The sequence below is a fragment of the Falco peregrinus genome, chromosome 2, assembly GCF_023634155.1.
Source record: "Falco peregrinus isolate bFalPer1 chromosome 2, bFalPer1.pri, whole genome shotgun sequence".
Taxonomy (NCBI): domain Eukaryota; kingdom Metazoa; phylum Chordata; class Aves; order Falconiformes; family Falconidae; genus Falco; species Falco peregrinus.
The window spans coordinates 41,135,458-41,205,239 of record NC_073722.1 but is presented as its reverse complement, the minus strand read 5'-3'; the positions used below and the strand labels follow the sequence as shown (position 1 = coordinate 41,205,239).

The 69,782-nt window shown below is 50.8% G+C and overlaps 2 protein-coding genes across 8 annotated transcripts; one reads left to right on the top strand and one right to left on the bottom strand.

Moving 5' to 3' along the window:
- Nucleotides 1–13,822: 13,822 nt before the first annotated feature.
- RNF24 (ring finger protein 24) lies at nt 13,823–47,365 on the top strand. Of its 6 annotated transcripts, none has more exons than XM_055795329.1 (7): nt 13,823–13,877; nt 23,337–23,418; nt 33,826–33,975; nt 40,478–40,520; nt 41,530–41,571; nt 44,540–44,619; nt 45,625–47,365. In XM_055795329.1, exons 3-7 carry the CDS (start codon nt 33,833–33,835, stop codon nt 45,761–45,763), a joined length of 447 nt encoding a protein of 148 aa, XP_055651304.1. In that variant the 5' UTR covers nt 13,823–13,877; nt 23,337–23,418; nt 33,826–33,832; the 3' UTR covers nt 45,764–47,365. The 6 variants fall into 6 exon arrangements, with proteins under 6 accessions (XP_055651304.1, XP_055651300.1, XP_055651299.1 ...); XM_055795324.1 differs by lacking the exon at nt 13,823–13,877 and adding an exon at nt 19,250–19,470; XM_055795323.1 differs by lacking the exon at nt 13,823–13,877 and adding an exon at nt 20,716–20,945.
- A 3,645-nt stretch (nt 47,366–51,010) lies between these two features.
- Nucleotides 51,011–69,233, bottom strand: PANK2 (pantothenate kinase 2). 2 transcript variants are annotated; one of them, XM_055795321.1, is made up of 7 exons: nt 68,955–69,233; nt 58,213–58,565; nt 56,899–57,152; nt 55,513–55,689; nt 55,161–55,284; nt 52,659–52,784; nt 51,011–52,201 (listed from the first exon to the last, which is right to left on the bottom strand). In XM_055795321.1, exons 1-7 carry the CDS (start codon nt 69,145–69,147, stop codon nt 52,151–52,153), a joined length of 1,278 nt encoding a protein of 425 aa, XP_055651296.1. In that variant the 5' UTR covers nt 69,148–69,233; the 3' UTR covers nt 51,011–52,150. The 2 variants fall into 2 exon arrangements, with proteins under 2 accessions (XP_055651296.1, XP_027632987.1); XM_027777186.2 differs by lacking the exon at nt 68,955–69,233 and having other exon boundaries at nt 58,356–58,496.
- Nucleotides 69,234–69,782: the final 549 nt, after the last annotated feature.

The window sequence follows — 69,782 nt, the reverse complement described above, 5'->3', positions numbered from 1 at the left end:
GTGGGTTTGAGCAAAGCAACAAGGATAGCCCTCCTAAGACATGGGGGAGAATTAATTAGCTCAATATGCAAATAGATCTCAGTATGCAAGTAGGTAGAATTTGCTCATGCCTGCCTTAGAGTGAATATCGGTAGTGATGACGACCTCTTCACCAGCTGAGGGCAGCTGTGGATTTCCTCTTCTCTCCCATACAGAAGACAGACCCAGCTACTCTGAGCACAGTCCAGCCAGCGTGGTGGATCTGCTGTCCTGGCCCTAGTACACCAAGGTCTCTCTTGGACTGGGGAGCTCAGAATAGGACATGGTCTCCAAATGTGGTCTTGCGGTGGTCCCAGGTCCTGCTGTGCAGGTGTCCAGCCTGTCCTGAGGTATGACATTTGCCTCTGCTGAACTTAAGGAGGTTCTATTGACCTCATTCTCTGTCCTGATGAATAGCATCCCTTCTCCCTGGTTTGGTGTTGCCCAAAAAATGCAAAGACCCACCGTTGGCTCTGGGAATCCTCGCAACCAACCTCAGGATGCTGGGGAAAAAAAAAAAAAAAAAGAATAAAGCTCCTCAAGTGCCCCAGGGCACCCCACATATGTTGGGGATACTTTGCTTTGGCCATCTGCACTAGCCATTGGGTGCTTTCAGGGGCCGGAGGGACATGGTGATACCTTGCCCTTCCCAGGCCATATCCCAGCCCTGGGGAGGGGGACCCGGTGGCACAGCATCCACCGCAGTATCCCTGAAACACTTCCCTGCTGCCAAGTAAAGGCTCTGACATCAGTGTTTTGATGCCAAGCAGTTGCATAACACCTGGGGGTGTCCAGGGCTCTACGCTGTGTCAAGGGCAGGGACAGAAATAGATCCCCAAATTCCAGCTCCCTGCTTTCTGTCTCCCTCCTCAGGTCCATGCTGGTGGCCTCCAGCCTGGCACAGGCATGGGAGGGACAGAGGGAGCTGCTGGCCCCGGGGAAGAGGTTGTCCCCCTCCATAACAAGGTGGTAGCAGAAGCAGTACAGATCAGCACTGCTGGTGGCACACCCTGTGGTGCCTTCAGAGGGGGACCCCAGCTCAGTGACCCCTGCCACCCTCATGTGGACTGTCTAACTGAGCATCGGGAGCCCTTTCCTCTCTGGTGGGGATTTTCACACAGTGGCTCAGCTTTCTCCACCCAGAGTTATAAAAAGATACAGTGAGACCTAAGGTTCATCCAGCAAATTCCTTCCAGCGAGAAGAGTAGGTTTTCACAAGGGACCGGGTTGATGTTTCAAAGCCAGAGCCAAGTCCAGCTGAGTCAAAGCTCCCTACCAGCTTGCCAGCTGGATGTGATGCACCCCAGTTTTACGGGAAAGGCATCCAGCCAAGAGGTGTATGAAGCATTGCCCAGGTCATGTGGTCCTTACCTGCACACAAAACAGGGCATCAGCTACGTGAATGGAGACAGGTGCCTCCTCCGTGGGACCAGCCTCCATAGATCATAAATCATCCCAAAGATGCTCAGCTTGAAAATTCCTGATACTGCGCAGGAAAGTCCTTGGTTGGAAGGGCACTCGCACTCTAAGCTCTCCCAGCTCTCCCCGGGGCTGGTGGGACAGGGGGTGAAAAGCACCTTCTGCCCCCTCCCCCCCCCCCCACAAGGAGAGTGGCTCTGCTGCAGCACCCAGGTTCAGGATGGACTTTGGCCAGCTGCTGAGCAAGGTTACCCAACGCAACTGCCCAATGCCATCCTCAAAATGCTGAGGACACAGCCCAAGTTTTCTGGGTCAAGCCAGCGAGACTGGCCTCTCCCAAGGCCTTGGGACAACTTTGCATTGAGCTGCAGGTCTCCCAGCCTTGCTCTGCAGAGGTAATAATCCTCTTCAGTTCAAACCAAAGCTCTGACCTGGAGTTCTCAAATTTTGAGGGAGCTGCAATATGTTTTCCAGGGCCTCCTGCTCTCTCCTTTCCTTGTGACAGTGTCCCACACCATGGTGTCCCATTTCCCATGGGAGCTGCTGATCTTTCCCCCTCTATTTCCAGCAGCAATGTGAAAGACCATCACTTGGTGCCCTGAGAAGAACATTACAAAGCCGGATGTCTCTGGGGAGAACAGGTCACCCCAATGGGCCGTGCCTCAGTTTCCCCAGCTATCAAAAGAGGATTAGTTCATTTCCAGGATGTCGTGAGGAACAGAAATAAACAACACTGGGGCAGGACCAAGCATCATGCAGGCAACAGCTTATCTGGGCTGCTCCCAGCACTGCCCAGGAAGAGAAGATCTGATGAAGCCTTGCATCCCCAATTAGCCCAGTAACAGGCAGGGACATCATGGGGGCAGACACGTGGCGTGCTGTGTTTCCTTATGCTCAGAAATTACTCCAGTTGCTGAGCCCCAGTTCTTCCAGTCTCCCCATTTATCCACAGTATAAATGCAGAAAGGGTTTGCGGGGAGAATCCCGGTGCCACACCTGCACTTCAGGACTGGCCACCCACATGTCAGGGTGGGAGGAGAGGTGAAGCCCTTACAGGCATGGCTTCCATTTAGCGAAGGTGCTGCTGGGCTGGGATTTCTCCTACTGGAGAGGTGTTTGCAGGAGGATTTCACCGCAGAGAGGAGAAAAACACCTTCAGCATCACCCCCATCACCCTATCGATGAAGCCCCAAGCCCACCCAAGAGGAAGGAAAACCCCTGTGAGGGTTTTCACCTACATTTTACACCTGGGGAAACTGAGGCACGGGGCGCACCTTGGCCAGAGGGTTCCCAGCTGCTGTTTCTCTGCAAGCATGGGAGGATTTAAGGGTGCAGCCAGCATCATGCATCTTCTCTCACTTTCTTGGCCCAGCTCATGCAGAGTAAGGGATGCCCACCTCCCCATCTACCCCCTCCTTGTGCAATCACCTTAATTATGGCTTCAGCGGAGGATCCCACCTCTCCCTCCTCATTCACTGCCGTTTCTACCTGGGTGATTGCACACTGATTTTCTGCCTCACGAGCAGCTTTAATCCCCCCATGAGAAGCTAACCTTCTCCCGTTACAGGGCCAGGATGGCGCGGGGGAGATCACTTGGGATCATTTCTCACAATGTGTGTAACAAGAGGTCTGGGTTTCTCTCCCTGGGCTCACATTGCAAACTCAGCTCTGTTGCTTCCCACCAGCTTAATCATGAAAATTTCTGAATTCCTGTGTGACATCAACGCCAACCTCCTGAAAAGCCAACCACTCCCCTCCATGGCTGGCCAGGGCCAGGGAAGCTTTGCAGAAGCATCATAGCTTCTGTCCGCAGGTGGAATGGGAAGTCCCTTCTCACCCTGCTTTAGTATAAGGGCTGATGACCGTGCTGGGAGCTGCAGACTCCCATTGGGGTGTAAAGTCAGGGGGTGACCATCTCATCATGCTGCTGCCAGGGTAGCATCATGTTTGCAGGGTGCTTTGGTGTCCAGGTCCAGCAAGAGAAAAACAGGTTAGAAATGACTGTGGGCAGGATGTGCTGACCCAGCGAGTCCTTGGCTCTCTCCTTCCATGCTGTGTAGGGGAGCAGCCAGAGCTGGAAGATGCTCGGGGCAGGGACTGAATCTTCCTATAAACAGAGGCAAAATTTCCCGTAACCACAAGGCAAACAGCTCTGAGAAAGGCCAAGACCCACAACCCCCAAAAAAACACTTCAGAGGAGCGAGTGCTGGAGGAAGGATTAGAGGAGAGCCTTTTTGGGTGGCCCCTGCTGATGATGCATTCAGCATTTCCTTCTCCTCGCTCTCCCGACCGGGCTCAGCCGGCTCCACGGGAAACTCTGTGTTTACTGGCGAGCGATGCTATCAGGATCCACAGCTCTGCCCATACTTGCAGGAGGTAAATCTGCATTTGGTACGAAGGGTGGGGACTTTCCTCGCTCCCGACTTTAAGGCAACTTCAGAGGAGCAGTGCCTGCCTCCCGCCAACACACAAGAGCAGGCGCCTGATGGCCACTTCACCAGATTTTTTCAGACATGGAAGAGGCAAATTAATTGGCCCCTCCAGCCTGGCCCCAGTGGTAGCCATGAGAACAAGGCTGGAGATGTCATTTCTTGCAGCAGCTCCAGGGGATTTATTTTCCTCTCTATATATTTATTTGTTTGTTTGTTTGTTTATTTATTTATTTATTTAAGGATAGAAATTATTGGATCTGCAGAGTCATTTGCTACCTAAAGCTCGCTCCACGAAGGATCCACTCTTCACATGAGGCAGGAGGCTCACCAACAGTATGCTGGGTCCCAAATTCAGTGTCCTCAGCTCCAAAAGCATTACGCAATCAGAAGAGCTCTGGTCATCCCATCTGCTGGATGTTGCAGTGGTGGCCCTCCAACACTCAGAGACCCTTGATGTCCATTGCATGAGGTCTTCTCTGATTCCTCCCACATGCTGCTGCCCCTTGAACATGGCAACATCCCCATATCCTATGGACCTGGCATGGGATAGGAGAAATCTCATACCCCTGCCCACCTGCATCCTGACTTATTTGTGATGCCATAAGCCAGGTAGCACCCCACCACCTCCACGCACAAATGCATCTCCTCTGACTTTCACCTGCTGGGAAATTGTCCCCCATGTGAAAGTGGTCCCCGGCTTTACCCAGGAACCCCGTCTCTCTGCAAGGTCTTTCCCAGCCTAATTTTGAATCAAACCTAGCCGATCAAGTGTGGCATCACCAAACTGAGGCATCACCGCGAGGATCTGAGGAAAGGACTCTATTTAATGAAGATTCTCTGGGCTCTCAGCTCCCCTCCTCATGCTTTGATTGCAAGATCTCTATTTCAACAACAACAACATAAAATCCAAAAAGCAAATTGCCCTCAAAACCCCTGGGGCAGTGACGAATTTTGGCCCAACACTCCACCTTATGGCTAAATCAATGTGTTAGAGGGAAGTGGCTGCTCCTGGTAAGGTGGGAATCGCCTTCCATTTCCAACACAGCTGCTTGGAGGGGTGTAAAATCCCTGAAACTGCCAAGTCTCAGAGGGATGCTGGTGAGACAAAGCAGACGGCAGATCACAGGAACTGCAGACTCCAGCTCTTGCATAGTCTCATGACCAAGCGTACCCCAAAACTGTGCCTGGAATGGATCCCACCTGCAAACCCCAAACACTCCTGGACAGGATGCACTACAGCAAAAACCCGACTGAAGGCCTGGCAGAGCTTTTGGGGTGAGACTGTGTGTGTGTACGTGTGTGTATGTGTATGTGTGTGTGCGTGTGTGTGACCATCTGAGTCTGCGGAGGGCAGCTTGGACCCTTTCCTAGTTTGGAGCATTCCTGTCTCTTTATGGCTGATGTTCTCCAGATGTTTTGTATTGCAGTCTCATGTGGAAACCCACTGGCCCCGGGGCTGAATCCTGCTCAGCCCTCCACGTTACACCAGGCAGAGAGGAGGAACATAGCTGTACGGACACCTTTTATTATATTTATCACATATTTAAAGCAACCCTGGAGCTGAACCACGGCTGTGCAAAAGTGCCTACCCCAGCATTCACTCTTACCTTTGAACTCTTTTTTCCCAAGGAGACACTGCATGCGTGATCACCCCGTCTCCACAAGTCCATCAAGTACAGTTAAACAGAAAGATACGGATACAACCTCTGGCTCAGGAAGTCCCAAAGCAGCAAATTGCCGGAAACTGAGAGAATATAATGTGGAAAGCATTACCCTGGCTTGGCCCTTGCCTTGCATTCCTCCCGAGCAGCTCCCCTCGGTCCCGGCCAGCTGATGGATACTAGCAGAGATGGACCGTGGCTTTGAGCCAGGAAGAGCTCTCGTCTCACCTTGCATGCGTGTTCCTTGCCCCTATTGTCCAGTTTCGGTGGATTTTGTTGAATGAGTGGAAGCTGCAACCAAGGATGCAGCTGGTTTCACTCCCTGCCTGCGTATTCTGTGGGTGGGATGATGTACTTGGGGCACACTTAAGGGTAAGGGGGAATTTGGATCCCCTCCTTCAGTTCTCAGCTCTGGTTTGGTTCCTGTAGGCAATGAATGTGGCACTTCTCAGCTTGGTCCCTGTTGGTAAATGCCCCATCCCCAACAGGGACATGGTGGGTCCCCAGCCACAGGACAAGGCCATGGTGGCCCTGGCAGCATCATTGCAGCAAGGCATCACATTTTCTGTGCATTAGTCACCATGAGGCCTATGTACACACTGTCTCGGCAAACCGGTTTGACCTCCTTTTAAGGAACTTTCTCATTTACTATTTATAGATTTTTTTTCTCTTTCCAAAAACATCCCTCCTTTGTCCTTCTCCCTCTTCATCCCTCCATGGTCCATACACCACTGAGGTTGAGGAGCAGTCCTGCCCTCTCCCGTCTACAAATCTGCCCATTACTGGGGCTGCATACCCCGCCCTAAGCCTACTTCTCCATTTGCCACCCATCCTCTGCTCTTCCCTGCCTGTCCATCCTTGTACCAGTGACAGATCCTGCACAGGACAAGGGAACTCAGGCTAAACAAGGGTCTTTTTCTGTGAGCAGGAGGCTACAGGCAGAGCCCTGTAGCGCTAATGGGGTGAGGAAAGTTCTGGCTGCCTAATGGGAATTCCTGATCTCTTCCTTGCATCTCAGGAAACTGCCTGCATCCACCAGCAAATGCTCCCTGTTCCAGAAGAAGGCACTTGAAAAGTTTTCCTGACCTCAGTGGTAGGAAAACAGCCATGGCAATCAGCTTTCCATTGTGATGGCACTGATAGCAGCTCCAGGCTGTGCCGGACACCCCAAACTGCCAGAGGCTGGACACTCCTGGAAGGATTAGTCCCTGCCTGTAGCTCTGAGCACTACAGCCATGCTTTCCCCAGCTAAAGCTTTCAGCATTGCCCAGCAATGTCCAGGTTGTTCATTTTTCCTTGGCATGTTTTTGGTACAGTCTGGAGCACAGCATGAAGATGAGGATGAACCTGTGTGGATGCAGGCTGTGCTGTGCCACCTCCAAGCACCTAAAAACGGGCCCCAACTCCATTTACTTCCCAGCATGGGTGCAAGCAGTGATTACCCAGATTCCCCTTTCCTATTTGGACTGGCAGGATCCTGTGTTGCAGCTGAGCCCCACAGTGCATCAACGGAGAGGAAGAGCCATGGGGTTTGAGTTGCCACCCAGGAGCAACACCTGCTCTGCTCATTAAGCTGGACGTGATGCTCACAGCGAGATCACCCTGGGTGGGTGCAAGGACCGCAGAGGTGGGTCACGAGGAGGTGGGTCACCCTTGGGCAAGCCCTGCAAAAGCAGCATTGTTCCTTGACTCATAAAGCCATTCATGAGTCAAAGCTCCCGGGTAATCGTGCCCTGTTACAAGGAAGAGGAATAGTCTGCCCTGCTCCACCCCACTCCACATCAGTCTGGCAAGGGGCAAAATCAAAATCCTGCTGACGCCGTGAAAGGGGCGGAGAAGAGGTCTGAGAAAGCAATCCTACACCCCAAGTGGAGCAATGCCTGTGCTACCAGCTGAACAACGCTGTGGCAGCAGGGATGGAGTGAGGAGGTTCCCTTCATCCCATTTCAGAGGCAGAGGTATGGGATGGGCACGTTCTGCATGAGTCTGACATTCACCAAGTGTCCTTTGCTGGCCATGCTCCCTCCTGGATCAGTGAGCAAGGCCACAACATAGACCTCAAGTGAAAGGGGGGAGAAAAGGAAGCAAGGTATGGGGACATCAAGCAGTCATGGTGGATGAAGAAGGAATAGAAGGGGCAGAGCGAGGGGGATTATTTCCAGTGAAGGAGCTGGAGGAGGATGCACAGGCTTCTGGAGGTGTCCTGGACCTGACAGCAATATACCATGGTGTCCTGGTTTTGGCTGGGATGAAGTTAATTTTCTTCCCAGTAGCTGGTACAGCGCTGTGTTTTGGGTTTAGCAGAAGAACAATGTTGATGACACGCTGATGTTTCAGTGGTTGCAAAGTCATGCTTACCCTAAGCCAAGGCCTTTTCAGTTCGCCGTGCTCTGCCAGCGAGGGGCTGCACAAGGAGCCAGGACACTGACCCGAACTAGCCAAAGGGCTATTCCATACCATAGAACGTCATGCCCAGGATATGAACTGCGGGGAGCTGGCTGGGAGGGGCCGATCGCTGCTGGGGGACTGGCTGGGCACCGGCCAGCGGGTGGTGGGTGATTGTATTGTGCATCACTTGTCCTCTTTGGGTTTTATCCCTCTCTCTGTTTTCTCCCTTTTCATTACAATATTATTATTAGTAGTATTATAATTATATTTTACTTCAATTATTAAATTGTTCTTACCTCAACCCACAGGTTTTACCTTTTTTCTGACTCCCCTCCCCATCCCATGGAGAGTGGGGTGGAGTAAGCGAGCGGCTGCGTCGGGCTTAGCTGCCAGTTGGGGTTAAACCATGGCACATGGGGCCTGGGGCCAGAGGAGGGGACACTCTGCAGGAGCCCAACGCTTCCTCTGCCCCCCAGGTCTCCCATCAACACCACTTGCATGATAGGCTTGGCCAGACTGCTCAGGCTGAAGGTCCCTTTGACCAGCAGAATCAAGATATAAGAATAGATGGTCCAGGTAGGCTGGTTTTATGTCCTCTCTACAGCTGACATGCTGAGATGGCCAAAGCCTATTGCTGCTGGCAGAGTTGAGCTCACACCACAGCTTCTGCCACTGACAGATGGGCTGAGGGATGAGATTTCGGCAGATTAGACCTCACCCAGTAACACGGTCAGGCAAACCCTGAGGGAAGCAACCAGAGGGTCAGTGATGAGAAGGGAAGGTCAAACAGGAGTTCTCCTGTGTGACCCACTAACACCTTCTGCCTCATTTCATTGAGGCCGCAGCTGAGGATAAACCCTTTAGCCCTGTGAAATCCCTGCTGAGGCCAGGAAGGGCTCCGGGGGGCCACGTGTCACCAGGCAGTGACAGCACTACGGATCTACACCTCCCACCACCTCCTCCATGCTGGAAGTCAGAGGGTGTCTCCCCCCACAGCCACCTCATTAGTTTTTATCCAAATAGGGAAAATTACACTCAAGCCCTGCTGAGGCTGGTGTTCACCTCCTTGCCAGACAAATTTTAGGTTTTCTGCTCAAATGAGGGCCCTTGGGCAGTGACAAGTCCTGGGTCCATCAGGCCCACAGAGTAGATTACTGCTTTTGTTGGGCTACATGAGCGGAGGTAGGTCTAACTTGCCCCGGGGAACCCAAAACTCTGCCAGCTCTGCTCTCTCCGCAAGCAAGACTGAAATGCCACCCAAAAAGAGCTTGTCTCTGTCCCACAGGCAAGTTGTGATCCACCCAAGGCAACCTCAGAAGAGGAGATCCTGGCAGGCTGCAGGAGGTGGTGAGTCAGGGCTGCTGCAAGCACTCCAGCCTCCACTCACTTCACAGGGACATGCAGGTCCCATCCCTGGGCTTGTCACCCCCTTTGTCCTGCGATGACAACAGATCTGCCATAGCATTTGTGGCCCAGCACCACCTGAGCTCAGGACTGTGCTAGGAGGAGAGCTTTGCAGCTGGCTTGGTTCATGTGTTGTGAGAAGAGTCTCCTAAAGATGAGCTGCTCCACAACAAGTCCTCAACCCCCTCTGCTTCCTCCCCAAAATCAGAATAAAGACTTCAGGGTGTCTCTAGAGACTGGATCAGTGCAGAGGAGTGTCATGTGCATCATAAGAGGAGGAGGAGGTCCCTGGCCCCAGAGAAGGCAGCCTCTGCTCCATCTGCTCTACGCACTTTGCCAGCGGGGGCTGTGCTTGTGCAGCGCAGCCGCAGCTTTGCAGTGGGATGGAAGGAGGCGGTGGAGGTCCATCAGCCGGCCTGCGAGCCTTCCTATAACTAAGGGCGGGTGATTGTCACAAAGCAAAAACGTCCCGGAGAGGAATGAGAGGCGAAAGGAGACATATTCCACCTTCCCCACAAGACAGACCCACCCTTCCTTATCATGTCATCTCTCTGCAGGAAGGTCCAGGCATGCTCGACCTCAAATGCCTTCGCTCATCGGGTAGGAAAAAATGGATCTTCTCATACATGAAGTGGGTGTTATTAGCAGGAGCACACGGAGCAGGGAGAAAGTGACCAGCATGGTTTCCTCCGCAGTCAGGGTGGTGAATCAGAGCTCAGGGACATGTCCCCACTCCCCGAGATGAGCCAGTTTCAGGTGCCTCTGTCCTGCAAGCCTCACACCACCAGCCCACAGACAAGACACTGCTCATCTGATCCTTCCCCTTCCACCAAGGGGACTTTCCTGGCCACATCCCCATGGAGACAGCAGTGCTTCCCAAAGGGGACACTGAGGCAGGGAGGACAGTGCATCACAGGGAGCTGTTTGCTGTAGTGGCAGCAAAGTCTGGGTGCGGGGCAGTATCTGGAAGCCCAGTGCCAGCACTGGGAATCCCCACAGCCACCCCGCACCACGGTCCAGGGGCAGAAGGTCCCTGCCTGTGGGGCTGGTTTGTGCATTTTTTTCTCTCTTCCAGGGAATTTCTCCCTCTGGTGAAATGTCACAGCCTGGTTTCCACCTGCACCCCAGACTCCTTCATGCCTGTGTCATCACCTCCTTGGGGTGGATGTCATCTAGTCTCCTCCCAGGTCTCAGCAGCTCAGGAATGCTAGAGGAGGAGGTGGCATTTAAGAAGCCATGCACTGAGCATGCTAGTCCTCAGCTCCCTCTGGGTCCTGACAGTCAGACTAAGCTGGAGTCCTACTCTCCCACATGCAGACTCCCACCAGTGCAGCCCCGTCCCTCAGAAATCAACCCTCACAGACTTCCCAGAGGAGCAGCCTGCAGGGACACCCTGCCCTGTGCATCCTCAGACTGTGGTGACAGCAAGCAAGGCCGTGCCGCAGGACTGGTCCTGATCCATGGAAAGCCCATGCTCATGTGCCATCTGGCTGGCAGCATGCTCTTCCCAAACCCCGCCGGTACTTGGGCTGGGCTGGTTTTCCCCCTCCCACCCTTCGCACAAAGCCCGGCGAGGTGCTGGAGCCAGCACACATCCCCACAGCTCTGCGCGGATTCTACCAACCAGTTCAAGAATAACAATTTATTAATAAGGGCCAGACTCTCTTCCTTTAATATGGATAACAGAGGAAGCAGTGTGAGCAGATGCGGAGCATCGCTTGCCTTTGTGTATTATCACAGCCTGCTGTGATGAGCGCATTGAGAGCAGCCCCACGAAGGACCTGGGGGTGCTGGTGGATGAGAAGCTGGGCGTGACCCGGCACTGTGCGCTCGCAGCCCAGAGAGCCACCCGTGCCCTGGGCTGCATCCCCTGCAGCGTGGCCGGCCGGGCGAGGGAGGGGGCTCTGCCCCTCTGCCCCGCTCTGGTGAGACCCCCCTGCAGCGCTGCCTCCAGCTCGGGGGCATGAGGGACATGGACCTGCTGGAGTGGCTCCAGAGGAGGCCACAAAGATGGTCAGAGGCTGGAGCAGCTCTGCTGTGGGGACAGACTGAGAGAGTTGGGGTGGTTCAGCCTGGAGAAGGCTCCAGGGAGACATTAGAGCAGCCCTCCAGTGCCTAAAGGAGCCTCCAAGGAAGATGGGAAAGGACTCTTTATGAGGGAGTCTAGTGATAGGATGAGGGATAACACTTTTTAAACTGAAAGAGGGTAGATTTACATTAGATCTTAGGAAAAAATTCTCTACTGTGAGGGTGGCAAGGCACCGGCACAGGCTGCCCAGAGCAGCCGTGGATGCCCCATCCCTGGCAGTATTCAAGGCCAGGCTGGACAGGGCTTGGAGCGACCTGGTCTGGTGGAAGGTGTCCCTGCCCATGGCAGAGAGGTGGAACTAGGTGGTCTTTACAGTCCCTTCCAACCCAAACCGTTCTACGATTCTATATGTGCAGAGGACAAAGACTGCGTTTGGGGCCAGCAGCATTCCCCTCCACCAGCTGCAGCTCCAGGCTTCACCCAGGGGTGATGACGGCTGGCCAGCGTGGGAGGAATGGCAGAACCTGATCTCCAAGTGCATTTGCTTCCCAAATTCATCGTTAGCTGCTGGCAGTAGGTCCTCACAGAGCCTTGGCTCTGCAGTCTCTTCGTCGACACCAGGGCTCCCAGCTAAAGAGAGCTCGAGCATGTTTAGGCAAAACCCTCCCATGCAAAGTGGGGATTCCCACAGCAGGAATGAGGCTTCACTCAGTGAAAACATCCAGCAAACTGGCTCCCTGTCTCATCGCTCAGGCATCCTGAGGTCAAGGCCAGCGTCGTCTTCAAAGATGCTGCGAGTTCTCCCATGACACCACATTAGGGCATCCTGCGCTCACGCTGCTGCCTTCCTCTGCTGGCGGGGTAGAGCAGGTCGCAGCTGGGATTAGTTCATGCTCTCAAGAGCGCCCGAGGACCTTCACGTCACAGACCTCTGCAGAGCCTGGAGAGAGGCGAGGCAGGAAAGCAGTGCTGGTCCCCGCTGCTGGAGGAGTTTCCCACCATCGCCGGCAAAGGCCATTTGATTTCACTGGGATGTGGCTACTGCCACAGCACAGCCCGGTGTGTGGGGCCAAGGGATGGAAACAGACAGATGAACTGTATTCACGGGTTTCTCATTACAGACTCACAGCTAATTACAGCCCTACCTTCTCTCCTTGGCTTGCCCACCATTGGATCTGGCCTTGCCAGGCTTCGCACGCCCAGCTGGGAACGGAGGAAGATAAGACTTTCCTTGGCACATTAATAGCATCCTCCAGATGAGCTCGGGCGCCTCAAACCTTGAGAGGAGCTCTGATAAGGTTGAGATGAGTCACTGATGTGCCCGAGATCCTGCGCTCAGTAAATCACTGCAGCTGATGACGCGCACGCCGCTATCACGCCAGTTGTCACCCGGTTCCGGCTGCAGCAGGGTGCGGAGCCCCCGCTGCGTAGGTGCCCGCTGGCCTCTCCTGCTGCCCACCCAGTTTGTCTTCAGAGGGTGGGAAGAGAAAACCTGTTGTCCTCAGGACAACAGGAGCTCGTTCCGGTGAGGTGACACTGGCTAGCTGACATCCTGGCACTGGGGGGTGGTGTCACTTCTCTCACAAATGACGTCATGTCCCTGGGGATGGGGTCAGGGATGGGTCCTTCTCCCTCTGCACAGCCGGCTGCTGGCAGAGGTGACCGGAGCAGGACAGTGCCTGCCTGCACACCCACCTCAGTGTCACCTCCTGTTCCCTCTTGACCCCACTGCCACCCTGGACAGGGTCACCCCCCCTCCATATCATCTGTCTTGTCACCACCATCACCCCATCCCCGCTGTCACGCCCTGTCTCTATTTTCACCCACTGCTACCCCCATCCCTGTCCCCACAACCCATGTCTCCAATGTCACCTCCTGTCCCCACAGCCCTTGCTCCCATGGTCACCTCATGTGTCCCCACTACCACACCCCCTGTCCCCAGTGTCACCTCCGATCCCCACACCATCTCCCTGTCCCCACAGTCACCTCATGTCCCCACAGCCTCTGTCTCCAATGTCACCTCCTGTCCCCACACCATCTCCCTGTCCCCACAGTCACCTCATGTCCCCACAGCCTCTGCCTCCAATGTCACCTCCTGTCCCCACACCATCTCCCTGTCCCCACAGTCACCTCAGGTCCACACTGCCTCTGTCCCCACAGCCACATCCTGTCCCCAGAGCCCCTCTCCCCTCACCACTGCCTGGTCCAATGTCACCCCCTGTCCCCTCACACCATCTCCTCAGCCCCCGTGCCCCAGCCCCTCTCCCCTCACGGCCCCCAGTGCCACCCCTCCTCCCCTCACCCCCTCGGCACCGCCCCACCCGCCACCCCCTCCCACCCTGATGTGACGTCACCCCGTCGCTCCGCCCCCGGGCGCGGCGCCGCGCAGGCGCAATGCGGGCAGCGAAGCGACCAGGCGGTGCCCGGCACCGGGCGGGGGCGGGGCGGGGCGGGGCCTCCTCCATCCGGGTCCCTCCCCGCCGCCGGGCAGTGCGGCCGGCGCGAGCCTCGGCGGGACAGCGGCGGGTGAGTGCGGGGCGGCCTGCGGGGCGGTGGGGGCCCCCTGGGGCGCCGGAGGACCGGGCACCCCCTTCCTGTGCACCGCTCTGTGGGGCAGGGCACGGCTCCCCCCATCCGCCGTGGGGCACGGCCCCTTCCCTGTGCGTTGCTCTGTGGGGCAGGGCCCCCCTGTAGGGCAGGGCCCTCTCCTTCTGCACCGCTCTGTGAGGCAGGGGCCTTCCTCCGGCCCCGCCGTGGGGCAGGGCCCCCTCCCTCCGCGTTGTTCTGTGGGGCAGGTCCCATCCTTCAGCACCCCTGTGGGGCAGGGCCGTTGTCCGATGCTCTGTGGGGCAGGAGCTCCCCTCCCTGTGCACTGCTCTATGGGGCAGGACCCCCTCCTTGTGCACTGCTCTGCGGGGGAGGGCCCCTCTTTTATAACCTCTGTGGGGCAGGGCCTTTGTGTGACGCTCTGTGGGGCAGGGGCTCCCCTCCCTGTGCACCTCTGTGGGGCAGGACCTCTTCTTCAGCAACCCCTTGGGGCAGGGCCCCTCCTTGTGCACTGCTCTGTGAGGTAGGGGCACCCCCTCCTCAGCAGCCCCAGTGGGGGATAGGCTGCCCGTTCTCTTGGCTCCGCTCCGCAGCCTCCCGATGGGGCAGGGACCCCCACAGGGAAATGGGGCTGCTCCTGACTGTGCCCTGCAGGGCATGGTCTGTCCTTCCTGCCCCCATGCAGACCCCTGTAGGGCAGGCCCTCAGGGTGACCAGGGTGTGCCTTTGGGGTGGCTGGCAGCCCGGTGGGGATGCCATAAGGTTTCTACTTGGGACCCATAAGGTCCCCACTTGTGGGGCGGAGAGGACAGCCTGGAGGAGGGGGCAGCAGGGGCTGGACCGTGATCTGTGACTGCATTGCCCAGGAGTGACAGAGGAGGGGGCTGGGGTGGCACAAAGGGACAGGGACTTGTGCAGGGGATGTGTCCCTATCCTCCCCACACCCCCTTTATGAGGGGGAGCTCCTGGGAGTCCCACCCCATGCTCGGCTTGGGGTCCCCGGTTCACCCTGTTCCTGGTAGCTGCTGGCTTTGAGTCAGGCACGTCGCCTTGCTTTCCTGGGGCTGAGACAGGACGCTGTGGGTTTCTTCGGCTTAAAAAAAACCACCCAGAAATGGGAAAAGCTGCTTTTCAGAGTTATACAGGGCTGCTGTTCCTGCCATACAGGCACGTACGGAGCTGTCCCAGCATCCGCTGCTTTGCCTGTTTTGGCAGGAGACTTGTGTGGGTCCCGTGGGACTGAAAACTAATGGGTAAAAATGCACCTCCTGCATTTTTTGTTTTGGTTTTTTTGTTTGTTTGTTTAGTTTAGCCTGTCTTTGTTTTAGCCTGGGCAGGCGGAGGAGAGCATCTCCATAGGTCCAGTCACCCTGTGCACCTATAAATGGTGCCAGATCCTTCAAATGTGCCAACGTGTGTGTCTGGGGGTTATTTCCCCCCTCCCTTGCACACCTTTGGCAGGGCGTTTGGATGACATCTTGCTCTGGCACGCTCCTCTCCTTTGATCTCGAGTTTCCTACCATGTATAACGTGTTCGGCAACATGCGAACCCAGCTCCGCAGCTGCTGGGGAGGGCAATGCGGGTGCCTCCTCGCCCCGGTTTTCCCCAGCTGCCTCCTGCCTACAGCTCCTGGCTTTCCTTTGTCTCAGCTGCCGCCAGGACGGGCTCTTGCAGCCCAAGGATGCTCTGAACAGAGCAAAGGCAAGCACAAAACAAAACCCCTGTCCCTTTGTTTCCTGACGTTTGCGGGCTCAGCTGATTTTGTGCAGCGTTTTGTGTGCCCAGGCAGATAAACCGACTACTTGCATCTCTTTTTCTTTTTTTTTTATTTTTTTTTTTATTTTTCTGGGTTATTTTGGGTGGTTTAGTTTGCAGGGAACATATCCCAGCTGCAGGCTGTGGTGGAGCGATGCGGCACCTTCCTAGAAATGGTGTGAATTAGCCAGAAGCGTAATTGGAGCATCTTGTGGTTGTCCTCTCGTGTCCTCGCCTCTCCTCAGGTGAGCAGAGCCATAAGCTCTCAGCACCGCACACTGAAATCAGGGTTCAGCACCTCTCCTCCTTGCTTGTAGGAGGAGAGGGTTGACCTCTGTTTGCATGACCCGCTGCCCACAGCAGCTTTGGGGCCAGTGAGGAAGGAGGAAGGTGAACGAAGCCCAGGTCTGAGCTCAGACCTGACTGCCTTGTCAGCTGAAATAAGCCTTTCTTTGTATGCTTGACTTGCGAGAAAGCAAAATACAAGTTTTAATATTATTATTTTGATTCCTATTTTTTTCAGTTCCCCTGTGTGTTTAGTTTGATAGCGAGACTGTAGCCTGAATTCATATTAACACTTCTTTTTTTATGACGGGTGTAAACAGAGCTACTTTGAGCGTGTCAAACAGCCCCTGAGTAAATCAGATTATTTGCTCTATTACTTTATTCATACAGGTTAGATGCTCCAGCTGACGCATCTAGAGTGCTGTGCCATCTGGAGCAAAAATTAAATACAAATTTGGCCCCCAGCCCGGAAAAATAACAAGCCTTTGCCTCCAATAACTGGTGGTGGAAGAATATAGCCCCTGACAGAAGAAATGCTTGGGGGCAAAGTGGAAGGAACCCAAAATGCACTAATTGATATATTTAAAACACAGCAAAAAACAGGAAAAGAAATCCTTCTAGCCCTGTGTGCTGAAAGCAGCTGGGAGGGATACTGTGATCCAGTTACCAAGTCAAGGTGCTGATGCCCACAAGTGAAAGTGGCCTGGTCCTGAGCAGGTGGTGGAGCTGCTGGAGGTGAATGTGGTGGTGACCTCTGGGCCTCCCAGTCTTACTGTCAAAGTAAATCCCCTCCACAACCTCCTGAAGCTCCACTTGACAACCTGCTCAGTTCAGGTTTGCTTATTTTTCTTAGACCAGTAAAAGTTCATGCCAAAGCTGGTGTGCTGGCTACGACCTTCCTTCTCATCTCCAGCTGGGTTTGGAAACTCCAGGCATGCTGCCTGGGTCACTGGCACTGTTGTTTGGTCAAAGGCTGTCTCAGGTTTGGGGGCACAGGAGGTGGAGGTGGGTAAGCTGTGGTGGGACCTCTTGCTTGTGCAGCCCAGGCTTCAGTCCACTTACCTCTGAGCACAGCTGGGGATACCTGTGGTGGACCAGCTGTGAAGGACACCTTGGTTGACATGCACTGGATGTTGTGGGATCTGTCTGACCTTCAATAAGGAAGACCATACGTGCCAAATGGGAATAAGATGATGACTGCTGGTTGCTACCATTATTCTTGGCCAGAGAGTAGTCCTGTCCACGTCCTGTGGGAGATTTAGATGAGGCATCGGCAGAGCTGTTCATGGGATGTCTCCAGACTGTGAGACTGAACCAAGCCTGGGGGTTTTTCTGAAGGAGGTCTGATTTCCAGCTGATCTCCTGGACTAAGTGATGCATGGAATGATACGAGGACACCTGGCTTTGCTAGAAGGGCTTTTGTGCTTATGGACCACCTCTCCATATGTTCCTTCTTGGGGCATCCCTCCCAACAGCCCAGCTGTCGCTTCCATGTTAGCTGTACGGCACAATACATGTTGAGAGTGATTAGCTTGTAGCCGTAAAACACCACCTGAGTGTAGAAAAGGTGGAGAGGAATGGCTGGGCATGCTCATCTTCTCCTGCTCCCACCACTGTGACTTGAAATGCTTCTGCCAGGGGATGGCAGGGCTTGGCACGGCTGAGACAAGGTCCTCTCCGAATGGGTCAAACTCCTGCTGTCTCACCCAGCTGCACAGTAAACCCAGGACTCCATCCCTTGGGGATGCAGATGCTTCTGGTGGTCTTCAACCACCTTGGAACCATTGGTGTCAAAGTCTGGAGAGTGTTTTTTTGGGTTTCAAGCTTTTCCTGGTCTTCAAGTGCCTTGGTCTGGACTGTGGTTGGTGTTGCTGAGCTGGATTTCGGTTTATTTTTATTTCCTGTGATCATTCATCATGAAGCTGAGTGTTGTTGACATAAGATAACATCTACTTTGTGTAGACTTCCCTCTCCTGTCCCTTCATAGTGACGTTGCCCTGAAACCACTCAGACTTCGTGTCGGGAGTGGCCATCCTGCCCATGTCCCCACCCTGAGTGACTGACAGCGCTTTAATAATGACATCAGCGATGATGTGATGTGGGGCTTATCTGCAGGCGAGCTCAGCTATTGCCTGACTCCAGTGGGTGCCTTTTGGTTGAGAAATGCAGGTGATCCCATCGAACACGTGCTCAAAGAGAGGATGCAAAACCCTCGCAGTTTCACAGTAGCAATGGGCAGAGGTAACTTGCTTCCTAACTTGAAGAATGGGAAAGCCTCAGTATCTTCTTCATCAGGAATGGTGGGTTGGAGCAGTACCTGGTTCCCCCATCCCAGGATGCAGCCCTGAGTGCTCACTGGGGATGGAGCTGCATCATTTTCCCTCCCCAGAGTGATGACATAGGCCATCCATCCAGCGTGTCTTTCTTCACCGGTATCGCACATTTCTTTTCCATCAAAGAAAAAAAACAAACCTAAAAAGTTCCAACTATGTGTCAGGGGCTCCTGTGTCCTCTTAATGAACTGATTGCGGTGCCAGAGGGATGTCAATGGGAGGAAAGAGTGGCCATCCAAAGCACCTGGAAAGGATGCCAGCAGTAGCATCCGTGGTGAGGACAGAGCAATTGTGAAGCCTCCAAGGTGGGGATGAGCAGTGGCAGGAGAGAAGACATGCCTCTGGAGGATGGTCAACTCTGTGCCCGACCTCGCTGCTCTGAGAGAAACAAGAAGCCTCGGTGCTGATGCATGGACGGGCAGCAGGAGCTGGGTGCCAGACCTCACAGACCAAATTAGCTGCAAGCAGCTGCCTTGGCGTAGCCGAAGGCTGCGAGGTCTCGGGTTGCTCCGACGCTGGAGCTAAAACTGGATCAGCCTTTGGAAAAAGCAGGCGAGACACTGAGAAGCAGGAGGAGAGAGGGCTGTGGGAAGCCTAGGCGGGGAACTCCTTCTGGTTCCTTTTTCTGCAAGCTCCAGGGCTGTGGACATGATAAGCAAGCAGGAATAACTTCTCCTTGTTTATTTTGGTGGTTTTTTGATCACAGGTCAGTTTACACAACACAAGGCTGCTAGCAACGGACAGGGTACACCGGTCTCAAAGCCGGAAAGGAATCTTCATGCAGGAGTTAGCAGGGCTCGTTGAAAGAGACTTAAACTAGATTTGAAGGGGAAAAGGGATAAACCCAGGCTCACTAGAGAGAAGCCTGGGGAACCACAGCAGAGTTTGAGGGACAGCACGCTTGCGAGGTCCTTCGGTCTGCCACCTCAGTGGAGGCAGGGGATGGAGATCCATGCGGCAGCAAAGACGCAAGGGTCATGGATGTGTCAGAACCACGGAACCGCCTGAGAATGGTCACGCAGGAATTGGGGCTTCTCCCCCCAAAAAGGTGGCGGGATCAACAGCCCAACTGAAAGGCATCACAGTGTGGGCAACAAGCAGGAGGAGCCGGAAGCTACTGTGCAGCAGGGAAATTAGGACGTAGCTGCCATCACAGAAACACAGTGGGATGACTTGCACGACTGGAGTGCTGCAATGGGTGGGTATGAACTCTTCGGAAGGGATGGGCAAGGAAGGAGAGGCGGTGGGTAGCCCTGTAGGTTGCAGGGTGTTTTGGTTGTCCAGGGCTGAACAAAGGTGACGATAGGGTTGGGGGCTTATGCGTAGGAGTCAGGGAAAGGCCAACAAGGCAGATACCTGGTGGGAGTCTGTTACAGACCACCCAGCCGGGACGAAGAGGCAGGTGACATATTCTATAAGCAGCTGGGAGAAGTCTCACAATGGCAGCCCTTGTTCTGGTGGGGGCCTTCAGCTTAGCAGCTGCCCGCTGGAAGTACAGCCCGGCAGGGAGGGACCAGCCCAGGAGGTTCCCGGAGTGTGTGGAAGAGACCTCCCTGGCCCAGCCGGTGAGGGAGCCGGCGAGGGAAGGTGCCCACTGGACCGGCTGCTCCTGAGCCGAGAAGGGCGGTGTGGTGGCTGGAGGCCGTCTACAACAAGGGCCAGAAAGAGGATCAGGAAGCTGCAGCCCTGTCAGCCTGACCTCGGTGCCGGGGAAGGTTATGGAGCATCATCCCAAGTGCCACCAGGCGGCACGTACGGGACAGCCCGGCGATCAGGCCCGGCTGTGATCACCTGCTGTGACAGGGTGACCCGCTCAGTGGGCAGGGAAAGGCTGTGGCCGGTGTCTGCCTGGGCCTTAGTGAAGCCTCTGGCACAGTCTCCCACGGCATCTCCTGGAGACACCGGCTGCCCGTCTCTGGACACGCTCCAGCCCCTCAGTGTCTGGCTGGGGCACCAGCCTGGGGGGGGCGGGGGGGTCAGCCTGGAGAGAAGGGGGCTGGGGGGGACCCGGTGGCTCTGCAACGGCCTGGCAGGAGGCTGTAGCCAGGGGGGTCGGTCTCTGCTCCCCAGGAACCAGCGACAGGACGAGAGCAAAGGGCCTCACGTTGTGCCAGGGGAGGGTGAGATTGGGTGTGAGGGAACATGTCTGCACCAAAAGGGCACTGGAACAGGCTGCCCAGGGATGGGGAGGTATTTAAAAGACATGTAGCTGTGGTGCTGAGGGACATGGTTCAGCAGTGTCCTTGGCAGTGCTGGGTTAACAGTTGGACTTGATGATCTGAAAGGACGTTTTGCAATCTAAACAATTCGAAGTTGTTTTTTTTTATCCTTGTAGAGCATTAATCTTGCTCCTAATACAGCTTTTAACTTGCAAAAGCGCCTTAGAGGAAATCATGCCAGTTGAGCATTTGCAAGAGAGAAACTGAAAGCGCTGAGTGGGGAGAGCAGCCACCCTCCTTTTTTCAGCCATCGTCAGGCTCGGGGCCGTTGCTGCTCTCCCTGCCTGCAAATTGTGGTGGGTTTCCTGGCTTCTTGGCTTGGAGGATTATTTAGGGGAAAATATAAGAGCTCTGGGGCCATGCAGATTCCTGTCCTGGGAACCAACAGGCATGGAAGCAGGAGGTTTCAGCTCTTCAGTCAGTCTGTTTGAAGCCAGGAGGAGCAGCCTGGCAGGTAAGAAAAAGGGTGAAGCCAAATTATCCATCAGAATTGGGTGGGAGGGAGCACGGTCTCCCACCTGATGGCTTCCAACTAAAATAAACTCATCGGAGCATTGTGCCTCCCCCTGACGAGGCTCTTTGTGCTTGCAGCCTGCGCGAAATTAAATTGCCGGCATACCGTACGGATTGAATTAAACTTCTCTTCACGCAGAGCTTTGTCGCGAGCAGGCAAATATTTCCATGGCGCTTTAAAGATTTTCATTTTTCTATTGTTCTGTATAAAAACCCATCGTCAGGCTGGGCTTCCCCTGGGGTGATTTCCTGGCTCCTTGGTTATTAACGCAGCTGCAGGGTTGTTTTTTCTTTTGCTTTTTACTTGAGAGAAGTGCTGGATTAAGACCCACCGTCTCACTCTCTTGGTATCTGAGATAAAAGATGAGGCTTTTGGAGACTCTGTGACAGTAGTGGCTATCCAAAGTGGGACAGGACTGTGTGGTGTTAGATGTTTTGTGGCTGAATAAATAATGATGATCTCGCCTGAGAGCTGGCTGGAGCCTGTCTGCTGGCGCTCACGTAGGTCTGCTCTCCATCAGCTGAGCTCTCCACCCTGGCCTCACTTTGTATTTGCACCCAAAGAAAACCTCACTGTTGTGCTGAGCATTATTTGGGGGTGGCACATTGGGAGTAAAAGCAGAAAAAATGCATCATTTCCTCAGCTGTGGCTTTGTCTGGGGGACACTCAGTTGTTGTGTGCTCCTGACTACCCTTGAGACTTCCCCCTTGCGTCTTCCCCGCCTCGCATCAGCTGCAGCGTCTTCTCTTGCATCTCCTGCAGCGCCTTCCCCATGCATCTGCCATTGATGCAGCAGCAGGAGTGAGTCAGTGGTGATGGCAAAGGCCTGGGATGTGTTGCAGCCATGTTATAGGAATGGGGCTGGAGGCAAGCCCGGTGCTGGGTGGTTTATTCCAGTATGGAGGAGCCTTGGACTCTAAAGCTGGGAGTGGGAGTGTTGCAGCATTAGGAGATGGGCTGCACGGGGATGCAACGTGTTTTCCCAAAGCCAAAAGAAAATTTTTCTGTGCCTAAAGAGGAAAAAAAAAAAAAAAAAAAGTGGTACCCCATTAAAATGGGCTGGAGAAGAGAGGTACTGCTCCTGTCCCATCAAGCGCCTCCAAAAGTGTCTTTAAGATTAGAGCTCTGGTTTAAGCTGAGGCTGAAGCTTAAATCCCATCAGGTTTCCTTTTTGCATGGCATTTTAAAGAGGAAAGAAGCAAGCACTAAGAAAAGTTTGCTTTCTTCATTAGAAAACTTTTGTTTTCTAACTGAAGTGGCTTATCCTCACCAAAGGATCACCTGAATCTTTTTTGCCTGAAGCCCCCTTTAGGTTTTGATTTATTTCAGCTGTTAATGCTTCTCTTAAGAGCCAGGACATTGAACTTGGGAACAAACGGTGGTTGGTATCAAAAACTAGGTTGTACGTTGCCTGCTTCATCTTCTAAATCAAATAATTTATTCCTAATATTACGAATTATTCATTACAAATGTAGCAGCAGGTGCCAGACTGTTTACACAAGGATGCCATGTTATATTTATATATTTAATAATTTGGGTCCTTGCCTCAAAGCTGTGTGATGAAGGTTGCTGTAAAGCTGTGCAAAACTTGGGTTTTGTGTGAGTTATCCAATTTGCTGCTTAAAAGTTTGCGCTCTTTTTTCCTTACTATTAAAATACTGTTTTCCTTAGCCAGCGCAGAACAAGTTGGAGGTTTTATGTGGTGTTGTGTGGTTTTTTGGTTTTTTTTTTTTAAAATCTGGAGCATCATTCCAGTAACAGTGGGACCCCAAAATGGGTTGTGATGCCCCTGTGGGATGTTCGCCTGGGACAGGATCCTGCCTTTTGGCTGCAGCTGGGCAAGCTGACTGAGCTTGCCTCAGATACCGGCATCACTCCAGACAACCCTCCATGGCGCTGGGATAGAAATTCCCCTTTTCCACCCCAAAACCAGCTCTGGTGAGGATTTCTCGGCAAGGACTCACTGTGTGGCAGCCATCTCTGCAGGCTGTTCTCCGCTTTTGTTTACATCTGGTAGAAAACTTCTTAAATTTACTGGTGAGAGAGTAATTCTAATCCTTTTCAATGAGATCAACGGATTAGTGTCTCAGATGCTTATAAAATTGCAAGGATTAGCCGAGCCTTTTTTTTTTTTTCCCTCCTCCTTTTCTCTCTATGCCATGTAACGTCATCGCCGTGTTTTAAAAGGGGATCTCTGTGCTGTTACTAAAAGCTGAACCAATTTATAGGAGCCTTTGTGAAACAAAGCATTTAAAACCAATATCTTCATCCTGTCCCTTCCTCGCTCTGGATTTTTGTGCAATATTAGGGATTTTTTTTCTTTTTTTCCAGCATCCCTGGCAGCAAACCGCAGTAGCCGTTCAGCAGATACGTTGGGTTTGCGTGGCTTGGCTGCATTGCGGCACCCGTGCGGGTAAGTAGGGAGCTGACCCAAAAGTTTTGCTTGATTAGAGACTTGTAAAATCGCATATTGAGTTGACCAGATCCTGAAAACAAGGTTATTTCATGAGGTTGCCCCTTATTGCAAAGGATTCAGACTTTCATGGTCCATCCCCAGAGGCGCTTCTGGGTTGATGGGATGCTCTCACCCTGGCTGTAAGGAGTGATGGGAGCGGGATGAAACTCCACGCACCCCACATTCCTGCATCCTCTTAGTTATAACCTGCACTTTCATTAGGACATGATCACTAACTGGCTTGTAAGGGAAACCATGGATGGAGCTAATGTGGAGGAAGGTTTAGTTCAAACCCCGTTGCTCTGCTTTCTCTTGCAATACTGCCCTGTGCCTTTCCCTGTAGGGTATTTTTTAAATGCCTTTTCTCTCGGGTCGATGGCTGCATGGTCGTTTGACCTGTGTGAGCAAAGCAATCCTGAACTGCCGAGTGGTAGGAGCTCCAAGCCAGGAATTTCTGGCCCTGACCCAATATACTTTCAGAGGCAAGCTTTTAAATATATACAAAGACAAGCTCATAATTTCCACTATACTAATGAGGCCACAGCGTTTTCATTGAAATGTGCCAATAGGCGCTGCGGTGATGTTTTAGCAGCCTTGTACTGTGAATCCAAATGTGATTTAACATGGCAGCCCCCGCGGAGCGGAGGAAAACCAGCTTCTCCCACTGAATTTCAATGATGCTTCTCGGCAGCACTACCCAAAAATCTTTGCGGTGGTGGGAACTTTCCTTGCGTTACATCTCAACACGGGTTTTCCCCTCAAATGCCACTGTTTTGGTGGAGGTGGGGAAAGGTAGGAGTGGGTTGAAAGAGGGATAATGATATTTGAGGAAGGGCAGGTCTTGGCTTTAAAGATTGGTTTTAAAAGATGTGTGACTGGCTGGTGTGAGGTGGCAATTTAATAACCAGACTCGCTGCAAATATCTTTAACTCATAATGAAAACCGAATGCCCGGGCTCTCAGGCATCATGTGCTCTCTTGACCTTTAAAAAGACACTCAAGGCAGCCTGTCTGCCTGTTGCCAAGCCGACTTGTTAGTGCCACTCATGTATTTTGCCTTCTAGTAAGCGATTCAGTGCCCAGGAATTTGTAAAGAACTGACAGCAAACTATTACACGCATGAAAGTCGCATTGGTGTTTTTTAGCTTCGCTTCCCAAGGAGGCCCCAGTAGCCTTGAAGCAGTCAGAAAATATTTAGCCGTATTGTGCCGTCAGCTGCAAGAAAAATGCCAACTTCAAGTAACACTCTCAAAAGTTGTTTTGTGGGTTTTTTTATAAAAAAAGTGAGTCCTGCATCAGCAGCATGCCTGTAACTTGGAGTTTTACTTATTTAGGGCTCAGTTTATGAGAAACCTGTATAAGAAGCAACATCCTTGGGCAGAGGAGGTGTGTGGGTAGGTAATGCTGAAAATTCACAGATGCCTATCCATTACCTCGTGGTTACAGACTCCCAGGGTGTGGGTACCCCTGAATTTTCAGGTCCCCTGGCTTTCTCCATCCCACTAAGGTTAGGCCATGTTGCCAGGCAGAACAGGAGAGAAGGAAGGTATCCCATGGCATTGCCTTCAGTGCTGCGACTCTGTGTGACAGAGAAGGAGATGTATATGTTGGGTTTATGCATGCTTATCTCCATCAAGCACCTAGCTTGACTACACAACTCTGGGGTTTTCCATTTCCAACTAAATTTTGAGGGGTTTGCGATCCTTGCAGCCCCCTTTGCTTATGCTGATAGTGAAGTGTTTTGTCCCCCGTATCCATATGGCTTGGGGAGGTATTTTTGCTGGACTCTGAAGCATTGCAAAATCTTCCTAGTCTCTGTTAGCAGAGGAGAAGGAATGATAGAAAAAAATTACTCCTTCAAAACCCAGTACTTCTGTTAAAACCAGAGGAAGGGAACACTGACTGCGCAGCTCATTTTTCTGTAAGCATTAGGAAAACAGCAAACAACAGTGACGTGGCATTAGTGTAAATTCCCAGCAGGCTGAGGTTGGGGTTTGTTTGGGTTTTCCTGAAGGCTTTATAATGCTGTCAGCTTCTTAAAATACAAACCTTGCACAACCAACGTGGGCTTTGGGGGACGGCTCCTCTGCAGGATTTTAGTGACTTTTTTTTTTTCTGGTATCCAGACACCAGCTTTTACACTCTTCTGCATTCAATTCCCTCTTCTCTTTAATTTTTACCACAAATATAAATGGTGCAGTTAAAAGGGTCTGTGGAGAGCATTCCTGGGGACTGAAATCCAGGATCTGGGAGCAGACATCAGCAACATAAAGAGGAATTCTTCCCTCTATGGCCTCATGCTGCTTTTCCACCGCAAGGCTTTACAGCCATCTGGATGCCCTTTCAGATTATGCCCCCCCTCAAAAAAATCCATAACCTAGCAACCTTATTTAGGGTAAACGAGAGCATTGTGCTTTCCTGCATCCCAGTTTATGCTTGGCTCCTCTTATTGCCTTTATAGGATGCCTGCTAGCAGCTGCAATTCCCATTGCCAGCACAGGGTGCCTACCTCCAGGAGGATTTTGTAGGGATTATTGATCCCTGGGTGTTGCACTGATTTATTTTATTTCCCGCGTGCCGCACCACCCACCCAATTAAAGGAGCTTAGGAAATGGGGAAAAGGGTTTCAGGAGGTCATTTAGTCCATCTGCCTGTCAATATGAAAGAGCAGAGAAGGCTGGTTGCTCTTCTGCTCTGCAGAAAACAATTTGCTTTTGTTCTGCCTGAAGACAACTTGATCAAAGCAATATTATTTTTCTTCCAGATGTGATATTTTGGGAGCCCCCAGTGGCTCTCAGTGTCCTCACCCAGGAATTTGCAAATTCCCTGAAGCTTTTAACACCAAGTTCTCTGGTCCAGCCCTTCAGCAGCATAGGCTGAGAGTTTCTTACAGGGTTTCCAATTGTCTTTCCCCAAAGAACCTGCTAATTGGGGAAAACTCTTGCACATGAGGAAATACAACTGCAGATGAAAGCGGAAGATCATTTCCACCAAATTGAGCAATAGGGGCGGGGAGACTGCAACGTTTAGTGTAAAGCTGCCCACCCTACAGTGGTGTGTAACTTCAGTGCTTTGCTTCAGCTAAAATACACCCATATTTAATAACATGCTGTGTTATTAAATGTTTTAGCACCTGAGCTGTATGGTATGGGGTGATGCTGCTCTGTCAAGCACCACAGCAGCAGGCAGGGATGGCGTGATATGGTCCCATCACTGTGACCCTGCACAGGGTCCTGGGGGCTGCTGCCTTCTGCCCTCACTGCTGTGAGTATCAAGGGGGCTGGGGGCAGGACAAGGCAGCAGTGCTTCCTTTCCCACCATGCTTTCAGGAGGAGGAGTGAGCTCAGTGGGTCATGATGTTGGATCTGGGATGGAGCTGTGTGCCCAGAAAAGGGGGGAAAAAAATATTAAAAATCCCCAGGGCCAAAGGGAAAAGATTCCTCAAGTGTTATTTCATCCCCGAGAAGCAAACTGAACCATACTTGAGCAGCTAGTGTGCACATTTCAAAGCAGGGAAACTACTGACTCCGCTTCAAACCCTCCTGATAAGTGATCTCCATTTCTTATTTCTGTGATCTGATGGGAGCCCAAGCAGGGCTCTCCTCCAACCTCCACTTCCCCCCTCCTGCAGACCTGATTAAAAAGCACTATTGATTTCTCCCACCCCCACCCCTGTTTATTTTTGCCTTTTTTTCCTGAAACTTGTGAAATCAGCCCTGAGCAAACCTCTGGTTTGCCTTCCCGACAACACTGGGTGAAAGCACTTGACTTTAAACTCAGCGATGGGAGCTGCAGCTGACCTATTTTCCACACGTTTCTCTGCCAATAGTAGCAAAAACATTTTCGTGTTTAAAGGTGCTCCTTGGTATTAAGGTTGTGGGATCATTATTCTGTTAAACTGTCCAGAATCAAAAGCACTTCATGAAAATTGCAGTGGTACCAGTTGCGCTGCTGGGTATTCCTTTCATTATAAAGACTTTTCTGGTTTTTTTCCGGTGGCTGATTGCTTCATCGCATTGCCACGTTGCTCTGCCTATGTCCCCCTGCCCGAAGACAGTGGAGAGGGTTAAGGTTTTGTGCTTGGTGTCAGCCAGCCAGGGATCACTGCCAGGAAATTTCCTGATTCCTATTCAAAAAAAGCATTGGATTCACTCTTGGGGGAAGGGATCAAAGGTTCCAAGTGGTTCTTGGTTGGAGGTCAGTTTGGTTTCTTGGTTGTCCAGGCATGCAGCAAAAATCCACCACCACCCTCAAAACCTGCACACAGCGGAAATGGGTCAAATAAACAGGTTTTGTTCTTGACACCCAAAAGTTTCCTCTGTTCCCCAGCCACGGCACAGCATTGCTCCAGATGAGCTTTGCTGGATCTCAGTGCAGCTCTGCCATGCGGTGTCAGGGATGCGAGGGACCTGTTGGGATGCTGTCCATTCCTGGCACACTCCGCTGCTCCGTTATTAATCCCACTAAGCAATAATGCTGCTGAGCCATGCGAGATTGCTCATGCTTCTCCTCTGTTCGCTGTTGTTTTTTGTGGTGAAGGAGGTGGGTCCCGTTGGATGCTCAGAGCCAGCACTGGATGTGGCCAGGCTGTGGACTGACACCATCCCTATAGTAGCATCATAGCCCAACTAAAATTGCAGCATGACGAGACTTTGGTTGTTTTCCCCCCACTCTCAGTTCTGTTGTCCCCTGGTTTTGAATGGCGAAGGACGTTGCTACCAGCTGGAGCAGCGCTGAGATTTCCCTCCTGTTCCATCCCAGGCGAAGGCGATGCAGCCTTGTGGCATCTCCGCATCTCTCGGGCAACAGCGGTGCTGGTTTTGGGGGCTGGCTCTGCAGCTGCTTGTGATTTTCCGACTGCCGCGGTGCAGATCCTCACGCTGGACCGGCTCCAGAGGTGGAGCTGAAGGAAATTCCTTCCAGCTGCTTGAGGTCAGGGCTTCGCTTTTCTTTTGGGGTTCACAAGGGGGGTGTGTGTGTATGCTTGCAAGTTAAAAGCAGGCATCTGTTGCTGCTTTTTTAACCCTGGCAATTTTTTAATTTTTTTTTTTAATAAATATTATCCCATTAGTCATACCCATTAAATAACTTTTATGTTGTGGATTCATTGCATGGAAGAATACCCTGCTTCGCAGTACAACTTGGGATATTTCAGAAAGGTCTTGTCAGCTGCTCACAGTTTAACTTTCAGCCGAGTTAATAACCATTTTGGTTAAACCTGTATAAAACAGGTTGTGGGCTTGCGTAACGCCTTTGAAACTCGAGATGTCATTCACGCCTGCTTGAAAACTTTCCCATTGATAAAATATTTCAACTTGGATTTTTGCCACGGCTTAGCATTTTCTTTTCCCTGAGGTTCATGGCTTCGACTGGGCGACAGGAACCTGTGTGTGTCTGGCTTTGTTGAGTTTTTAAAGCTCAGTATTTCCTGGAGTTGTATTGGCTTCGCCAGTGGGGTGCTGCAGGGGCACAGACCACCAGCTCCATCCAGTTTCCTTAGTTAATGGTTCAGGAGGTTCAGACTGTCCTGGGTTTGCTTTGAATCCCTGTGGAGGAAGTTGTTCATCTCGAAAACATAAGGTAAATCCCTTTGAAAATGGGTTTTTATTTATGGCAGCAGAGGCAGAAACCACCCTTCCATCCAGCACATGGGCTATATTTAGGTACAATGCACAGCGCTCGTGTGGCCCCTTTATGCACTGGTATTATAAATAAATAATAACAATTTTTTTTAAAAAAAGTGCACACTCCTTTTAATAAGTAAAACCCAGAGAAGGAGCACACAGTTCAAATCCATGCAGCAAAGCAGCAGGAAACAAAAAAATTGCAGCTCTCAGCCCATGAGTGGTGCTCATGGCATCACCTACATCAGACTAGCAGCATCCCTGGTGTCATATTCCAGCCTCATAGACTGTGACTCTCCTGCCTCGCTCTGCTCCTCCCTGCCTCAGTTTCTCTACCTGTAAGAAGTTAATTGCCTCCTTTATTAATTCTTTTGAGATCTCCTAATGAAAGCTCTGGGTAAGAGGTTGGCCCCACTTATTAAGCGCATTAAGTGCTTGCTATGATTATAATAGGGATTAATTCGGCTAGGTGGCTTATTTAGGTTTGCCTTTAACAGCCCAACTTGTAATCAAAGCACTGCGAAGCCAGCGAGCTAATGCTGACCTGTAACACTTCACTTCCTGACTTCTTGATATGCTATTAACTGTAACTTGGCTTTTAATTAAAGCTCATTTTTGTAGTTGTTGAAGAAATGGGGATGTGCTCAGCCCTGCGTGGCTGATTCATTGGAGGGTGTAATGAAGGAGGAGGCACAGAGCTCGGGTTGTCCTGCTTTGTGGTGCTGCCTGCATGTGGCCCTATCGCGAGGACACTGCCATTCCTTTTTATTTTTGCAAGCTGTTAAATTGTTAAATAGTCACCCTTTAGTTGCCTCCATGCTGCGGCCTGGGAAAATAAGATTTTTTTCTCCTTTCCTTTAGTCAAAGATAATTTTATTTGCCATGTATTACATATACTATATATAAAAATATGCAAAGAAATATGCATGCATGTATACGCACGTATATATTTAAATTTTTTTTTTTATGTGCACTGAAACCATTTTCTTCCAGCCAACCCTTCAGACTCTCATAGGACTTTCCTGGTTCAGGGCTTTTTCTTCCCACTCTTTCACAAGGTTTATCTTTCTTTAGCAAACTTATTTCTTTTGTCCTGAGTGCTGCTGGCCAGCAGACATCCTCTCTAGCTCTCGATGTTTAGCAGTCCTCTCCCCATGACCTCACGCTCTGCGAGGACATAAAAACCCAATGGACCCAGATGCAGTCAGAAACCTAGGCAGAGATGGGCATCAGGCATTCTATGCTTTGTCTCTGCCATCGTGGCAGCTTCATTGTACAGACAAGGAGCAAGTCAGTGTGTTCCCCCCAGACCTTGATATCCTCATGCCACAGAGACAGTCTCATCCAGCCCCAGGGAAATCCTCCCCTCTGTAAGGTTTCTGCAGTATCAACCCCCTTTTCTCCAGGCAGCTCATGCCCCCCATCCCAGGGGCGGTGGGTGCCCCAGGAGGGGTATCTGCCTGCTTTGAAATGCCTTGCCCACAGCGAGAGCAACAGGGAGGCTTTTGTTCTGCACCAGAAACTTTTTATCCTTTTTTACAGCTTCTTTTTTATTTCTTTTGGCTGCATTCTCACAAATCTGAACTAGATTAAAATACAGTTCCTCCCCCCCAACTCCAAAAAAACCACCCCAACAAACCAACAAAAAAATCCCAGCCCCAAAGCGTGGCTGCTTAAAATCATCTGATTTCAGTGAAGTCTTTTAAAGTTAACAGTTTCCTGGATCCTGTGCAGGCTAAAATATTTTTTACCTCTGAGCTCCATGTTTTTGCCATAACGTTTCTTAGCTGTTGCAGCAGGAGGGAGGGAGGACCAGGTGGTTCCTATGTGGAGAAGGTTATTTCGCACAGGGGTTGGATGAATCTGGTGGTGGGACTCGCTGGACTTGCACCGTAGGGGACTGAAGTGTCCCCAGGAGGCTGAGCCCCTGCAGTATGGCCAGCAGGTAGGTCGTGGCTGCATTGGTGACATCCTTTTGGGGCAAAATATTAGGGAAGTAGTGCTGTTGGAAGAAGAGAGTAGGATGCTGTTGGTGGGAGGGAGCTCCATTTCTACTGACTGTTTCGTTGCTGGGGGCTGTGATGGTTTGTAGCTGTGGGCATAGTCATGGGGACTGGTGGAGGAGCTGTACAGCTGGGCTGGACACAGCCATAAGGAGTTTTTCTGGCTCAGTGAGATTTGCTGCCCTAAATGCAGCCTGGATCTTTCTTACCCACCATCTCTGCTTTTGTGCTCGGTCCGCTGAGGCATCTCCTGGTGGGAGAGCTGAACCGAAGCCCCCAGCTCTGGTAAGAAGAGTTAAAGGAGTTGTAAAGGGAAGAAAAATAATAGTCCAGTGCTGGGTGGTTTTGTTGCCTCTTCTCAAAGAGTGGTCTCTCTTTTGGAAAACCTCACCTGAAACTTGCCTGGATGGAGGATGTTTGACTTTCTCTTGGGTGGTTGAGGAGCTGAAGGCAGCCAACCTTGGCCAACACTAATACCAGCACAAACCTAAGTGCGAGCAGGGGCAACTGGAGCCTCGTCCTCCAGCCAGAACAGCCTCGGTCGCGTGAGCGTGACCAAGGGGAGAGCCCCTGAACCTGAACCGTCTAAAATCCCTTTGACTCAGCAAACGGCATGGAGATGAGAATCAGACCCAACCCTGTGCAGTAACTCTGAGCTGTGTATTAACTGCCAGAGCTGGGAACAAAGGTTTGGGGGCTGGTTTTGGCTTTTTAAAATTTATTTGCAAAGCAAAACAGCTCAGCTGAGCAGAGCAAGCATTGCTGGAGGACTGTAAGCTGCCGGGTGGTTGCTGTGCTGTAAAATCCCATCCCCACCAGTGCTCGCAGCGCGTGTGCCAGCTCCCCGAGCTCCTGTAGCATTTCCACATTGGCTGGGAGAGTTTCTGAACATGCGTGTTCGTCTCTGGAGGCTTTAATCAAATCCAGGCTTTACCAGAAATTGCCTCGAAACTTCCAGCGAGCCGAGGAAACTGAAAGCAAGGAGGATCTCGGGTGGGCGTTTGGCACTGCCAGAGATGCTGCCTTCAGCAAGGGGCGTGAGGAGGGTGCAGGCGAGGGGCTAGTGCTGGCAAAGCAGCCGGGATGAAAGGTGAGTCTGCTCCCTGCCTAGCAGCTGGGGAGCATGCAATGTATATCTACCTGAGCAATGTGTATGTGATGGGAGGACAGAGGAAAGCCCAGGGGGTTTGGTGTGAAAGGGGTCTGAAGGAGAAAAGGAGATGCGGGAGCAAGGATGCTGCTTGGAGGAGCAGGGCATTCAGAGGATGCTTTGATTTTTGGAGCATCCTTCCCCAATGCGTTTGGGTTCAGATCCCGCAGTTTCCCCAAGATCTTCTCATCCCATGCAAAACTGGGAGCTGTGCAATTAATGCACCATTGAAAACTCTCCAATCTGGGGGAGGATTTTGTTATTTTCAGTAATTTTATTTGGGAAATGGGGTTCAGACTGCAGGTACTTTCCCTGTGAAACTGAATTGCACGCTGCATCCAGCCCTCTCCTGTGGGCCAAAAGGAAAAAAAGGCATGTTTTTTAACTTCCTTTTCTAAGCTGGGGGTGGGTGAACTTTATGCCCGGCCAGAGACAGTTGTGATCATTCAAGGGTGAGTGGCTCAGAGAATGATTGCAATAGAAAGGAATAATAATAAGAGATAGTAAATATGTGCTTTCCAGTTAAGGGGTTTAAGCATTAACAGCAGCAAAAGGGTTTATATGGTGATACAGAAACATCAGGCTGGTTTTCTGCCTGACTCCTGAAAAATACCCTGTTAAGAGCTATTGTAAAATATCAGTGTCCCGTGCGATGAATCATAAAACTAAAATCATGGGAGAGATGATACACTGAAGTCGTTATCCCGGGCAGCTGCTCGTGTTTCAATTGGGTCTGACTGAAGGCAGGGAGGTTTTGGTCACACGTCTGAGATGTGGTTATGCCGACGGCCAAAATCGTTGCATCTTCCTCTTGGATGCCACTCACGGGTGCTTTGGGGTTTTGCTGCTGCGGGGAGCAGCCTGGGGTTGTACTGAGAAGTAAACTTGAAACCTGCAAAAATGCCTTTAAACAACCAAACCCAGATCTCACATGGAAAAAAACCAAACCAAGTCTCTTTTTACAGCCCCTATAATTTCTTGGCAGTGCTGCCGTATGGCATCGGAATGTCCTTGTCCTCTCCTTTCTGCCGGGGATGTGTGGGGAGTGTGTTGAACCTGCGCCGGTTCACGTGCATGCTCAATGGTTTTAGAGGAAGGATTTGTACGGAATGAGGAATCTGGCTCAGAAACCGCAGGAGGGGAAGGGAAGAAAACCTGCCTTGCTACAAGGCTTTCTGGCTGCTTTTAGTATTTGGCCTAACTAATGAAATTAGAGGTTTGGGGGACATCGGCTGCAGCTGGCGCTGCTTGGATGCAAATCCCCACCACCCATCTGATACAGCATTTAACTTGAAGGATGACGTGTGTAAGGAAGAGGGGAAAATAGCTGGAGGAGAAGCTCACAGCGGGAGAAGAAAAATCCCAGCCCTGGCTGATCCAGCCCTGCTTTGTTTTCAGGGTTGCTGAGCAGGGGGCTCGGTTTCAGGAAAGGATGCCTTCACCCCGGGGGATGGCAAGCGAGAAGGCAGCACTGCTTGCTTCCCTCTTCTTCCCCCCTGCCTGCCTTTGGAAGGACCGTTCGTCTCCAAAGGGCATCCCGTGCTGCCGAAGGAGCCTCACATCCATCTGTTTTCTCCCTGTCTCTGCAGCCTACCCATGAGCTCGGACTTCCAGCATTACAGTTTCAGGATGCCGAACATCGGGTTCCAGAACCTGCCTCTCAACATATACATCGTGGTTTTCGGCACGGCCATCTTCGTCTTCATCCTCAGTTTGCTCTTCTGTTGCTACTTGATCAGGTAAGGGAGTGTTTCCTGGCCGCTTTCAAGAGCTGCCCTGGTTCAGACTGAGCCTGTTGCTGATCCCTCCATCCCCAAAAGAGGATGGCATCACCTTGTCATCGCGCAATGCATCTCATGCCAGCCTGATGTGATCCCCAAAGTGATTTAACTTTCCCTCATCATCAAAGAATTTGCTCAGCCATGTAGTGTCAGATCCAACATTCATCCCTAATAGAGCTAATAGACCCGGTGCGTACGCAGTGAGTACTGAACGCTGGCTGCCCAGAGTATCTTGGAGCAAGGCAATTACATTATCCGCTTTAAAAACGGGAGATACATTTATATGTGTGCTCAAACAGGCATGAAAACGTAGTTGGCTTCTCAAAAAGACTGGAAAGGGATGTTTTATGGTTCCTGCTTTCTGCTTAATGTTTCAACACGTTTTCCTCTTTAATGAGTAACTTGTGTACTGTGTGCATAAGAAATGTTTAATACCTGCTCTGTTCGTTATTGTACACAAATTGCTCATTCAACAGCACAGTTTAGAGATTAATGATGCAGAGTTGCCTTGTTAATCTGAACGATGGGAGTGGGACAGGGGGGTTAAAGGTTGTTCTAGTTTGGGACTTGTTCTAATTATTTTATGGGCCATTGAGGAGAGAGTCAGGCCACTAATTGAGAGGAGGAACTCTTCCTGCCGGAGGGAGAGCAAGAGGCAAGTGGGGAAAAACGGTGCCTGGGAATTGAGGCAGCGATGGGGGCCAGTTGTGCTGATAGCCTGGGATGCAGGGCTGGCTGTGCCTCTCCCTGTGGCTGGGAGTGGAGGGCATCGCTCTGCCAGCAGTGGCTGCTGAAATCCCACAGGCCCAGAGTTCTGCCAAGTTGCAGAAGAGCTTTTCCATCCCCTTTCCACGACCTCTGGCTTTTCAGATGGCCCCAGTTCCCTGCTAGCTGTACATCCCTCTGTACCTGTAAGGCAGGTGTCAGGTCTCTTCTTGCACCACAGAGGCTGCATCTGTCTGGCTCACAGCAGCCAGTCCCACCAGGTTTACTACCCAGAGGGTGTTGAAGATGTTTTGTCCTACTTTTGCAGACCAGGGAAGCAAGATTTCAGTGTCGCCTTCTAAATATTTGATAATTATCACCTATTTTCAACTCTGTATGAAGCAAAACCTTGTAAAACTTGCAAGTGAGCCCAAACCCAGTCTTACCCAGGGGTGACTGGGGCTGCCTGGACATCAAATCTTCACTTTTGCCCACAGTTATGTACAAGAAGAGGGTGTTTGAAGGTGCGACACATCTGTCCTCCCTGGCAAACAAGGCAGAAACAGATCGAGAGGTCATCCCTGACCAGGCAATTTGTATCTCGGTGCTCGATGTTAACAAGGCCTGTGCTGGGGTATTGCATCTGTGTTCAGCGTTTGCATTTTAGCTGGGATGCCTGTGGGAGGGGATGCAAAAATAAAAAAAATAGACAAATGGTGCTCAGAAGGATCAAGGATGTGTTTTGCCCAGATTGAGCTTGAATCTATATGGCTCGCTTGCAAAATGAAGAGCCTTTTGGACCTTCAGAGTATTTTTCTGGGCACCAGGTCTTGCTGGGTGTGTTCCGCCCCAAAGAAGAAATAACAAGTAGTAATGTCTGGAAGATCAAGCCAGAAAATCTTTAAATTTAGAAGCTGGAGGTGTGTTGTAAGAGGGAGGCTGAGTAACTGGTGAAATAAGCCAGAAAAAGAAGTGGCAAGTCCTCTGTCTCTTCATGTCTTTAAATCAAGACAGAGGACCTTTCTGGATGAGACGTACTGGCTCCCATTCCCGGGAGTAACGAAGTGCTATTTAACACCCTATGATAGATGGGAGGTTGGATTAGATCATCTAATGATCCCTTTATAGCCCTAAACTCTATGGAGACTCTATGAATTGCTCTTCAAACCACCGCCCCCAGCTCTATCATTGGCAAAACAGCCAAACAGGAATCTCCAGCCCCTGTTTGGGAGGGTTTCTCTGTGCCACGGGTTTTAGCTGTGCGGATGCGCCCCAGGAGTACCCACCTCCTTTGGAGCTGCCGTGTAATCTCAGCTTGCGTGGAGTATAAAAGCTTGAAGCTTCAGCGTGGTTTGGAGAGCCTTGCAGGTGGACAGCAGGACGAGAGGACCACATGCCTGCAAGTGCAGAGCATTGCAAATGATCATTCCAGGAAAGATTTCCCATGTCACTCCCCTTCAGTGCTGTTAAACACCGAAGCGTTACTGGTGCCTGGCTGCATAACAAGCAAATACCCATAGCCCTGTGGCAGGAAGATTTGGTGTACAAAGTAAGATACTGAATCTAAACTGAATTTTCCCCCCTCCCATACCAGGTGCTAAAGCCTCCTGGATTACCCCCATGTTTCTAACCCTTTCTGCAATGACATGCATGACTTTAATGGAATTACATCTGGAGGCTGTATAAAAGAGGGTTGTTAATTTAACAAGCAGATGCAGCATGGATCAAACAGTGGCGTCACAGAGAAACAGACCCAAGGCAGAGGGGTCTGGGCAAAGAAGGTCCCCTCGGGAGCTCCAGGGCTCTGCTTGCACCTGTGGGGATTATTTGCGGGTAACAGCAGCTCATGGCTTTCCCCACGTCCTGCTTAGGTGGAGAAGCAACACAGCCCATTCTCTCCCTCTCCCTCCTCTCTCATGACTTGCACATCTGCAAATATTTGGCAAATACCAAGTGGAACTCCTGACACCATCCCTGGTTCTCATCACCTGCTCCAGATCAGAGCATCCTGTGCTGTCCTCCTCGGCATCCCCAGCTGGGGAGGCATCCAGAGCGAAGAAGAGCCAGTATCTGGTGTGTCTCCCCCTCATCAGAGAGTTGGTGGCATTAAATGAAGGATGCACCAGGGGAGGAGAGCACCTGGGCTGCGCATCGCAACTGTGTGAATAGAGAGTGTGCTGCCCTCTCTGATGGGAGGAAGAAGTGACATTTTTCATCAGGTTGGCTCAAAACGGAGTCCGATAGGCATTTCAGCCACAAACAAAGCAAAGAGCAGTGCTCTCTGTGCGCAGTCCAGGCGAATCTCCAATTTTTCTGCCGCCGCAAACCACTCCGCTACAAAGCACAGGTCCTACCCTCATGGATGCTGCCTCTACTTGGGAAAATAAGAAGAAAAAAAAAGGGGGAAAGAAAAAGGAAATGAAATTTTGCAGGCAGTGATTTGTTTCTGATCTCTGCTGAATTAATGAAAGTAATAACCTTGTGTTGCCTTCGGTCCCATAAAACTCAGTTCAGAAGGACACTGAGCTGAGCGATGCTATGCTTTCCACGTGGTTTAAATGGAAGGCACGCTCACCCTGGGTAAACGCCACAGCATCCTCTATACCCGTGCTTTGCCGTGGGTTATGCAGGGCTCATCTCTGCCCAGACTAGAGTGGCTTAAAGTCTACGGGAGGCGCAGGGTACAGAGCCCTTCAAAAGCCCTTTTTTACAGGGCTCTTTCTTTCTGCATTCAGACCTGCCAGGATCAAATGCTGCAGTTGGGTTTGGAGCGCCCAAGGAGCCCAGCCAGGCTGGGAGAGTGATGCAGTGATGGGGCAATGAGCCAGAGTCGGTACCAGTTTCTACACTTTCTGCTGTGAAGTGTCAAATAAGCAGATCTTGGAGGTAATCCTGCAAAAAATTGTTTCCTCTGCATTTCATTCCCATGGTTCGCTTGCTATAGATGATTCGGAGTCACCCGGAGAAACAGAGTACTCCCTTTCTTGTGGGAGGCATGGAAAACTTGGGAAGAGATCACAAAATCCACGAGAGGTGGTTATTAAATTCAGGGATGGGTGATGGCATGCGCGTGCACACACGATCTCCAGCCATGCGCTGGCTTTTAAGATGCTGTGTGGTCCCTTATCTGAATCAGCCATCTGCCAGAAATTCCTCCGGAGTCACAGCTCTTGACACGAGATGGATGAAGCCCTGGGCTCGACGGGGAATAACGTCTGCCAGGATCTGGGGTCTCGTTACGACAGCTGCCCTAGGTCCACCCAGCATCCATCTGGCCCAGGAATCCTGGCTTTGAAAGGAAAGCGTGGAGGAGCAGACTGAGCTTGCACACCTCAGGACCAGATGTGCTCGTGCTGTTCCCCATAACCTTCAGGGCGATGTTTATTTTGGCAAAGTCTCCCCTTGTAGCTCAGCACTAGCCCATGGCATTGTAGCATCCGTGCTCTGACAGCGTGGAGCTGCGCAGATCCATGGCCAGGTGGTTGCTTCTTCACCACTGCTGGTCCAGATGCCACCACCGCGTCCCCAGACACTTGGGCTTGTTCTGCGCGACACCTTCCCTCCAGTGGCTTTGGTGGCTGCTCGGTTCTCCATAAGACAGATGCTTTTTCCTGTGCTGGGGGAGTTTTTCCCCCTGTATGTGGTCTCCAGCCGTGCATCTAGCTTTGCCCCATCTGTGTTTCATAACCAGTTTCCCAGCCACCAGGATCCCTGCGGATTGGGCTGGTTTCATCCTGTTTTCTCTATTGTTCGTGCATCTTCTGCTCGTGTTTCTGCTCAGGTCGTTGGTGGAGGCATGCGACCCCAGCCTTCTCCTTCCTGCCTGCTGCAGTTTTATCCGTGGCTCTGCAGGCAGGTTCCCTGCCAGGCAGCATTATTAGAGGAGGAGGGATGGCTCTAAATTTGGGGCTCAGGAGCTGCTGACTTACTTGCCACTCTGTCTGCTGCGTTAAGGTGCATTTTTACCCATTCCTTGACTTTTAAGGCCCACGTTTTTTTGGAGTATTTTTGAGCAAAAAGGATAGGGATGTATTTTTACATCCTATTTTTATAACTTACTCGCTGCAGCCTTATGGGATCAGGAAGCCCCTGAGAGCTCAGAATGAAACAGCCCGGGTTTGAGACAGCTCCCAGAATATTTTCAAAGTGAAATTACAGGCGAGGGGGTTTCCCATCTGAAATCACACTCAAGGCTGGCTGGGGAAAACATTCCTGTGGCTGTCCAAGCCCTGCAGACACACACTGACATCTTATTAGAAATCCTTGGCCAGCTCTTTAGCCTTGATGACTTCCCTCTTGCGTTTTCGGAGCGCTTTGCTAAATGCCGTGTCTTGTAATGAAAAGCCATTTCAGTTAGTGTTTTAAAAATGTATTTATTTTAGGAGCATATTCGGCTTCTCCAGCCAGCTGATTCCTGCAGAGCGCTCTGGCGGGCTGCGGGAAATGGGCTGCTGTTTTTTCTGCTGTGGAATTACGTTTTATTAATAATATGGAGGGATGTGATGGTTTTGTGTTTGCTGTTTCGTTCAGTCCCCAGGAATGGGGAAAAATGCTCCCACCCATGCCTCCCGGAGAAGGGGAGGCTGGAGAGGGAGGGGCCGGGACTGGCCCTTTGCTTGTGGCCTCAAATTCCTGCTGCCACTGGATGGAGTTCCCACAGCAGCAGGCATTTTTGCAACAGGTTCATCCCCTCCATCTCTGTCCCTTGATTTGCTCCAGGAATGGATGCTGTTGGGGAAAAAAGACCACCCAAAACCCCCAAAATTATGCTGAGCAGAGTGCTTTGAAAGCGGGGCGGGGAGCCAGCTTATGCAGTTTATAATCCTGATTTTGCTGCATTGGCTGTGGCCCTGGCTGCTTCCCTGGGGCAGGGAGTGCCCTGGGTGATTGTGTAGTCTTGTCAACCTGTGCCTTAATGTAGCACACCCCCGTCTGCTCTCCTGATTAGGAAAAAAAACCCCAAACCCCCCCAAAATCCCAAGATGCACGTTTGTTCTCCTGCGGTTTTTGGCAGCTTGTTATCTCTGGTTATTAAATTGCCCTGTGTGATAGGAGGCGAGAGATGGAAGACGTCTGGTTGCTTCTCTGCCAAAGCTTTCTGCTCTGGTGTTACCTTCGGATAAATAGCTGTCCTTTGCTTGCTCAACCAGAAGGGTGGCCTCTTGTTGAATGCTTCTTCCGAAGAGTTTGGGAGGCAGAAGCAGCACAATTGATCTCATAACTGAAGATAAAGCTGTGTTTGAGGAACCCAGCATCTCCCAAGCAGCAGGATGGGGGCTTTGGTGGGAAACCTCTGAGCCGGGAGGTCTCTATCCCTGTCATCGCTCGGATGTGAGTGGAGTTTTCCTTGGCTCTGAATACCTATCGCTTGGAAAAAGGCGCCACGTCCAGTCTAGAAATTGTTAGCAGCAGAACTGGTTGGAAACTGAGGGTATTTGTGGCAGCGCGTGATTTACTCAACAGTTTTTGCTGGTCTTAACGGTGCAGGTGCTGTCTGTGTGGAAAATGAGGGAAGACAAAAGAGGAAAAGGGGAGGCAGTTGTTTGCTTCTGGATGGAGGTGTTGCCTTCCCAGCTACACGGAAAGCTGGCTGTTGCTTAAATATATAGTTTCATGTGGCCATACTCATTTCTGAAATGAAATTTTTTTTGTAAAAAAATGATTAAATCTGGAAAGGAAGGAAATGAAACCTGGAGATATTACAGTAATCCTGATTTTTTGCCTGAATTAATGTTTCTCTGTGTTTCGATTGCAGGCTCAGACATCAAGCACACAAAGAGCTTTACGCCTACAAACAGGTGAGATGATACGCAGTCAGTTGTCAGCTTCTTCCCTTCTGCTTAGTGCTGAATACACATTGGAGTAGTCACTCCATCGAATTTCCTTGTACTGTTCTTCTCCTGGGGAGCATTTTGGTCTTTGTGAAGAGAAATTGTAACACCCAGACAAACCTCTGTCCCTGCTGATTTAATGTTTTTCTACCAGCTGGGCATCCTGGGAGCATCTCTCACCTGTTAGTCTGCAGGTCTCTGCATTTTCAGATGAGGTCCCTGAGCAGTGGGGACATCTCTGACACACCTCAACTGGGAACCTCTTCAAACCCTCAGCTTATTTCCAGCTGGTGAGCTGTAACACCATTGCTTCCCCAGCAATTAAATGATGTTTTGTGGGGTCCAGATCTGCTCCCTGGGTTGGACCCGGCTGCTCCGAACCACCCGCAGCCATGGGGCTCTCATGTGGACCTCTCGTAGGGAGCACCTCCACGACACCTTGGCAAACCCAGCTGTTTTCTGCACGCTCCCACACATGCCAGTGCCTTGTATTAAAATAAACACGACCAAGAGGTCAGTTCAGGTTGCTGCTTCAACGTCCCATTTTCTCCAGGGCTTGTATAATTTTTCTGTCTCTGATGTGTCATTTGAGCAGGAAACTGGGTGGAGATGGGCTGATACCAGGTCGTCCTGGGTTTGTAGCCCTCTCCAGGTGTTTAGCCTGCATGGACTGAAAATAAAGTGGCAGATGTCAGTGGAGGAGCTTGTTGCAGAGTGTGGGAGCCCAGGAGGTTTAAATCTGGGAGGAGACCTCCTGGATTTGGTCCTCGTGTTAGTGGTTACAGCTGTGCCAGTGCTGCCTTCCCCCTGTTCCTGTGCAGGGGTGAAGATGTGATGTGCTCCCTGGCTGTGACGGGTTTACTGGGGGTTTCCATGTCTACTGGGATGCTAAATGGAATCCCTCTTTATGGAGATTTTTCCTGCGAACGCTCATGGCAGAAGCTGTGTCCTGACCCCTGGCACTCTTGTTTTACAGGTTATACTCAAGGAAAAGGTGAAGGAGCTGAACCTACATGAGGTGAGTATGTCCCTGGGGCAGTAGCATAGCAGCAGACTCCCTCACCCTCTTCTTCCTCACACTGGAGAGGGGATGGAGGATGGTAGGAGGGTGCAAAATCTCCAGTTTAACTCCCATCGGAAGCAAAACACACAGCTAGGTGTGCTTTGGAAATCAGGAAAGCACAACTGCTTTACTTCTCCTTGGAGAAACGGAGCACCCTGAAACCTTTGTCCCGGTCTGGGAGTGCCTGGGCGCAGCGTGGGGTGTTGGCAGTGCCTGGGCAGGGTGGCAGGGCTGGACCCGAGCCAGGATGCCCTGGCCTTGGCTCTGCTTTTTGAGGGAATGTGGCCAGGGCAGGTTAGCAGCAGCTCCTGACGCTGCTTTACTCTTCCAGTAAGTCTAACTGCTTGTTAATGCAGCCAGTAAAAGCACATCTGCAGAGGAGGTCTGGATTAAACCATCTCCCTCCTCCTCCTGGGCCCCCTTTAGCTTTTACTGTATTATTATTGTTTGCTGTGTGGTTATTGTTATTGTTTATTGCATTATTATTATCACTGCAGTAAAAAGCTGTGGATAAAAAGGGAGGCAGAGACAGGCTGGGCCATGTATAAACAGTGTCCCTTGACGGTTCTGTCCCCTCCAGCCCCGCTCAGCCTTGCCGCCATCAGAGCGTGACGATATCTAGCATATCTCTGCCAGCCGCGTTACTTGGGCAGAGTAAACTCTGCTGAAATTTAATTGAAATCAAAGATAAACACGTTCCCCCAGCTTCTACCCCTCACGCTCCAGGTTTGCAGCTTTGCAGAGAAGAGCTGGCTGGAAGAGGCAGGCAAAGGCATGTCTGCTTGGACACATTAAGAATTAAAACCACTTTTTGCAGTCCCCAAAACAGAGGGCTTTCTTCTCAGGGTCGGGAGGGGGGCAGAGTCTGCAGCAGCTGTAAAGCAAAGCCCCGGTGGACTTTGCATTTAACCTTCGCAGGGGGAGTTGCGCCAGCAGTGTTGGGCACAGCAGTGGCTCTGTGCTGGGTCCCTCTGTGTTAACGGGTTGAGAGGAGGCTGAAATGTGGCTCAGAGTAACAATGTTATCCTAATCCACCTCCACCTACCTGCCCCTTGAGGTTCTCTGCAGGTTTCCAGGCTGCTTTGGGGCTTAGCATCCCTATTTATGGACCATTTTTTGTGCTGAAACTGAGCAGGAATCTGCTGGAGCCATGCTTCAAACGTGGGCTGGATTCCTTTCCCCTAATAACCACAAAAATGCCTACCTGCATCCCAGACACGAGTCCACTCAGCTGTTAAATACCAGCTCCATTTGTTTATAAGCTGCTTTTTTTTGGTTTTAATTCCCTGAGGAGAGCAACGTGTCCCACGTTTCATCCTCACCCTCCGCTCCCCGCAGTGCAGGAGCTAAATTCCTAGGGCAGGAGGGATGGAGTCTGTGCTTCAGGCCCCTGTCTCTGATCCACTCACATTACATTGACCTGCAGTGGGGTTTTTTACTGTCACACAGACTTAAAAGCACTTCCTGGTGTGAGAAGCTTGTTGCAGGAGGGACTTGGGAGTGTGCCAGAGCCAGAATGGCAGCGATAACCCTTTGCTGTCCTCCCCCATCTCCTCTGTTCCCAGCTCTGTGCAGCTCTCCCAGCCCAGATGCTTTCAGGGAAGGGGGCAGAGCAGCTCGAGCCTTTCCCTGGGATTTGGGAAGGGCTGGAAGAGTTCTGCTCCAGCTCGCTCTGAAACATCCCTTTTTGGGCATTTGGATTTGGGTATTTACAGTAAGCGCTTCTGGAAAGCAGAACACGGGGGGCGGATTTTGCAACATCGTGGGGCGGCTGCCAGGGCTTCCTGGAGCCTTGCAGAGGGGAAGGTGCCCATCTAGCTCTTCAGCCCCGTGCTTCAGGCTTTGGTTTTCCCCTTTTTACATCACGCCACCTCTGCCAGGCTTTCACGGAGCTCGGGATGGGCGCATTCCTCCGGGGCTGGCCTGAGCAGCTGCACCAGTGTTTGCTTGCTCGATAAAAGTCTCCAACAAGCTTTGGGAAGTATCGATGGGCACCACATCCCCAGGAAAGCCGGGAGCCTCCCATGGTGCTTGCCAGCCACCTGCCTCATCCCAAGGGCTTTTGGCAGCAGGGCTGGCCCTTGTTTCGGACTGCCAGAGACTCCCAGGCCGGGGAGGCTGTGAAAAGCAGCTGGGAATATCCAAAATCCCCAGGATTATCCAAAGTGGGTCAGGAAAAGCCAGCAGTATGAGGGAAGCAGATTTTGGCTGGGTCTCTTTCCTGCAGGGAAAACAGCCAACCTTCCCGGCCCTGGGAGACACATGCGCCCTTTGCCTTTTCCTCTTCCCAGAGTTATCCCTACGGATGCAGTTCAGTCCCAGGGGTCAAGCAGCAGCGTGGATCCATCCCCCTGCACCCTAAAGCCTTATGGCACATCAAAACACATCCCAGGCTTGTGGCTGTTGCTTCGGGGTCCCCTCCATCAGGAAAGGGAGACCCGAGCCTCAGGCTGTGATCCTGAAGCCCGATCCCAAAGCCCAAAGGCCGGGCAGTGAAGCCTGGGAAGGCCCTGGGGGTGATGCCACACTGCTGCAATGCAGAAACCTTCCAGCACGGCGGCAGGGGATGGGGGGGGGGGCGGGGAGGGGCAAAAATAAAAAGCAGCTGCTTGGTCAAAACAGGGGGTTTGTAGCAAAAGAGGGGTTTGCTTTCCCTGTAGCACGGGGAGGGTTTCTCTCCCCACTCCCCGTGTATCCTTGCTGGCATCAGAAGCCAAATTGCCCTTCGTTCCCCCAACCAAGGGTGGGACAAGGCAAGCACTGGGGAGATGGAAGCTGGCTGAGGGCATCGCTTAGGGGCAGGGGTTTTTCTTTTTTGGGGGGGGAGGGTTTTGGCTGGTTCAGAGATGTTTGTGTCATTTGTATGTGCGAAAAAAGTGCTCCCCTGCTGCTGACTGCTGTTTCTCTCCACCTCTCCTTTCAGATCTGCGCCGTTTGCCTGGAGGAGTTCAAACCCAAGGACGAGCTGGGGATCTGTCCCTGCAAACATGCCTTCCACAGAAAGTGAGTGGGCAATGGGGGGGCTGCAGCTGGGCCACCCTGACTGCCTGGTGAGCCCCGGAGGTCTAGTAGTGCTGCTCCTCACCCAGGGTTTATTCCCACCCCAGTTCCAGGGGAAGGAGGGGAATTGCAGCTTAAAGCCCCTCATTGGATGGATTTGTGTTTGGAGCAGCAAAAGTCCAGTCGTGGACTGGCAAACCACTTAATTTTATATATACATACACACACATACTTCATATATTCCAGAATGTATATTTATATCTCTGTGTGTGTGTGTATATATCTGCATATATAACATTTATATATATATTTATAAAATAGGCACTGAGAACCACTGCAGCCAGCTCCCCAGGGAAGTGGCCACGGCCGCAGGGCTGTCGGTGGGCAGGAGGCGTTTGGGCAGCGCTCCCGGCTGTGGGGTTTAGCTTGTAGGTTGCCCTGTGCTGAGTGAGGAGCTGGCCACGGTTGTCCTCACGGGCCCCTTCCAACTCACTCCATGATTCTATGAAAAAAAAAAATATAAATTTTACATATATGTGTTGTACAAAAACGTAAACCACTGAATTTTATATGCATCATATATATACATTCTGTGATGTATATATGAGATGTTTGTATACCTTCTATAGATCATGTGTTTATAAAATGCATATATTCATGTCACTTTTTATATATTCTATATTTTTGTGTATGTATATATTTTTATATCTCTATTTCACAAATATATATAAATTATGATAGATATGTACACAAAAATCCAGATATACACACACACACACAAAAGAGCCCTAATAAATGGTGAATTGAAAATTGGGCACCAGCAGCGCTCCAGGGAGGGTGACAACAGGTCAGGCCTGGTGTGTGGCCCCCAGGGCACAGCCCCTCACTGCCGCGGAGGGACAGGGGTGGCTGCCACCCTGCAGGGCTGTGTGGGGCACTGAGTTAGGGGGTTATTTTTGCAGCACCCATGTAATACCACTATCCCCCCGTGTCTGTGTCCCCCACCAGGTGCCTCATCAAGTGGCTGGAGGTGCGGAAAGTGTGCCCGCTCTGCAACATGCCAGTGCTGCAGCTGGCCCAGCTGCACAGCAAGCAGGACCCCGGCCCCCCCCAGGGCCCCCTCCCCGGCGCGGAGAACATCGTATAGCTCCGCTGCCCCAGGGACTGCCCTGCCACCAGCCCCGGGGGACTTGGAGACAACCAAAGCACTATGGCACCAGCACGGAGGGACAGGCGAGGACGCAGGTGGCCGGGTGGGGAGCCCGGAGCACTTTATGGGGGGGCACGTCCCTACCAGCTGAAGCAGAAGAGCCCCACACCCCAAAAACCTGCCTCCACGGAGCCATACCAGGATGAAGGGTCTCGCAATTGAGCCCAGGCTCCACTGCCCTCCTGGGGTGTGAAGGGGGACTTGGGGTCCTCCGTGGGCACCTGTATGATATTCTTCTTCCAGCACGTCCCTTTGCCAGCGCGACATCCACCGGGAAGCGGCGTGGGCCATCACAGAGCAGCACTGATCCACCCAGGGTGCCCGATAGCCTCCCACAACGCCACGACATGCCCTCCGAACGCCCCAGTATGCTCCCCAGCCCTGCTGCCCCCGTGCCACGCCGACACCGTCAAAAACGATGCCCAGCCCGCATGGGGGGACTCTGGAGCGTCACGGCTGGTTCCTGCCTCGTTCTCCTCTTTGCCGTTCTTTTGATGGGGTTACCTCTGCCTTTGCAATCCCTACCTAAAAAATTGGATCTCGGCACCATGGGTGCAGCCATGCTGGGGTTCGTGCGGCCGTCCGTCGGGAGCCTCCTCGGCACCCGCTGCTCCTCTGAAAGGGCTAACCAGGACGGGGAAGCCGGTGTCGCCCCTGGGAGATGGCAGGGTGGCAGTAGTGTGGGGTCCCGTGGGCTTTGGTTACCCCACCCACCCTCCCCCAGGGCGGTGTCCCCCACCTCGGTGTAATGGGCTACCTCAGCGGGGCCGTGAGTCCCTCCGGCGGGCACGATCCTGGCGCTGAGCCATCACCGGTGAGAGCCAGCACCCGCCACCACCTCCTCGAAACCGCGGCACGGCCTTGCTGGGGAAGGGGGGCAGGCAAAACTCCTGTCCTTGGGGTTCACCCCATCGCTGTCAGCCCGGCCCGGGGGAGGCTCTGGGTGACGGACGCGTGAGCTGCGCCATTTTGCCTTGCCAAAACACCCCGAACCCAACCGGCATCGAGCGCAAAAGCTGCTGGGGGGGGGGGGGGGGGGGGGAGCTGTGCTATTCCCTCGCCTCTGACCGCCCCGTGGGGCCAGTTTGGGCACCGTAGCAAACGCCCCGGCGTCCCTCTCTGCCTTTGCCAACTCTTCTTCCCTTTTTCCTGGAGCCGGGGGTACGTCAGTATTACATGGCAGCAGCTTTCCCAGCCCCCTCGGGCACAGGATGGGGCTGGGAAGGCTCCGGGTGTCGTCCCCCCTCCTGTAAATACCGTGCGACTCCCGAGACTGTTTATGGAGCGAGGAGCCTCATAGACGTGTTTGTACACTACGAATTCTGCAGCAGAATATTTTTTAAAACGTTTGCTGGTTGTTTTTTTTTGGGGTTTTTTTTTTTTTTTTGTAAGCTATATTTTTGTATATTTAATTGCTATTTTAAAATTCTAATGCATCTTTTTTGCTAATCACACTATTCTTAAGGAAAAATGAGGAAAGGAAAAAAAACCAGTTTGCATGTGATTTGACTTGAAATGTAAATAAAAGCAGGTTTTGGAGGCGGGGGTGTGTTTGCAGGGGGGGTTGCACCTGGGAGAGCCCGGCCCCGGGATGGAGGGGTCTGCCCTCCCATGGGAGAAAGGAGCAGCCCTCGTTCCTCAGCGCTGCGTCACCCCAGGGATGTCCGGGGGGGCTGGGACCTGCTGTGCCGCGTTGGCCCCGGCCCTTTCCGTGGGGGAAGCCCGGGAAATGGGGGGATCGGCCCAGGGGGGCAGGCTGGCAGCCCGACGCGCCTGGAAATCCCCAGCCGAGGGGGATTTTGCAGGGCCTGGCCTCAGGAAGGGGGGGTTTCTCCGAACCTTCCCAGCCCTGGGCTCAGCCCAGGGGCCGGGGCTCCCGGGCCCGGCTGTGCCACCGCCAGCCTACCGCCGGCCACGGGGCTGGGGAAGCTCCGCGCTCAGCCTCCGCGCTGCGGGATTTCCTGGGGCGCAGCTCCCAGCCCCACCTCCCGCTCGTCTCCTTTCAGCCTCGCCCTTCCTCTGGTGGAAATTCCCCTTTTCCTCCTCCCAAGCCTCTCCACACTGCCTGTCCCCAGGCGGGCTGCTTAGTCCCCGCAGAAGCCGGGTGCGGGAGGGCGGTGGGCTGCCCCGGGCCTGGGCCGCCCCCCAGAGCAGAGAGCTGCTGCCCCCTAGTGCTGGCTGCCCGCCGGGGCTGGGCAGGTCCCACCCGGAGCCGTCGCGCTTCACCTTCTCTCCAGAAGGAAACAGGATGGACCTTCTCGCTGCCCTCGCGGTCAGCTTCTGGAAGCTCCAGGCACGGCCAGGAAGAGCTCGCTGGGTGAAGGTTCCCACCGGTGGGACGAAGCAGCAGAGGTTCTGGCCGAGCTCCCGGCTGGATCTAGCACCGCGAGGCACAAAACGCAATGATTCTTGTTATTCCCCCCCAAGCTCTGAAGCGATGCTTTGCTTCCACCTCCCACCCACCCCACCCACACCTGAAAGGCCAAAGGGCCTCCGACGCACCCGCCACCACCCGCCACCAAACCAGTCTTCCATCAAACCCCGAAACGGGGCCGTCTGCCCTGGAACGACACTGGAAAGCCCCTCGCTGGCTGCGAGCGAAGGCCCGCCGTGTCCCCCGGCAGCCGCCTCCCAAGCCGAGCTGCAAAACCAGGCCCAGAGCCGAGGCCGGCTGTGCACAGGCCCACCCTGCCCCGAAGCACGGAGCCACCCGCCTTCAGGTTTCACTCAGACTTGGGGTCTTAGCCCATTTCAAGTACCTGGTTAAAAAGGTGACCGGCCCAGGGAGGCTGAGCATCAGGAAGGGATCCTCACTACCAGCAACAAGGAAATACTCATTTTTTAATATTTTGTTTTCCCTCACTGCATTAACACACTTCGAAATGCAACTAATTTCCAGAGACCCGAACACGCAAGGAGTGACACGTAACCAAGGACTGCTGACAGATATTTTTAATAAACCTCTAAAAATCAGCTGGAAGGGTTCACTTACACCTATTGCACTGGCACTCTCTTGGTGCTCATTCACATCAACGCTCATCCCTTTATAGGAAGAACAAGACAAGAAGGAATCAACAGTTTCAAGTATATAAAAATAACTCTGATATTTTATTACAAGAAGAAAAAAAAGAAGTTTACAAAAAAACCCCCACAACAGATACACACAATACATCGGGAACTTTGGTGCTGGACATCAGACCACGCAGGATTTACTCCAAATCCACAGAAAAAAGGAGTCACACTTCCACGTGCGCTGAACACAGAAAAGCCTGCGGGACACTGCCCCCGGGCACCCCAGCCCAGCACCCCTCCGGGCAGGGGCTGGGTGCTCCCTGGCTGCAGGCTCCCCGCACGGCTGCCTCCGCTCGGGCTCGGGACAAGTCTCTCAGCTCCCTGCAGCTTCCCTCTGCATAACGAAATGGCACCTTCTTTCTTCCGCCAACCTTCAGCTCCCAAATGCTACCGATATTAAAAAATAATATAATAAATTGCCTTTCTTCTGTGTTTTACAAGGAGTCAGGGAGGTTTACAGACCCTCCCCACACCGAGGGGGGCTGTGTAAAGCCCCTAGGACTAATTAACGCTGAGAAGCCCGTGCCAGCCCAGCGTACTGCCAAAGCACTACACCAAGGAGCTAAGCAGGTCCTGGGCACAAGGACATTTCAAAAAGCCAAAGCCTGTTTCTTTTCCACGAGTCAAACCAGGGCCTGAGTTTGGACTCCAGGGGTGGGTGACCCAGCTGAAACGGCAGCTGGTTACATGCTGCGGATCACATTTGATATGGGAGAGAGCAAGTTATGTCAAGTCTAGAAAGCCTAGTCAGCGATTCGAAAGTGGAGTTGTTTGTAATATGCCTACCTGGGGTGTCTTCTGCGTGATTTTACAAGAAATGAAGAACAAATGAGGTCTCTGGTGTAACGGATCCCAAACAGGCTGCCCAGAGCAGCTGTGGATGCCCCATCCCTGGCAGTGTCCCAGGCCAGGCTGGACGGGGCTTGGAGCAGCCTGGGCTGGTGGGAGGTGTCCCTGCCCGTGGCAGGGGGTGGGACTGGGTGAACTTTAAAAGTCCCTTCCAACCCAAACCATGCTGCTGTTATCCTGCTCAAACTCCTTCCCTCTAAAAGCACACCACATTACGTTGAACACAGAACAGGACACAACTAAACCTGCACTATACTGCAGGAAAAGCACAAAAATTTTCTTCCACGGACAGCATGCAGCAAAGATCACCTCTCATGTGAACACTGCTCTCTTTTCCCCTCCATTTTATTGTTGTTGTCAAATTACTGGATGTATTCAGGATGTTCCAGGCCCACAGTTAACTGATGTTTAGAAACTGCCTTGCTTTACGGTGTCTCTGCTGCCTGGAACACCTACCCAGCAGAGCTGATGGGACAGGCTTTTTTCACACAGCACCTCATCTAGCAAAGAGTAAAACTTCTGAATCGTACTTCCCTCCCTTTTCAGGCCCAAAAGAGAGGCAGGTGCCACACAGCCAACCCTGTGAGCTGCACAGCACCTCGGATCTGGGGCTGCAGTAAGGAGCAGAGCCAGGCGCGAGCTGCTGTATCTCTGCTGTACGTAGCTGCAGCCAAACCACAAGCCACCACACCAGCGTGGGCCGCCCAGTGCTGCGATCTGTCATCTAAACATGCACCGGGATTGGAGAGCTGAAAATCAACTTATCTGAAAAGAAACCATGCCTTTAAAAGATGTGTTTGAGTTGGTAGACAGTCATTCCATGTCCTGGGATAAACCCCGATAAATACGAACTGCGGTGATCTGCACTTGCATTGCACGGAAGACTGCCTCACCCTGCTCATGGAAGGATGGCCGCTACACCTAGCAGCTGGAAAGCCGGGGCACAAAACTGCGGGAATGCTCTGAAGGAGCATCTCCCTTCAGCTGGCATCATCTTGAGATGGCTCTTCAGAAGAGCAGTTTTTCCATGCTCCCTGACCGGAGCGCGGTTACACCGAGATAACCAGATAACCGGCAGCACGGCAAAGAGAACACCGACACCCTTCTCAGCACAGATCTTGTTCATTTTATAGCGCAAGATCCAAGCCCGGGAAGAACTTCTGAACCGAGCAGGGCAAGGCAGAGACACGAGGAAGGAAGGTCAGGTTACAAACCATATGCATGCTACTTTTCTTTTTTAAACTGCTGTCCACTACCAGCATCTCTGTGGTTTTGAGAGCGTTTATTCAGTGTGCACTAAGCCATTTCTAAACCCACGTCCCCCCAAGTACAATAGCTTTAGGAATTCCAAGCTGCAGCAACCCAGTTTGCAGGCTGTATGCAAGATGGCATGCACAGAGAAAACAAAGGGTACAGCATGCATGTGGGAAGGAGAGGTTCCCCCCCCAGAAACTACAGTCATTTAGCAATTAATAAATGTAAAATGGAACATTACAGAGAAAATCCCAAGTGTATGACTGGAAAAAAAACCCACCATAATCTCTTTGGTATAGTTATATGCAGCCAAGTTTTACAACAGAGAAAACACACACACACACACACAAACCCCCACACTACTTCATACTGAAATTTGCTTTTAGCAGATCTCAAGGTCAGAGGCTGACAGACGCTCCTAACACTATGCCAGCACTACGGCATGTCCCAAAGGGTATTATGGTCTGTATCGAAGCATTATAGCCTGAAAGCAGAATCAACCTGAGACACAGGATTTGTGCCTTACCTTTCATCTCTAGTATACTTAGATAAGAAACTGCAGTAACAGGAATAAAGCCTTACTGGCAGCACCAGGGTGTCTGCCTGGCCGCTGTACGGTTCAGAGGAGACGGAGGCGATCCGTGTGCCTTCTGCGTGCCAGGGCTGTGCTGGTGGCCTCTCCCCCTTACAGACAACGCACAGCACAGCGAGAAGGCGACGCTGTGGAGTACAAACCGCTGCAGCTCAACTCGATAAACTGTGAACTGTGTAGACATTCAGCACTCAAAGGAATCTTGACGGAAGGAACAGAGTGCACGTCTTCTGTTACATCACCATCACTAAACATGTAGAACATACATAAAAAGGGCTATTTGATGGAAGTGACTAAACGCCCTACCGATGTTCCAGATACAGCCGCCACGTTCGGTCAGCATATTTGCATACATGCTCCTTTACAAACCTGCGTTGTAATTGAAGATTAGTTTCAACTATTTACAGACAGAAACTCAACAGTCCTTTCCTTTTCTGATTAGGTCATGCAGAATTAGTTTAACAGTCTGTGAATGGCTGCTCTGAAGCGAAACGTGGGCTTAGTGACCTGGGAAGCACCCTGACTTTGTAGGTCCAACGTAGAGAATCTGCACAACGTCAGGCTGAATCCAGAAGTTCCAGAAGAGCACCAACCGCACCAAAATAACCCTGAAGAGCAGACAGGAATGTCTATTAAAAACTCAAATGTGGGCATACACCGACAAGAACAATACAGATACAGTGTAGTTTTCACAACTTATAAAGGACACTGGACAGAAATAACTATAGGCAGGGATATTACAAAATAGATTCTAACTATAATCACCGCATTGGAAAGCAGAGCTGCACAGAATCGTCCATACTGTCAATAGTCTGAAAAGAAAGTTCACAAGCAAGATGAAACTGGTAGTAAACAATTCTGGTATTAGCTACTGGAACAACAGACATGTTTTTTTTCTGACCCTACACTGGGCAGTGCAGTAACTGTGCCTACAGTAACAAAGGAACGGGAACCTGCCACACAATGTCTATCAACAGCAGCTACAGGCTCCACACGGCTGTTTCCAGAGCGTTCCAAAGATTTCAATTTGCCACAAGACAAAATAAATTAAAAAAGTAATTTCACCTCATGTTCCAAGAAAAGTGCTTTTAACTGTCCCTTTGACCAGTAGTCCAAGGCGTATGCCAGAAGCCTCATCGAGATTGTATTGATCCGAAGGAAATTGCCAACAAACACCACTCGATTAATGTTCTGCAAGTATTAAGGCCAAAAAAAAAAAAAATGGAACATTAAGGCTAAATTCCATTTGCTGCTTGCAATGATGAAAACCAAACCTTACAGTAAGAAGAAAAGAAGTTACACTTTTAATGCCTTTTAAAAATGCCACATGCAGCTTTTCAAATCCATTTTCTGGTGAGACTTGATGAAAACCAACTCAGCTGAAAGCATAGACAAGTCACCAGTTGACACTAAAGCAACCAGATCCAGAGAAACTGCATCACCCCAAATAGCTGTTCTGGCAGCTAAAAAGCATAATTGCTTCAGTAGAGCGGGGATGGGAGCTGCAGAGAGAAAAGGTGTAATGCATCTGCAGCTTTCTGAACTTGAAATTTTAAAACTGGACCCAAAAGAGCCAATCTGCAAGCAGGAGGCAACACCGAGTTGGCTTGGGGTCTGGCAGCAGCAAGACACGATTCGAAAGAGCAAGATGAGATCATAAAGGGAGAAGTGAGATGGTGGGGAACTGCACTGGGAGCGGCCAGACACTGCACCAAAAGACAGAAAGAGCTGCCCGGGGCACTGGTGGGGCCGCCCCGCGGGGCCTGGGCTCAGCGTTGGGCCCCTCACGGCCAGACAGACACTGAGGGGCTGGAGCGTGTCCAGAGCCGGGCAGGGGCTGGGGCAGGGGCTGGGGCACCAGCCTGGGGGGGCGGGGGGGTCAGCCTGGAGAGAAGGGGGCTGGGGGGGACCCGGTGGCTCTGCAACGGCCTGGCAGGAGGCTGTAGCCAGGGGGGTCGGTCTCTGCCCCCCAGGAACCAGCAACAGGACGAGAGCAAACGGCCTCACGTTGCGCCAGGGGAGGGTGAGATTGGGTGTGAGGGAACATGTCTGCACAGAAAGGGCTGGCAGGCGCTGGCACAGGCTGCCTGGGGACCAGGTGGTATTTAAAGACAGTTATGGCACTTAGGGACATGTTTCAGTGCTGGGCTAATAGTTGGACTTGATGATCTGAAAGGTCTTTTCCAACCTAAATGATTCTATGATTCTATAAATTAAGTGACTGCTGAAAGTGTAAGGCAGGATCTGCAGAACATTCTAAACATCCAACAGCTCTGTCGGACAGCAGCACCAGCCAGGTCATTTTAAGCCAGGCTCTTTCTCAAACTCTTGTGCACTACCTGGAAATCCAGAGGTCTAACTACAGCCTTTCTAGACTAGGAATTAGAATAGAACAGTTGATGTTTTGCTATGAGATCCCTATACTGGCTAGGAACACTGATCGTCAAGTGCCATCTCCTCTCTCTCCCCTCGTCTCCAGCCTTTGACCCATCATTTGAAAAGCTGAATGGCACCCTAATGTTAACTCTGAAACAAAGAAAGAAAAAAAAATTTAGAAACCCATAACCAACACAATTCTGAAAGGAAAAGACCGACCAAGCAGACTTCCAGCCAAACTTTTCAATCCCAAAATAGCTCTCCTGAGCCAAGTGATAACTGTGAAGCTTTCTTGTTCTCCAACATGAAAATAATTTTCAGTTTCTTCTCTTACCAAAGAATCAGGATCAACTCCTACCTGCTCCTTCGCTCACGCCCTATGGATTTTCCTTCCATCCCCACATTCATTAACGTTTTCCCCTAACTATTCAGCACCTTCTTTGCCTTCCACTGTGTACTCCAGAGTGAGGACTCAGCAGATGCATTGTGACCAAGGCTGTTTATAATATTTCTTGCCCAGTTTCAGCCATAAGCGAAGGTAAATAGCGAGCATCTGCCAACAGCAACAGAAGTCGGGGGGATGCTTCGCCCTGTTACCTCATCCCATAGGAACAGGCTCCGCAAGAAGTGGAGAGCATGTCTCTGTTCTTTCATAGCCCTGTACAATGCTGCTTGACATGAATGCAACAAGGCAGCACTGTAAAGAAGCTGAAAGCACAAAGATACAGGATCAGCTGTGGAAGTGGTGGAGCCTGACCAAGAAATCAAGAGCAACTTGTAAAAACAACACAAGAAGGGTATCCAGCCTTTATGCCCTTCCACCCCACCTTTCCTTCTCTCTCCACCATCACAAGAGCTGTAGTTTATCACACACCTGCCATTCCTCAAACCACTGCAGAGATGCTGCTTAACTCCTGACCAAGCAGAGGACCTAATGAGACCAACAGCCAACCCCTAATTAATTCACAGCTCTTCAGTTCACAGCACAACAATCTGGCTCTAACTACACAGACAAGCAAGGATAAATTTTACTGAACAATCCAAAAGAAGCAATTATAACTTACTGAATATCCAAGAGAACGAATACAAACACACACCTACAGAAGCCTATGCAGGGAAAGACACTGCGTGACAGCAGCACACAAGTGATGCTTTAGACAGGAAACAAGGAAACAGATTTCCCCATAATACCTCATTAAGTGCACACATCCGTGCTATGGAGCCAATGTTATTAGTGATGGTTATTAAAGTAGCCTTTGCCAGGTCCTCTTTGCTGACAGATTCCCGCTTCTCCTTGCTCATCATGTTTCCAAAGCTGTAAAGACAGTTTTTGGGTTAAAGGTCCATTTGCATCAGAATTCTAGAAAACAGAAACTGCTGATTTAACCAAAAAGATTCTAACTCTAAAAAGCTTTGCTATCGATAATTTAGATCTGTTAAAACATAACAGCAGAAGGAATGGCTGCTCTCCTCAGACACACAAATCCAGTTTTTCATCCTTGCAGAATCTCCAGTGAAAATAAAAACAGAAATCAGCCATTACCTGGATGCTACAGCCCAGCCTGGCAATCCAAATCGCTCATAGTCTCCTCCATAAATGTCCCGCACTAGTTTGTCCACTTTGGTACTGTCTCCATGGGACGCCATCTCTAGGGCCTCTTCAAAGGTGGAGCAACCAGTAAGAAGGCAGCAGAGACCAAAAAAGGTTCCCCCTCCAAGGCTGCAACATAAAACAAAATGAAAGTCACCCACCTTGCTTCCAAAGCAGAGGTCCTCAAACTTTTTAACCAGGGGGCTGGCGCACGGATGCAGTGGCAGGCAGTCATCTGCGGCTGCTTGGTTTCCCCCCCCAACCCCTGGCGGGGGAGGGCAGGGGGGTTCTGTCTGTAAATACCGGGGGGCGGACTGAGGACCCTGGGGGGCTGTATCTGGCCCGTGGGCCGTAGTTTGAGGACCCCTGTTCTAAAGGGACAAAAAGAGGAAATGGCTTGTTCCACTGAAAGCCCAGATTTCTCAGCTAGGTGTCTGAGTTAGCCCAAGTTGCCCCATTCCTTCAGCTGCTTCTCTTCTCAGCAAGAGCCACCTTGGAAGTTTTCTTTAAATCTGTTACTTTCCAATATCTTACAGCCTGTAAGGAATCCCAAGCCCTCACAGCCTTCTGCAGAGGGCATGTTTCTAAATGAGAAATTACATCTCCACCTTCTTCCCAGGACTCAGAGAAGTCAATCTTAAAATAAATAGTAGTCCTCAGGGATAATGGAGTATTAGGGCACAGCATATAATAACATATGTTATTATATAATATATATATATTATATACACATATAATAACAACATATAATAAGACTAAGATTTGTACTGTGGTTTTTTTTAATTATTATTATTATTGCTAACTATCAGGAAATTCAGGAAAGCTTAAAGCCACAGAGCTCTTTGGCTTTGCCTGGCAACCAGAGCCACATCTTCAAGAAGGATAGCTGCAGCAGCCCAGCAACTGTCTGGGGAACTACTGCGGTGCCAACATCCCTTCCACCAAAACAAGGTAACTTTTGGAAGTCAGGATGCAAATCTCTACCACTAGGATCAAAGCTAACAGCTGTTAACATGATCATTAGGAGTGTATTTGGTATAATCCCAAAGTATGAGGGATCTCTCTGATGGCAAATAAAACACCTCCATTCCGGCAGCAGGGCAACTGAAATAAAAGCTGCTAAAGTGACTGGTTGCAGTAAAGAGACCAAAACATGAAATTCCCACTCTTTCTTCCAGGAGGGATCTTTGTTGGCAGAGATATGGGACTGCAGTAAAAGCAGAAGCTGTCATTCAGCTCACCACCTACTGCAGCTTGTCCCTGCAAATGTCATCTACAATGCAGAAATGAATCCCAGACTCTAAAATACAACTCAATTTACCCCCACACAGCACTCACCTGGTGCCCGTTACCCGTTTATAGTTTTCTTTTGAATACACAGCCAAAATGCTGACCCCTGAGCCAATGTTCACCAAAAGGAGAGGATACGGATTCTCCAAGTTGAATGGGAGCTTCTGACATCTTTCAGCATCCGTTGGGTTTTCAAAATAGTAGCACTCTGAATGTCCATTGAATCCAACTGAATCAATGTACAAAACTCCTTTAATAAGGCAATCCAGTTCATCTAGTTTACAAAGCTGAAGGTCACCCATCTGGTGGAAAAAAATAGAAGAAAGATGAATATTCAACAAGTAGCTAGGGATCAGAAGTGTTTATGCTCAGGGCTAGAAAAATGCATTCACTGCCAGTTAAATTCAGCTATCTCCATTATGGCCTGCAGTGACTCAGAAAGAGGTACAGATCACAGGAGGTCTCCATCCTTCTCCATGCACAACGACTGCTAACTACCCTGGCCCAAAAGTGTGCAGACATGGAAGAGTGGAGGAGACGAGCAACTGGATCCACAGATGGACACTGAGTGAATACCATCAACTTCCATGGGCCTGATTTAGGCCCTGACTCTGCAGCACTAGCACAAAAACCAAGGAAAAGTGAAAAGGAACTTAACAGTTTAACAACAGCAACAAAAAAATATCCCAAAACCCATCACATAACATACCCCAAGAAAGGAGGAAGTTAGGAAATTATTTTCCTCTCATGTCACAGCCTCAATTGCAGAAAAAGCCCATTTATTTGCTGCATTTTTTCAAGCCCTGGTTAGACAAAGTACTTATCACACATGTTTTTCACTTATGAACAAGAATCAAACTTACAATGAAGCCACATGATGATGTCAAATCCCAACCACTAACCTCCTTTCAGTTAACTTACCACCAAATTTGACTGAACCTCAATCAGCTCACCCACACGTGCATTAGAAATGAAACCACATGAGCAAAGGAACAATAAAACATATATTAAGCCTGTGAAAGACAGCAATGAGAAAAAAAACCCACAAGACTGAGATCAGCATAATCAGAGATTAATAATATAGCGGAAGTCTTGTGAGAGCACAAGCCATGGAAGTTAGCGATAAATTTTAGCGTTACAGGAGTGTTACATGCACTTTCAGGAAAGAAAGTATCCTAATTTGGAGATGCGAACTTGACTCCACATGCTGTTTCCTGAACCAAGCTTAATTTCCATTAGGTACACTGTTCCAAAGATAAGATTTAGAGAAGTTTTCGAGTCTGCAGAGAAAGTTTTCTAGGTTTAAGCTTTAAAAAAATTTCACTACCAGATCCTAATCATATAGAAGCCAAAAATGCATACTGTGCGAAAGTCCTGCTCAAATTTGTACGCTCCACCTCCCGTGGCACATAAGGTAGTATGGAGGCTTGAGAAGTGTTTTTCGCTTCCCATTTGAATAAAAGCAGGCATGTCATGAGTAGGAAAGCGTATAAAGTGCAGATTGCCTTTACGTCCACACAGGGTAAGGTCCTTTAGTTCAAGATGCACATCCCGGATGCCTGTAGATCCATAGGCTACATTTGATGTCAGGTATTTGCGGATGCTTTTGAGATTTTCCACTTCCTCCTCCTCCTCTTCAGCAGTGATGTCCTTTGGTTCAAAATAAACAAGTTTGACCAAGGTCCCTCCAATATCCAGGCCAAACCAAGGAAAGACTAAAGAGAGGGGGGGGGGGAAAAGAAAAAAAGAAAAAAAAAAAAAGAAACAGGGTATGATACTGTCATATCACCAGCAATACTTATAAACTGAATTAATTAATGCAATTCTCTAGGACTGCAAAATGCAGGCCCAATGGATCTATTCATTTTCAAGTGGAAAAGGAAGAAAGAAACATTAGTAGTCTGGTTTGTCTTCGACAAGTGTGGCTGAAACTCCTCTGTACAAAACCACAACTCCTGTTCTGAGATACCTCATGTTCAAAAGCTCTGAGCGTTTGATATGCAATACCCAAAATACTTACACCACCACCACGCTGCAGATAACACACAGCACACGCCTGACAGTATCCATACACCCGCTAGACACCGCTGCAATTTTAATCCCCAGGCATTTCTTTTATAAAGTTCTGATCCAGAGCCAGAGCCAAGGATAATACCAGTGCTTTTACATCAAAGGGATGTACAAACGTTAACTAATTACAACACATAACTGAGGTAGACAAGTAATCTAAGATGCCCCAGGGAGACAAAACCAAATGTCTAATTGGATTATTTTATTAGTCATTCCCCCATGGTACAAAATATGCATTAGTGTCAGGCCCAGCAACATTTACAGCTGTATTAGATAATGAGCTTCTTGGAAAAGATCAAGAGAAAACCCTGATCAGATGGAATCTGCGATTAGAGCTGAGAACTGGAACAGATTAATATTACTATTAATGAGCTAAATGATAGGCTAGAGCTAACAAGATACACAGGCTCCAGAGCAAAGAGAAAAATGTAGCCACATGTTATGGCTTATGGCAGCAGGATTAAAACCTCAGGGTTTTTTTCCAAAGGAAAAAATGAATGTTTAGAAAATAAACCTGAATGCAGCACAGACGTTACTAATGTTCCTCTGGAAAGAAGGATCTCAGGTTTTAGTAAAATTCTTACATGTCAGAGACAGGCATGTTAACACGCTACTGTTATTTTTGCAAACATGTTTGCTTATTGTATTTGCAGACAGATAAGCATGCAACACAAAGAAGCCCTCTTCCTACTGCCCTTTGACAGCGGCTATCCCTCCAGTTATGCGTAGGGAAGCAGCGGCCACCCCCCAAATGCAGAAGAATGCAGAAGTGCCCAAGCGAGAGCATGCTGCCCGGCCCCTCGCCCTGCCCATGCACGAGGGGCATGCCAGGCTCTGCCACTCCAGCCCCAGCAGCACAAAGCAGTCAGAAGAGCAATACCCAAATACCCAGAGGCATCACTTAAAGCTGAACAGCAAAGAAATCAGCTCAGGGTCAGGAGGGGGACTCACTCCCAAAGAAAATGATCTTTGAAAAGCCACAAAGCCAACAGGCAAGCGCATGTTTGAAGACGATGCGTTCTCTCCTCGACAGGTTAACTTGGTTGCTGCACAGAGCGGAGATAAAACAGGCCCTTTCCGAGCATCACAGTTCCGCAGGAGCAGCTAGAGCCATCAGTTACCCACGTTATTTTTAAACCACTGAGCTATTTTTATGTGTTTACATACAGGCCAGCCCCAACCATCACCAAAAGAAATCTTGAAAGAAGATGCAAACTCTATTTTAGGAGGCACATCCAAATCCCAATCACTCTCTATTTCCAACGCATATACTTCAAACAAGAACAGATGTAAAAATAACTTCATGAATGACAAAGAGAGAAAAATCTGAATCGTGGCCCAAGAGAGAAAGCAAGCAGGAGCAGAAAGCAGGAGCAATTCAAGGACTTTTCTCATGACAATTTCTCATTCTGCACTCCTCAAATTAATTTCAGAACTGCAAACTATCCGCATTTCAGGATGGAAAGTCTACCAAGGCCTTTGACTGGAGTAAAGTTTAGCATTTATGTCTTATTTCAAGACTCCCTTGTGAAAACCTTATTAAAGAGTGCCACAAAAACTTAAACAGTGAAGTTACTTCTCAAGAGAGGAGCACTGGCTGCCTGGGCCTGATCCCGTAAAATCAGGAGAACCATATCCCTGGGAACAGCAGACCAGGAGGAGCACCCTCACGGGAAAAGGAGTCCAAGACCCCAGAGTATAAATGAAGGGAAAAGCAGAAAGGATAAGCCCCAGGTTTTCTGCACGCCCAAAAGAAAGGGCCTTCTTGTGGAGGAGCAAGGCAACATCAGCTGAGCTGGCAGACAGAAATGAGAGACCACGACCACTCCAACAGGGAGACAGACACCCTTCTGCACGGCAGGCATCAGGGCAGCAAACACCAAACATCTGCTTGTTTCACTCACCTGCTCTTCCCAACACCTTAAACGTAAACATCTGTACACAGGTCCTCCTAATGGCATCCTGAAGCCATCTCCAACATGGCACAGCCAGCCAGTGGAGACCAGTGATGAGTGGTGTTCCTCAGGGGTTGGGACCAGCACTGTTTAACATCTTTGTCAGTGACATGGGCACTGGGATTGAGTGCACTCTCGGCAAGTTTGCCGAGGACACCAAGCTGTGTGGTGTAGTTGACATACAGGAGGGAAGGGAAGCCATCCTGAGGGACTTGGGCTTGAGAGGTGGGCCCATGCAAATCTCATAAAGTTCAATGAGGCCAAGTACAGGATCCTCCTGCACATGGGTCAGGGCAATCCCAAGCACAAATACAGGCTGGGAGGAGAATGGATTGGGAGCAGCCCTGAGGAGAAGGACCCGGGGGTGCTGGTGGATGAGAAGCTGGACATGACCCGGCACTGTGCGCTCGCAGCCCAGAGAGCCACCCGTGCCCTGGGCTGCATCCCCTGCAGCGTGGCCGGCCGGGCGAGGGAAGGGGCTCTGCCCCTCTGCCCTGCTCTGGTGAGACCCCCCTGCAGCGCTGCCTCCAGCTCGGGGGTCCTCAACATAAGGACATGGACCTGACCAGGAAGATCGTCAGAGGCTGGAGCACTTCTCCTGTGGAGACAGGCTGAGAGTGGGGGTTGTTCAGCCTGGAGAAGAGAAGGCCCCAGGAGACCTTAGAGCAGCCTCCCGGTGCCTAAAGGGGCTGACAACAAATTTGGAGAGCGGCTTTATACAAGCGCCTGTAGTGATAGGACAAGGGGGAATGGCTTTACATTGAAAGAGGGGAGACTTAGATTAGGTATCAGGAAGAAATTACATACTGTGAGGGTGGCGAGACATTGGCCCCATCCCTGGCAGTGTGCAAGGCCAGGCTGAACGGGGCTTGGAGCAACCTGGGCTGGTGGAAGGTGTCCCTGCCCGTGGCTTCTGCCCATCAGCTAGATGATCTTTTAAGGTCCCTTCCAATCCAAACCACTCTGGGATTCTATGATCTGTAAGCAGTCCCCATATTAATGGCAGAATAGGACACCTCCCTCGCCCAAAGTGTTTTGTCTTTCTTTGAACCAAAGTCCTAGATTTATCAAACAAGTACCACAGAAAAACACTTTGAACAAGGATCATGCCCTGCTATTGAGAAAAGAAGGAATGAAAATACCATCAGAGTCACACAGGTAAAAACAGGGCATTGGCAGCCAAACCAGAGCCTTCTGCTGCTGCTCCAGTCCCTCCAGTGACTGGAACTGGTAAACATGACTCTATTTAAATACCCAGTTCACATACAGGATCACTAAAAACAGTTTCCCCACATGCATTATGCTTTTCAATACTGCATAAACTCGGCTGGAAAACTAACAAGCTAAGGAAAGGAACAGGAAGAGGCTTCCCACATTACTCAGCCATGCCTTCTCCTGTCTGTTGTCACTGACATCTTGGACTACCTTTCCACAAATTTCCTGCTCTTAAAAGCACTTGGCTGCTTTGTCATCTCTGCTCTGACTATTAAGGGACTGATTCCAGAAAGCTCCTGTTCTGATGCTGGGAAATTTCCTTTAAATTTCTGGAATATATTTGTTCCTGTCAGGGCACACAGTGTTGTTCCTGCATTATGAAGCCTGCACTTTTTTTTTTTTTTTAAGCATCCCCACTCTTGTATTTAGAGACAGCAATCTTCCCCCAAACTCACTTTGCCAGGCTACACAAGGGTAAAAACAGGGAAAGAGCAGAGGACGGGGTGCTGGAGATGCCCTGACTGAGCTGCAGCAGCAAAGCATAGAAAAACTACGGCACGGTGCCCTGCTGAAGCCCCATAACTGAAAATGCCGTACGGGCTGCTTCATCACAAGCTAACGGGATTCCACTTCAGAGTAGATGCTCAGCTGCTACTACATGCATTTGTTCAGCAGAATAACACTAGCTGACTTTAAAGCTGCTTGTTAAGTTCACACCCCAAACTCCTACATTCAGGGACACAAACCTTCCAGATTTTAGGGCATGAGAAGCACCAACTCAGTCCGTCAGTTTAGGAAGCTTTCCTCATCACAAAAAGATAGCAGCTCCTTAAAAACTTCATCCCAGCTCATTCTCAGTGCCCTCAAGACCTCCAATTTTTTAATATATAGAAATCTACTTCTTATTCAGGTGTTATAGCTGCTACCGGACTAGCAGAATATCAAGCGTGGGGTTAAACCGTGTCAGTTATCCACCATCTGGCATCCCAGAAGACACGGCTAATGGGAAAACAGGAATGATGCCTGCAGAGCTGGGTGTAAACTGCAGTCAGGTTGGGCTCAGGGCTTACCAGTCTTCACTGAGCACTAGCCCTGCGAAATCCCAGCTGGCCCCAAAAGGAGCATCCAAGCCCCTGAGCTGGGACACAACCTCAGGCTGGAGCTGGCTTCACACAGCCGTGCAGCACCAGCTGCAGGAAGCCTCTGTACAGAGCAGCTGGTGCTCTCCATCTGCCAACAGCTCAGCTATACCTTCAGTAAGTCACCAGGGATAAATTCGAAAAGATAGCCTATTAAGTTAATTAACTTAAACCACATGATTCTTAATTATGGATCTCTCGTTATATACATCCCACCACAGGTTAAGAATCCACGGAAGAAGCGTGCTAGCTCAAAATTAAGTAATTCTTTATCTTACTGGAAAAGATTTTCTACGCAGTAAAGCCTACACGGAGCACTCAAATAATTTGGGGCAGGGACAAAACTCCCCCTATAAACCCATTTTTGCAGGAAAGGGGTGTGGCACACAAACAAGAGGAGGAAATTATTTTAACAACATGGAGAACCTTCCCCCCCCCAACACCTTACACTTACAGGAAGTCAGCCAACACGACAGGGCAGTCACAGGCAGGGCAACGACAGCTCTTCCATATCTGAGAACTAGAAAAATCCATGCCTTCAAAGGGAGGAAGGAGGAAGCTCTCTTGGATCAATGCCATCACCATCTGCTACTGAGAGTTCTCTTAAAACACTGATTTTTCCCGGCATCTGCAGTGCAGTTGAAAACCATCCAAAGATCTCTCCCTTTTAAGCCTCTAAAGCATTTTTTCCAAGAGAGCGGCTGCAGGAGACGGCAGATCTAGAGCAGCGTGAGAACTGGTGGCATCCAGGAGCTGCTGGGCAGCCTGGAGGCTGATTTTTCTCAGTCAGAAGGTTCTGCTGAAATAACCAGTGCAAGAAGATGGCCAAGGCAGAAAATGCAAATGTTGCCTCTCTTCACCACCTCCCTGCTGCTACTTGGAGCCCTCCATGCTGGGAGCAAGCCTGGCACGCCTCTCCTTTCCAGGCGCTTGCCAGCCAGAGAATGATGGAGAGGGTAAGAAACCTGTAGGCAGAGCACGGGAAGAGCACAGCAGTACAAACCTCTGGACTCTCCTCCTGCCCAGCACCTTCTGAGAAGTGTTTAGTCTCTCCCTGGGTGTTTGGACATTCACAAGAAAAGCAGGAAATCCTCTTCTCATAGCTAGAAGTGCTCTCCATTCAAAAGCTTCTACAGTCTTTTTCCTTAAAGAAGGTCTCTATATTACTTTGTTGGCACAATGACAGCCAGTAACACCACTCTCCAACACTGTGTAAGACACAAAATAAATTCAGCAGAGTTCAGTGTGAAAAGCACCAGGGGTACAAAGAAGGTGCACAAGGAACTGGCAAGACTGTGGCACCGCTCAGCCCATCAGGCATAAAAGAACAACTAGCCTTATTTCCGTTTGCTTCCTACTGCAACATACTGCAGCAGCAGTTATAAAGTATCTTAAAGCATTTTTTTGCCATGAAAAAAATTCTTCAGCTTTTGGCCTGACAAAGTATTGCTTTCCTTGAGCACGACACTTTTATAAAGCAGCTCTATGCATACATTTTCATATGCACAACGTACATACAGCTTTGTCTTTAAAATAAACCTTCTTCTAATAGGCAGACCTATGGATACACAACAAACAAAAGACCAGCCTGCAAGGTTAACGACTTACAGCTTGTACTAGATAACCTCACACACAGAAGAGCTCAAGGATACTATGTGTTCCCACAGCAAGAGCTGCCACCCTCCCTTCGTCTTCAAATTCATTTTAGAGCTAGACTGTAAGCTCTTTGGGGCAGGAAAAATATAATGCCTTTATTTTTTATGTAAATTACTTTATTAAATTGGACACTATATAAATAAATAAAAAAACCCCTCAACACACTTATTCTGAAAGCTGCAGAACTGTCAAGATGAAAGAGGTGATATAATTACAGATCTCTACAGTGGTTTTCTTCATAGGACAAGCTGCTCAACTTGTATTTCAGACTGATCCTTAAGTTATGAGCCAATTATATCAGAAGCTAAAAAGATTAGCCTGCAGAACAACGAAGACTGATGATTTAGTTGAGTGTATGACAGCATCTCTATGCTTACTCTAAAATATTAAACATTATATTTTAATAGTGTTATACCACAATAGAAATTTTACAGCTGCGAGAAAAAAATATATTCATCAGCATTTAATATAAAGTGACACTGAGTCTACATATCCTCCCATCTCTAAAAATAGGCTAGGAATTCACATTTCATACACAATTCTGAAACATAAAAAGGTATTAAAAAATCAAAGCTTAAATTCTGTACTGCAAAGTAGCTGCCAAAACCATATTTTCTTTGTACCTCTACGTGGATACTGTGTGTATTGAGAATTTAAAGTAATGTGTACATCACGTCTTTGCATGAACCTGACAGAAGATACTTCATTATGATCTGGTCATCAGAGGTTTTATGCCTGGCACTTAACGCTACCCACAGCCAGCCATTCGGTATCCCACAGTTATGCTAAACATAATGTGAATAGCCTCTTTAGTCACCCAGGGTATTTCCAGTCCAGTTTTTAAGTGTAGATTTCAATAATGGTACTGGTAACTCATTACCAGAAAGGAATTCTTCTGTATTGTCCCTGGAGCTGATTAAGCTTTTTCTATATTATAATTTCTCCCTGCACTAATAATACTGTCAAGCCCTCCTTTGCACCCCACCAACATAATACTCCAAAGCAGCTAGCAACTCCAACAAATCTCTGCTTCACATTTTCAGGGACACTTCTCATTCCTTTCCAAGAGCACTGGTGTCCTTGACTTCTCCTTCTTTTGCCTGTGGCATACTAAAAATCACAGTGTCTGTGGTAAAGCTCTTTATTTCCTATGAAGCATTTAACCAAGAAACATTTAACAGCCTGCAATGCATGAAAGCACGTAGCTCGGACATCAGCTGAACTGTTGTACAGGTTATTTCAGATATATCCAATCTAATTCCGCTTGGTCTCAGACCCTTCAGTCTGCAGCAAAACAGCCCTCGCTGCACACTACTGGTACAGAGAGGACAAGGGAGGAAGAAAGATCACAAGCTTGAATCACAGCCTGCTGAAATCCTTTCATTCCTGGGGAAGCAGGGCTCATCTGCCAGGGCATCTGCCAGCGCAGGCAGGCAAGACAAGCCTCAAGGTCACTGAGCTTGTTTGCCACATACCAGCAGCAGACAAGTGGGAGCTAAAGTAGGACATTCTCGATCACACGCCTATTAAGTGGTCTGCTTTCGTTTAGGCTTGCTTGAATCTTCCTTAAGGTGGGATCAAGCATTTTTAACTTCAAAATGTAATTCAGTCTGACATCAGACACCGTCCCTATTAAGGGATGTACTTGCTCCAGCACATTTCTCTTCCAATTATCGCAAGCAGCATTTAGGAAAGACAGGCTACATTGTAATCCCAAATCACACTACGCTGACCTTCCAGACTGGATCCAAACCCTGCCTTGGAAGCTGCCACACCACCTGTTTCCCTGGAAGTATCCCACACCAGTCTCTGCATTTAACTTCACCGCAACAAACCAGAACCTCAACAGCCAAGTTTAATCTACATTTTCCCTAGAAGACACAGAAACTGCCTGCAAGCAAGGCAGAAGAGTATGATCACCTAATGCGTAGCTCCATCTAAGTTCACACTAATTGTCATACCAGAGATCTCCTTAATCTCCCTACAAACGACTGCAGCCTCTTAACGAGCACATCTCTAACATCCCCACAGCTCCCATAGGTAGGTTTTGCTGTGATTTCCTTAGAACAGCCACATAAGTGGACTTTCACATACAAAGCTGGTTTTGCTGCATCTAAATCACCGGGATGCTCACCACTGCTAATGCCCTTACACCCCTCTACTAAATTTCTCTTTCATCCTATTACATCTTCAGCAAGCAAAACCCCTGCAATTACCTCAGTTATTTAACACCAACTTTAGAATAATTTCCTGCTGCAGGACCACTCCTGCAGCATGATCTGGAAACGAAAGGAAGGGATAGGCAAAGGGAATGCAGGTTAGCACACCCACGCTGACACTACATTCGCATTGCTGAGCTGCACTCGCCTGAAATTAGTAACGCAGGCAGCATCCAGCTCAGTAAATGTCTTTGAAAGCCTTTTGATATGTAATTCCTATTTTTCACACAAAGACGGGGCAAAAGAGAAGCTTCCCTTCCCCCCCCCCCCAGCAATCAAAAAAAGAGAAAGAACACTATATAAAACTTTACATTAATACAGTAACAATAACATCTCAGTGTCGCCAGCCAACAGACAAGAGTCTCACTACGAGAAGCAGGAGAATTTTGATTCCTGTTTTCAGCCGGGACTCATTTGCTGAAGTCCTTTCAATAGCTGTGCCAGGTAACAGGGAACTACGTTGATGCATTTTCAATTCCAGGGTACGGCAATTTCTTTCCAGCAGGAAGGACTCCAGTGCAAGTAAAGAAATAACCACTCAGTTCCACTTCAAACATGGCTGAAGTAAGTCACCAGCCACAGGCACCTGAACGGCAGCTCCTGCTGCTGCCAAAATGAAGGCTGCCATCCATTTTGCACCTAACTCACTCCACGGACCGTTTCTGACACAGCGTTTAAAAACATGGTTCAGGGGATGGTTTTTTCCTCGCAAAGTCTGGTTTGGTCCATGCCCAGTCCCTGCCAAATCTGCACGGTTCTCCCCTCCCAAAATTTACACCTTTCTCTTTGCTCTCTATTGCTTTTCCTCCACCAGTTACCAATCCAGCCACACAGCCCTCAGCCCCCGGCTCTGGCTGCACACCCTGGGCCCTCCGTCTGTCCTTCTGTCCCCTTTTCTCCACCCCCAGTGTCCTCACCAGTCACCTTCAATCCTGCTGCAATCCAAGGTGCCCAACTCAGGCACCTCAGCACCTGCCCCAGCCTCTGTGTCCTGCCCCACCGGGCCAGGCACTGTCTCACCCTGAATATCCCAGAGCCCTTGTACCTCTGCTTGTCCCATCCCCACCCCAACCTGCTGAGCCCTTGCCACTGTCCCACCATGTCCCCACCGTGCTGTCCACGAACCAGCCATGCTGGAAAAGTCATCATCTCACTGTGTCCTCACTGTGACATTCCCCAAACCGCCCAGGTCATCACCCCATCATGTCCCCACTATGCTGTCCCCAAACTGCCCATGTCATCACCCCACCACGTCCCCACCATGATGTCCCCAAACCGCCCATGGCACCATCTCCCTGTGTCCCCACCATGATGTCCCCAAACCGCCCATGGCACCACCTCACCATTCTGCACTGTGATGTCCGTGAACCACCCATGTCATCACCCCACAGTGTCCCTACTGTGATGTCCCCAAGACACCCATCTCAGCACCCCCACCATGTTCCCACCATGATGTCCCGAAACCGCCCATGGCATCACCCCCCATGTCTCCACCGCACTGTCCCCGAACCGGCCATGCTTGGCCCGTGTCACCACCCCACCGTGCTGCCCTAGTGTCCGTCCCACCCCCCACCTCCCCCGCCTCACCCCACGGTGGCTCTCCCCCGTCACCCACCCTCCCCACAAAATAGGAAATAGGGAGCCCCCTTCCCCAGCCTCCCCCCCACGCCCCCACCCCCTCGGACCCCACCCCCGTAGCCCCTCCCACCACGCCTCATTACCATAAGCCCCGCCCCCGCCCCTTCCCCCTCGCCCCCCTCCCATGGCCTCGCCCCTCCCTCCCGGCGGCCCCACCCGCGCCGCAGACCCCGCGGCCACCTCAGCCACCTCGTCCCCCCCGCCGCACTCACGCGGGCGGTTCTTGCGGACGGAGTCCCGGCGCTGGCGGCTGGCGGAGCCACCCCGTTCATGGGGCTGCGGCCCCGTTGCGCTGTCAACGCCCGCCGCGGCGCTGCTCCGCCGCCGCTGGGGACCGGCGTCCGCCGCCGCCCCCCGCCGTCGCGGCTTCTCCTCCGCGCCGCCGCCATTGCGCAGCGGCTCCATCCGCAGCACGGCCCGGCCCCATGGGCCGCCCGCCCCGCTGCGCCGCGCTCCTCACAGCCGCCACCGCCGCAGCCACTGCCGCCAGCGCGCCTGCGCCAAACGGCCCCTCGGGAGGGCGGGCTAGGCTGTGAGAGGGCCCCCAATCCGCGCCCTCCATTGCACGGAATGACAGGCGGATTCGCCAATGGATGACACAGACTGGACGGCAGTGGGGCGCCAAGCACTCCCCCCGCGCTCGGCTGTGTATAGTGACAAGCGCTGCTGCCCAATCCAAGGCGCCGTCTCGGTACCGGGCGGGAGTTAACGCGCCCGCGGGGGCGGGACTGTATCACACGGCGTTGGCCTATGGGCTTCCTCTGGGAAGAGAATGGCACGGCAGTTGTTCAATGATGCGAGGCGGCTGTCTGGACGGGGCGGGAGAAAGGTGGCTGATTGACAGGCCGGGTAACTATGGCAACGCAGAAGTGGGCCCGAATGGAAGCCCGCAGTAGGCCCGTCTGGGCTGGGCCGCGCGGGGGGCTGCTTTGCGTATCATTTGCATATGCAGACAGCGAGGTCTCCCTGGCCCCCTCGGTATAGGGGGGCTCTACGGCCCACGGCCCCCCGCCATGCCCGCCTGCGCCCCTCGGCAGTGC

What these genes read in the sequence shown, in the direction of transcription:
- RNF24 (XM_055795323.1), top strand. Translation starts at nt 20,882, where the DNA reads ATGGAAGCAGGAGGTTTCAGCTCTTCAGTCAGTCTGTTTGAAGCCAGG. An exon ending in GCATTGCGGCACCCGTGCGG is followed by an intron (nt 23,419 to 33,825) that starts GTAAGTAGGGAG and finishes CTGTCTCTGCAG; the next exon opens with CCTACCCATGAGCTCGGACT. An exon ending in AGGAGCTGAACCTACATGAG is followed by an intron (nt 41,572 to 44,539) that starts GTGAGTATGTCC and finishes CTCTCCTTTCAG; the next exon opens with ATCTGCGCCGTTTGCCTGGA.
- PANK2 (XM_055795321.1), bottom strand. Translation starts at nt 69,147, where the DNA reads ATGGAGCCGCTGCGCAATGGCGGCGGCGCGGAGGAGAAGCCGCGACGG. An exon ending in TTGAGCAGGACTTTCGCACA is followed by an intron (nt 57,153 to 58,212) that starts GTATGCATTTTT and finishes TTTTTCCACCAG; the next exon opens with ATGGGTGACCTTCAGCTTTG. An exon ending in AAACGGGTAACGGGCACCAG is followed by an intron (nt 55,690 to 56,898) that starts GTGAGTGCTGTG and finishes TTTATGTTGCAG; the next exon opens with CCTTGGAGGGGGAACCTTTT.